The sequence below is a fragment of the Brassica napus genome, chromosome C9, assembly GCF_020379485.1.
Source record: "Brassica napus cultivar Da-Ae chromosome C9, Da-Ae, whole genome shotgun sequence".
Classification (NCBI taxonomy): Eukaryota; Viridiplantae; Streptophyta; class Magnoliopsida; order Brassicales; family Brassicaceae; genus Brassica; species Brassica napus.
Window position 1 is genome coordinate 6,928,195 of NC_063452.1, and position 69,292 is coordinate 6,997,486.

At 38.8% G+C, this 69,292-nt stretch overlaps 9 protein-coding genes, 1 long non-coding RNA gene and 1 pseudogene across 11 annotated transcripts in view; 4 read left to right on the forward strand and 7 right to left on the reverse strand.

Moving 5' to 3' along the window:
• LOC111211818 overlaps positions 1–1,092 on the forward strand; it is a 3,421-nt pseudogene extending 2,329 nt beyond the window's left edge.
• Positions 1,093–21,957: 20,865 nt separating this feature from the next.
• On the reverse strand, positions 21,958–24,483 carry LOC111211825 (succinate dehydrogenase [ubiquinone] flavoprotein subunit 1, mitochondrial-like). Its single transcript, XM_048767886.1, has 10 exons — positions 24,366–24,483; positions 24,179–24,271; positions 24,030–24,093; positions 23,792–23,935; positions 23,470–23,657; positions 23,189–23,363; positions 22,903–23,073; positions 22,741–22,810; positions 22,494–22,614; positions 21,958–22,368 (listed from the first exon to the last, which is right to left on the reverse strand). The coding sequence occupies exons 1-10, from the start codon at positions 24,420–24,422 to the stop codon at positions 22,228–22,230; spliced, it is 1,224 nt and encodes a 407-aa protein (XP_048623843.1). The 5' UTR covers positions 24,423–24,483; the 3' UTR covers positions 21,958–22,227.
• Positions 24,484–26,716: 2,233 nt separating this feature from the next.
• Positions 26,717–28,808, forward strand: LOC125592600. Its single transcript, XR_007328460.1, has 2 exons — positions 26,717–28,261; positions 28,401–28,808. It is a non-coding gene; the product is annotated as an uncharacterized LOC125592600 (long non-coding RNA).
• Positions 28,809–29,056: 248 nt separating this feature from the next.
• On the reverse strand, positions 29,057–32,817 carry LOC111211824 (succinate dehydrogenase [ubiquinone] flavoprotein subunit 1, mitochondrial-like). Of its 2 annotated transcripts, none has more exons than XM_048767887.1 (15): positions 32,571–32,817; positions 32,283–32,444; positions 32,119–32,206; positions 31,858–32,004; positions 31,630–31,770; positions 31,466–31,551; positions 31,279–31,371; positions 31,130–31,193; positions 30,892–31,035; positions 30,570–30,757; positions 30,289–30,463; positions 30,003–30,173; positions 29,841–29,910; positions 29,593–29,713; positions 29,057–29,467 (listed from the first exon to the last, which is right to left on the reverse strand). In XM_048767887.1, exons 1-15 carry the CDS (start codon positions 32,664–32,666, stop codon positions 29,327–29,329), a joined length of 1,887 nt encoding a protein of 628 aa, XP_048623844.1. In that variant the 5' UTR covers positions 32,667–32,817; the 3' UTR covers positions 29,057–29,326. The 2 variants fall into 2 exon arrangements, with proteins under 2 accessions (XP_048623844.1, XP_048623845.1); XM_048767888.1 differs by having other exon boundaries at positions 32,283–32,441; positions 32,571–32,815.
• A 269-nt stretch (positions 32,818–33,086) lies between these two features.
• On the reverse strand, positions 33,087–37,190 carry LOC111211816 (ATP-dependent DNA helicase DDM1). Its single transcript, XM_022713107.2, has 16 exons — positions 37,037–37,190; positions 36,804–36,882; positions 36,382–36,639; positions 36,208–36,297; positions 35,766–36,112; positions 35,506–35,695; positions 35,237–35,412; positions 35,033–35,102; positions 34,768–34,957; positions 34,596–34,691; positions 34,411–34,505; positions 34,217–34,336; positions 34,003–34,122; positions 33,816–33,914; positions 33,617–33,721; positions 33,087–33,531 (listed from the first exon to the last, which is right to left on the reverse strand). The coding sequence occupies exons 1-16, from the start codon at positions 37,066–37,068 to the stop codon at positions 33,298–33,300; spliced, it is 2,301 nt and encodes a 766-aa protein (XP_022568828.1). The 5' UTR covers positions 37,069–37,190; the 3' UTR covers positions 33,087–33,297.
• Positions 37,191–37,361: 171 nt separating this feature from the next.
• Positions 37,362–40,658, reverse strand: LOC111211820 (U1 small nuclear ribonucleoprotein 70 kDa). The gene is made up of 9 exons (XM_022713111.2): positions 40,450–40,658; positions 40,055–40,169; positions 39,901–39,980; positions 39,735–39,810; positions 39,588–39,652; positions 39,432–39,494; positions 38,420–38,501; positions 38,117–38,336; positions 37,362–38,023 (listed from the first exon to the last, which is right to left on the reverse strand). Exons 1-9 carry the CDS (start codon positions 40,540–40,542, stop codon positions 37,513–37,515), a joined length of 1,305 nt encoding a protein of 434 aa, XP_022568832.1. The 5' UTR covers positions 40,543–40,658; the 3' UTR covers positions 37,362–37,512.
• Positions 40,659–44,813: 4,155 nt separating this feature from the next.
• On the forward strand, positions 44,814–46,963 carry LOC111211821 (zinc finger protein ENHYDROUS-like). Its single transcript, XM_022713112.2, has 4 exons — positions 44,814–45,061; positions 45,158–45,554; positions 45,661–45,917; positions 46,100–46,963. Exons 1-4 carry the CDS (start codon positions 44,938–44,940, stop codon positions 46,789–46,791), a joined length of 1,470 nt encoding a protein of 489 aa, XP_022568833.1. The 5' UTR covers positions 44,814–44,937; the 3' UTR covers positions 46,792–46,963.
• Positions 46,939–49,235, reverse strand: LOC111211822 (serine/threonine/tyrosine-protein kinase HT1). Its single transcript, XM_022713113.2, has 6 exons — positions 48,933–49,235; positions 48,141–48,276; positions 47,865–48,060; positions 47,644–47,765; positions 47,411–47,566; positions 46,939–47,324 (listed from the first exon to the last, which is right to left on the reverse strand). The coding sequence occupies exons 1-6, from the start codon at positions 49,199–49,201 to the stop codon at positions 47,007–47,009; spliced, it is 1,197 nt and encodes a 398-aa protein (XP_022568834.1). The 5' UTR covers positions 49,202–49,235; the 3' UTR covers positions 46,939–47,006.
• A 10,452-nt stretch (positions 49,236–59,687) lies between these two features.
• LOC111211828 (homeobox-leucine zipper protein ATHB-53-like) lies at positions 59,688–61,124 on the reverse strand. The gene is made up of 2 exons (XM_022713116.2): positions 60,559–61,124; positions 59,688–60,105 (listed from the first exon to the last, which is right to left on the reverse strand). Exons 1-2 carry the CDS (start codon positions 60,997–60,999, stop codon positions 59,872–59,874), a joined length of 675 nt encoding a protein of 224 aa, XP_022568837.1. The 5' UTR covers positions 61,000–61,124; the 3' UTR covers positions 59,688–59,871.
• Positions 61,125–65,366: 4,242 nt separating this feature from the next.
• On the forward strand, positions 65,367–68,658 carry LOC111211819. Its single transcript, XM_048767617.1, has 5 exons — positions 65,367–65,573; positions 65,616–65,906; positions 66,069–66,758; positions 67,098–68,528; positions 68,587–68,658. Exons 1-5 carry the CDS (start codon positions 65,367–65,369, stop codon positions 68,656–68,658), a joined length of 2,691 nt encoding a protein of 896 aa, XP_048623574.1.
• A 536-nt stretch (positions 68,659–69,194) lies between these two features.
• Positions 69,195–69,292, reverse strand: part of LOC125592448 — a 1,152-nt gene continuing 1,054 nt past the window's right edge. Inside the window, exon 1 of the mRNA XM_048767618.1 lies at positions 69,195–69,292. This exon is cut by the window's right edge and continues 1,054 nt beyond it. Within this exon, the coding sequence (XP_048623575.1) occupies positions 69,195–69,292 (98 nt within the window).

A 69,292-nucleotide genomic window follows, 5' to 3' on the forward strand; every position in this document is an offset into this window, starting at 1 on the left:
TGAAGAATCTGAGAATCATTGAAGAGGAAACAGAGCATAACCTCAACTTGCTTCAATTGTTCTAATGTAAGTTTTGCATTGTGTGTCTGATGTCTTGCAAGTTTATAACATTGGGAATTGCTGTAAAACTATATGATTTAATATTCAATAAATTACTAAATATGATAATTAAGAAATTTCATCGTATTAAGTCTGGCCAGTGTAAAATATAATACTCCCTCCGTTTCGAATTAGATGTCGTTTTAGAGCAAAATTTTCGTTTCAAAATTAGTGTCGTTTTATGATTTTAATGCAAAATTTATTGACTTTTTATTCTAATTTATTTTTCTAATGGTTGAAAATCTGGTTAGGTGTATTGGTAATGATGTTTTTATCTAGTAAATAGATAAACTTAAATGTTTTATTAATCTGTGTGTCGAAATCTAGAATGACAAGTAAAATGAAACGGAGGGAGTACAATTTAAGAAAACAATAAGATAATAAAACTTTAGAAAATTTATGTAAATATAGTCACAATATATAATGTTTATATAAATATATAATATTAAATTGAAATGATTGAAGTCTAATAGAAATAATAGTATTTAGGTTTTTAATTAATATAAAGGTACTAAAATATAAATTTCAAAGCTAAAAAATATTACTAAGATTTGATATTTAAAAATAATTATGTATACTTATTATTATTTTTCTCTGTATATAGACTTCATGTTAGGTTATCAAGTATCATAACATTTTGTATCTCTTACATATTCTATAAATATACCTGCTATTATGGCTAACATTCTTGGTAGTCGGATTCAACTTTGTAATCGAAATATGTATCACCAATTAAAATTTGATTTGGTTGAACATATATGGAAACATTTGGCACATTATTAAGTGAAGATTAAGGCTTAGTTAATTATTATTTCGATTATAGTTTGATATTCTGTTTTATCATTTTTAAGATTGTTTTTATAAGTTTTTGTGTAATTTATGTTTGTTTGTGTTATTTAAAATATTATAACTCCTTTATTATATTTAAGTTTAATATAAGTTTTTTTATCATAAAGTAAAATACATTAAAATAAAACAAAATAATAATCAAATTGTAATGATTAGAAACTTAGTGGAGATAACAGATTTAGTACAATTTCCCAACTTTTAGTTAACTTAATAATATTATATTAATAAGATATTTAGTGAGTATATCTCATCATTAAAGTTGCTCTTAGCGAATAACTTTTCCGAAATCTCAATGAACATATGATGATTTCCTAGGTTGGTATGGTGGGAAGAATGGTTTCTTGCAACCGCAGCCTACCGGTTTCTTGCAACCGCAGCAAACGTATGGAACACAGACGGGTGTTGTGTCTCAGCCGCAGCAACTTCCCGGTTTCTTGCAACCACAGCAAGCGTATGAAACGCAGACTGGTGTTATGTCTCAGCCGCAGCAACTTTCCGGTTTCTTGCAACCGCAACAAGCGTTTGAAATGCAGACCGGTGGTATGACTCAGCAGCAGCAGCAAACTGTTGGAAATGTCTTAAAATCATTTGTATTTACTCTTGTTAAAGTCGTAGCGTCGAGATTGGGAATCCATTGCTAATATGATATGATCCTATAGGGTCACACACCTAAGCAAACTGGATTAATGACATATATTGGGTTTTAGGAATAATATATATATGATATATATTATAAGATATACGTAAAGATGTATATACATGATAATGATAAGTAATTATCATTTGACCATCACGTGCATGCATGGGCCTGACCCTTTAATGAATTAGGTTAATCACTTGTTCATTATATAAACATGTGCCGTGATGTTTTGAGGATTAACACATATCACGTGAAACCCTAATAGCAATAGAGACAAAAGGTTTGTCAAAGCTTGAGATTTGATCTCGACGGCGCTAGCATCCCGTATCGATCCAGTTTGTGTGTATGTGGATACCGGTAGAGGCACGACATTTGAAGTGCTAGAAATCTCGACCTGGTTTGTTCATCTTTCCGCTGCGATTAATCAGGTATATCGAAAACCCTAAGATCTAGATTTATTTCAGTATTTACATGAGATCTAGGCAAACTGAATTCATAAGTAGATTTATAAATCGTTATAAACCGGTATGAATTCCAACAGTGGTATCAGAACCTACTTGTTCAATATTGAAATTGAATCTTATTTAGTTTATATATTGATATAGATAAATAATTTTGTTATGATCGATCTTGTTAAATTGTTTAATCATCTGATCGTAATGGTTCGTTCTGAAATTGTTTCAAATCTATTGTATAGAATTGACCCCGTAGATATCTTTAGTCTGTACATGTGAAATTAACGAGTCATGTAAGAATATTGATTTCGTCAATATGTTTACTTGTAACCCAGAACTGTTCGTACGGTTAATTAGTATTTGAATTACACTAGCTAGATGCACGTGTTTTTTGTCGCTTATCGTGTACATATTATGATGTGTTCATGCATTGTCTAGTTGTTAAAAGTTAACTCGTATTATTGTAATGCTTGAATGCGTGTTTCTAACTTAACCTAATACACATATGAGATGTGTATATACCAATTGAACCAACGATTGGTTTAAGTTGTTTAATACAATTGGTTTGGTCCAATTGGTTTGGTCGTTTGATTAGATTTTAATTAGATTAAATTCTAAAATCAAACATATAAATAATTAATCATTTTAATTAGATTAAAATTAATATAATTATTTACAATGCAATTAAAATACATATAAGATATGTATTAGTTATATTTATATTGTATATTGGATATAAATTTTAAATATAAAATAAATTGGATTAAAATTCATTCCTCAATTAATTTCAAGTATTTTTGATGTCTACCCAATCTTATCAACCATCAAGGCTCGTTTTATTGTAAGATGGGCTTGCCAAAGCAAGATGTCTACAATTACATGAGTGAGGTGGATGGTAACGGTTACCATGTGAAACAAGATTGGTTTACTTGACTAGGCTATCAAAACGGTTTTCACCACAAGAAAACACTCCGAATTCCGACGGAGCTTCCGACGGACACCAAGGTCGTCGGACATTTGCGACGGAATACTGACAAATTTCCGACCAAATCCAAAAAAATGAAGTCGTCGGAATTCCGTCGGCCATTTCCGACGGAATTCCGACGACATACGGTTCGTCGGAATTTTCCGACGACTTTTCGACGACATTCCGATAAAAAATGTAACCGTTGTAGTCGTCGGAAGTTCGTCGGTATATTCCGACGGAATTCCGACGACATTCCGATTAACAGCAAAGTCGTCGGAATTCCATCGGTATTTTCCGACGGAATTCCGACGAACCATGTGACCGTTGCCGACAAATACATATGACCGTTGTATAGCCGTTTGGGATTGGACAATTCCGACGGAATTCCGACGGACTTCTTTATATCCGTCGGAATTTCGTCGGAAAGTCGTCGGAGGTCCGTAAGCAATTTCCTATAAATACAACCCCTCCTCATTCAACTCATTCACACTTCATTCTCTCTTCATTCTCTTTAGTCATAACAATTCCGTGAAAATCATGTCTTCAGAAGTTTATTATCGTTCGTGGATGGATAAACCTCATTTGGATCCGAACACCAATTTGCTTACGGAAGAATACGTTCAAGGGATTGGAGAATTCATGAGGCTTGTTCAACAGCAACCGGATGCAAAAAGTGGTATGTTAAGATGTCCCTGCTCTTCTTGCAATAATAATAAGGTTATAAAAGAATTTGATGTTTGGACTCATTTGTATATGAAAGGGTTTTCACGTAATTATAAAGTTTGGTACCTTCATGGGGAAACTGGTTATGAATATGGTAGTACTAGCGAACCTCAGCCTGTTAGTGAACCTCAGCCTGATATTAGGTTAGAAGAATCTAGAACGGATATAGATTATGGTGTAGGTACTGAGCAGATGGTACATGATCATTATAGAGGGGAAGAACCAAACCCCGAGTCTAGGAGATTTTTTGACATGTTGGATGCAGGAAAACAACCTTTGTATCAAAATTGTAGAGATGGTCATTCAGTCTTATCATCTGCAACTAGATTAATGGGTATTAAGACAGACTATAATTTGGCTGAAGAATGTATGGATGCGATTACTGATTTTGTCAAAGGTATTCTACCTGAGGATAACCTTGCACCGGGTTCATACTACGAGGTTCAGAAACTTGTTGCAGGTCTTCAACTACCGTATGAAGTGATAGATGTATGTATTGACAACTGCATGATCTACTGGAGAGCGGATGAGACACGGAATGTATGCAAATTTTGTGGGAAACCTCGTTATCAGGAGACGAGGGGAAGAGTTCCGATCCCATTCAAAAGAATGTGGTATTTGCCTTTGACGGAAAGATTGAAGAGGTTGTATCAGTGTGAGCGCACAGCAAAAGCAATGAGATGGCATGCAGAGCATTCCACAAATGGTGAGATTAGACATCCTTCAGATGCAAAGGCTTGGAAACATTTCCAGTCAACATATCCAGAATTTGCGGAAGAGAGAAGAAATGTTTATCTTGGATTATCTACTGATGGTTTCAGCCCATTTGGAAAGCATGGAAGGCAGTATTCTCTATGGCCAGTTATTGTGACACCGTACAACTTACGGCCGAGCTTGTGCATGCGACGAGAGTTTTTGTTTCTCTCAATTCTAGTCCCCGGGCCAGATCATCCTAAAAGATCACTAGATGTGTTTCTTCAACCACTAATATATGAGTTGCAACAACTATGGGCGCATGGTTTTGAGACATACGATGTTTCGCGCAAAGAAAACTTTCAGATGCGGGCAGTACTTATGTGGACAATAAGTGACTTTCCAGCATATGGTATGTTATCTGGATGGACAACACATGGGAAGCTATCATGTCCATATTGTCAAGATGACACAGATGCTTTCCAACTAAAGAACGGAAGGAAAACGTGTTGGTTTGACTGTCACAGACGATTTCTACCACCTGATCATCCATACCGCAGGAGTAAGACTTCGTTTACGAAGAACAAGCAGGTGTTTGATGGTCCACCTGAGGAAGTTAGTGGGAAAGATTTGTTGAAGCAGTTTAGGTATTTTGATGCAGAAAGGACGCCAGATGTAGGTGGACATGAAAACATTCGAGTCAATGCGGTTGGAGAGCTACATAACTGGCACAAAAAGAGTATTTTCTGGGATCTACCATATTGGGAGAGTCATCTATTGCGGCATAATTTAGATGTCATGCATATTGAGAAGAACTTCTTCGATAATCTGATGAACACAGTCCTTAACATCCAAGGTAAAACGAAGGATAATTTGAAGTCAAGGTTGGATTTAGTCGATATTTGTGATCGTTCTGAACTTCACGTTGATGAGAACGGTACGGCCCCTTTTCCCATTTATCGGCTAGATGGTGCTAGAAAAGAAGAGTTCTTTGATTGGATTACAGAGAAAGTGAAATTTCCTGACGGATATGCATCAAATTTGGGGAACTGCGTTGATAGAAGCGAAGGAAAGTTTACTGGCTTGAAGAGTCATGATTGTCATGTAATTATGCAGCGCCTCCTTCCGTTTGCCTTTTCAGCATTATTGCCACGTAATGTTCATGAAGCAATTGCAGGGATTAGTGTTTTTTTCCGTGACTTATGCAGCAGAGTATTGACTGAAGAGGGTATTAATAATTTGAAGACAAACGCACCAGTCAGCATGTGCAACCTTGAGAAGATATTTCCTCCATCATTCTTTGATGTAATGGAACATCTTGCTATTCATCTCGCAAGAGAATTGGAACTTGGTGGTCCTGTGCAGTACAGATGGATGTATATTTTTGAGCGTTATATGCATCATCTGAAGAAGATGGTCAAAAATCAAAGCAGGGTGGAAGGATCTATAGTGGCACAGGTGATCAATGAAGAAACTGCAATCTTTGCTGAAAATTATTTTCCACCAGAAGTGCAAACAAAACACCGAAGACCTGCTCGGCATGATGATAGAGGGGAGAGAGCAACATATCATGTTACTGTCCCAAGCATGTTCAAGGAAATAGGACGACTTAGTGGAAAATTCACGAAGCGGAGACTTACGGACACTGAGAACGCTCATTTGCAAACATATTTGCTCACCAACTGTGAAGATGTTCTACAATATGAGAGGTAAAAATATTTATTCATTTATTGTTAGATTAATATTCAATAAATTTATTTCATATTGATAATATTTTTGTATATAGTGTATATATGGCGGAGTTGCGTATGACTCACAGGCATGCAACAGAAGATGAGCTTCGACAACTTAGAGATAACGGATTTGCTGCGTGGCTTCGTAGTTATGTGAGTCATATATCCTATTACCCTATGCAAATGATTAGTTTAAATTTAATATATATAAACTAATTAATTTTGCAATCATATATGTTTTTTTTTATAGGTGAATGATGGTTTGGCCAGAGGTCTTGTGTTCGATGATTGGATACGCGAATTTGTGCAGGGACCAAACTATGTGGTCAAATCATATCCTAAATTTTGTACGCGAGGATATGCATTCACAAGGAAAGGTCATTCTAAGACAACATATGATGCTGGTGTTTCATCTTCTTCTGGTGACGATGTCTACTACGGCAACATAAAAGAAATATTGGAAATCCAATTTCCTGGAATGGTTGGATTGCGTTGTGTAGTATTCTATTGTGATTGGTATGACACCACCCCAGATAGAGGAGTGAAGATTGATGCGTTTGGTGTTACATCAGTTCATTCGCGGCGGAAACTTCAATATTATGATCCCTTCATTCTTGGTTCGCAAGCTGATCAGGTATGTCAATATATTCATAATTTTTTACCAATATAATTAATTAATGTTATATATTGAACTAATACTTTGTATAATTGATATGTATAGGTGTGCTACATCAGTTACCCTCGGGTGACGTACAGAGACGATCCATGGGTTACTGTAACGCAAATCAACCCAAGAGGACGAGTGGATGGAACTTCTGATGATGATGAACCATTGCAACCAGAGTCTACCAGCAACGCCCAGGCAGTTGAAGATTTGGAAAATGTTCAACTCGTTGAGAATTTGACTGTGTTTGGACATGATGCTGTCGTACATTCAGAGCCGGAAGCCGAGGTTGGGGAGTTTGATGAAGATTCAGAAGATTCTGATTAGTTTTTTTTTTTTTTTTTTTTTTTAATGGTCCGTCGGAAATCCCTCGCAATATACCGACGACATAGCGACGACAACGGGTTTCATTGAAAATTGGAAAGGTCGTCGGTATTTCGTCGGAAAATACCGACGACATTCCGACGAACTTGTCGAGTTCGTCGGAATGTCGTCGGTATTTTCCGACGAAATACCGACGACATGTTTTTCTATAAAGTTTCAATCATAAAAATCTATAAATTTAGATGCCAAAACTATGAAAATAACACATAATAAGTGTTTAGTATAGTATTAGATCGCAACCGTTCAAATATAACAACTCATTAAAATATTTATGTATGCATATCATTGTTTTCATAACATCTCATCTTAACATTATGTACTTATACAATCATATTTATATAAGCTTACACTACAAAAAATATTGTTGTGTAAAATCGTGTTATAAAACATTTTTATTGTTAAATCTTTATGCAAATACTATATATATTATCAAAGGTTTGGATTTTGCATTTAGAAACTTGAAAAGAACACCCTAAACACTAAGTCGTCGGAATTCCGTCGGAATATACCGACGGAATGTGTCCGTCGGAAAATACTGACGGACACGTTCCGTCGGAATTTCAATTAGCCCGGGAGAACCAAACCGCTTGAAAATTTTCGCGAATCGGCATTTGGTATATTTTAAATATACCGACGGAATACCGACGAACCCGTGTCCGTCGGAATCCACGGAAATAAAAATCCTTCTCCTTTCTTCTTCGTTATCTCCGCGGCCTCTCTCTCTCTCAAAACTCTCCGGCGATTTCGGCGATTTCGGCGACTCTCCGGCGATTCCGGCCTCTCTTCACCGGCGAATCCTCTCCTCACCCTCCTATCTCTTCCCCAAACCCCAAATCATGTAAGAATCATCCCAAACCTTTTTTTTTTTCAATTGTTTAGGGTTTTGGAAGTTGATCTCGGATTTTAGGTTGTTTGATTGAACATTTTAGGATTGAATGGATAGTTTAGGATATATAAGTTAGGATTGTTGTTTTAGTTTTTTTTGGAACATTTTTTGATTTTTAAAAACGTTTTTTGATTTTTTAAAACGTTTTTTTTTATTTTTAAAAACGTTTTTTGATTTTTAAAAACGTTTTTTGATTTTTAAAAACGTTTTTTGATTTTTAAAAACGTTTTTTTGAAAAAAATATAAATATTTAACACCATTTTTCTTCATTTATAAATTTTAACAACATTTTTCTATATTTATAAATTTTTTATAATTTTGTATACATATATATATATATGTAAATCATGTATAGTAAAAATTTTAAAATTTTAAAATTTTTTATATTTTTTTTTAAGTTTCCACTAATAAATATTTAACAACATTTTTTTAAAAAATATAAATATTTAACAACATTTTTCTTCATTTATAAATTTTTAACAACATTTTTCTATATTTATAAATTTTTTATAATTTTGTATACATATATATATATATATATAAAAGGTTTAATAGTTTTTTTTAAAACGTTTATAAAACCTTTTGTAAATATATAAATGAAAATATGTTTGATGGGTTAATTTTTTTTTTTTAGGGCCGAGGATGAAGCCCGCCCCGCAGCCCGTCTTCGACGTAGTTCGGTGAGCGGTTCCCGTGCATCGGTATCGTCTCATGACTCGGTTCCCGCATATATTCCCGCTCCAGCTCCCTCTGCCCCTCACGCTGCCCCTCACGCTGCTGCTCAACAGGATCCGGGGGTCATGCCGGTTCATCTATTGGTTCAACAACCAGGTCGAGAGCATCTCCCGTTTCTCCAACTCAACCCACGACGAGGCCATAGCACTTGGTTAGTATTTTTTTTTATTTGTACCGTTATATTTTTTGCTTTAATTAACTTGCTAACTTGTATTTTTTTTTAAAGGTTCACCAAGTCGAAAAATGGCATTAGCCGGAGCATCAACCAGATGATGTACTCCATGCTCCGTTTTGGATATCCAAAGTGGAGTGTGATCCCTTCCGACGAACGAGAGTTGTGGTTTCGTCAGTTTGCGGTATAGTAACCCTTCATTTTTTTTAAGTTTTTACATTTTTTTACATATATTTACTTATTAAATTGTGTTTGTTTTGTAGCAAGAGTTCAACTGGCACTCCGATCTTACGGAAACAGTCCGTAAGAAATTCAACGAAAAGGCCATGGACTCTTACACAAAGCAGATAAACGCGTGGAAGACAGTTTGGCAGAAGAACAAGAAGCCACGGTTCATCAACGGGGGGGGGGTGTGGGAGCAGTTGATAGCTCATTGGGAGAGGGAAGACACTGCAGAGACGTCTTCTAGGAACTCCAGGAACCGGAAGAGCGATCGTGGCGGGAAAGGTATGTATGTGCACAACCTCGGCGCTTGCTCCATGTCTACTAAGGAGGATGAACTTGTAAGTTTTTTATTATTATTTATCTTTATATTTTTTAAATAAATATTTTATATATTTTTTGGCTAATAATGGCGGTTTTTTTAGATCGAAGCAAATGACGGTAATCCCGTTGATCGTCTCCAACTCATTAAGGTGGCTCACACTAACAAGACGACGGGTCAAATTCAGGACCCCGTGATCAGAGGTGTAGTTGATTTGGTGGAAGCTGAGATAGTTTCTCAATCTCAGCCTCTCTCTGATGACGGCGACTCCACGGGAGCTTCAACCAACCTGTCTCTATTGCAAATAAATGAGATGGTTGAAAAGGTAATTTTTTTTATTAATATATTTTTTTTATAATGTCGATTACTTACTTGTCCATATTTACTTACTTTAAATATTTTTGTAGGCGGTTCCTAAAAGGAAAGGAGGCCGTTTAGTTGGGTTGGCCCGTCGTGCTTCTTCGTATCCGGCATCTTCTTCGCAAGCTCCGTATGCCGATCCCATGATTCTCGAGGAGCTACATGACAAAGATGAACGGATTGGGGCATTGGAGGAGCAGAACACCACTATCCTTTCGGAGAATGCCACTATCCGTTCGGAGAATGCCACTATCCTTGCTGAGTTGGCATCCCAGAAGAAGTTCAACACCGAGATTATGCAGAAGCTAGATCGTTTGATGTCTTCGAGTTCATCTTAGTTTATTTCGGCTTTATAAAACTTTCGGAATGTTTTTTTTTTCTATTTCGGTTTGTATGAATTTTAAACTTTATGAATGTTTTTTTCCTATTTCGGTTTTTATGAATTTAAATTTTATAATATTATTAGTTTTAAATTTCCAATTTTTTAAATTTATTAATATCAAAAAATATATAAAAATGCAAAATTAATTTGTAAAAAAAAAAGGGTATATACCGACGGACAACGGTCGTCGGAATATACCGACGGACAACGGTCGTCGGAATATACCGACGGACATATATCCGTCGGAATTTACCGACAAACTCATTTCCGTCGGAATATACCGACGAACGTTATCTAAATAGACTTCTACTCCTATTTCCAAACCCTTTCTTTACAGCAACCCATGCTTCAAAACTCCTAAAACCTAGCCATTAGCCAGAATCCTATTTACGTCCTTGTGCCAAACCAGTACTGCAGCATACCTTCCAACCCCCTTACTCCTATGGACTGCACCAAACTGAGCTTGTTCCTGATAGCTTTATCTATCAGCTTTGCCAAGACCAGTAATGGGAGAGTGTTGCAGCAGCGTATAGGACAATGCGTAGAATTCGATCAACACGAGATGAATTCAACGACAACTCTGTTTTCAAGCTTTAGAAAAGGTTGTAAACGTGAGGCGATTTATAGAGAAGAAAGTCTCAAACTTTATTAATCAAAAAACCAAGTATAGGAGAACACATACGTTCTCTATTTATACTACTTGTAAAAGATAACAACAAATCCCGAAAGACTTATCTAAAGTCGAACAACTAAAAGGAATAGGAATAATAATAAAACCAAGAAGATAAATAAAACCCAAACACGTAACTTGAAGCCCAAGTAAAGATGTGCTACATCAGGTCGCCCCAGGTGAAGAAAAATTCGACCCCGAATTTGGTAAGTCGTCAGGCTCATGAAATGGACTCAAGTGCTTGACATTGAAGACATCAGCAGTCTTCATATCCAAAGGTAGACGCAAACGATATGCATTTGCATTAATCTTCTCCACAATCTCCAATGGTCCTATCTTTCGTGGCTTCAACTTGTTATACATCCCTGGTGGAAACCTTTCCTTAGTCAACACAGCCCATACCTTGTCTCCGACCTTGAACTGCAATTCGCGACGATGAGAGTCAACCGCAGCTTTGTATTTTGTCGTAGATGTTTCCAAGTTTGTACGAACAGTCTCATGAAGTTCTACAAAAGCTTCCACCATGTCACAGGCACGACCATGAAGCCGAGTCTTGTCAGGTGCTATCGACAAATCTAATGGGCCACGAGGCACGTTGCCAAAAACAACACGAAACGGACTGAACCCTGTGCTACGGTTAGTTGCATGATTGTGTGCAAACTCGGCCTGGCAGAGGACAGAATCCCATGTCTTGATGTTGTCACCGACCAAACAACGCAACAAGTCCCCCAAGGCCCGATTAGTGACCTCCGTCTGGCCATCCGTCTGAGGATGATATGCGGAACTCATATCCAAGCTTGTGCGCAAGAGCTTCCATAAAGATCTCCAAAAATGACTCAAGAAACGGGAATCACGGTCAGATACTATGGACGTCGGTAAGCCGTGTAACTTGTAGATCTCTTGGAAGAAAAGGGTAGCCACTTGTGTTGCATCAGTCGTCTTCTTACAAGCCACAAAACGAGCCATTTTAGAAAAACGATCAACAACTACCATAATTGAATCATGGCCACGCTGCGTCCTCGGCAGTCCCATGACAAAATCAACACTGACATCAGACCAAGGTTGGGTGGGAATTGGCAAGGGTAAATACAAACCAGCATTGGAAGCATGTCCTTTGGCGGCTTGGCAGATACCGCAGCGCAGGACGTAACGTTCAACATCACGCCTCAAAGACGGCCAAAAATAAGACGAAGTGACCAGGTGCAGTGTTCTATCTCGTCCCACATGACCTTCTCCATGTAACTCCTTGATGATCTGCAAACGCAGACTGCATTCAGGAATACATAATCGGATGCCCCGAAAGAGAAAACCGTCTAACACAAAGTAATCAGGACAACGACCGTCCACCGCATCAGACCATAATTTGCCAAAGAAAACGTCAGTAGGGTATAGTTCAGGAAGAACAGAGAACCCTGTTATCGTAGTATGCAAGGTTACTAAGAGGTTCTGTCGCCGGCTAAGCGCATCTGCAACCTTGTTGAGCACACCAGCTTTATGCTTAATAACGAAGGTGAACTGTTGAAGATATGCGAACCAAGAAGCATGTCGCGCTGAAACTTTATCTTGCGAACCCATATGTTTCAAAGCGTCATGGTCTGTAAACAATACAAACTCTCGATGAAAGAGGTAATGTCGCCAGTGTTTAACTGCCTGAATCACAGCATAGAGCTCGACGTCGTACGTACTATATCTACCCCGTGCACCAGATATTTTCTCACTGAAGAAGGCGATCGGCTTACCCTGTTGACTCAATACAGCCCCAATGCCATGTTTGGACGCATCCGAATGTAATTCAAATGGCACAGCAAAATTGGGTAAAGCAAGAACCGGAGCCGTGGTAAGCTTATGTTTGATGAGTTGAAACGCCTTCTCTGCTTCAGGTGACCAGACGAACTGGGAGAGCTTAATACAGTCTGTTACCGGAGCCATAATGCTGCTAAAGTGAGAAACAAATCTTCGGTAAAAAGAGGCGAGGCCATGGAAGCTGCGAACGTCAGAGACCGTCTTTGGCGTAGGCCAGTTCCGAATGGCTTCTACTTTAGAATTGTCAACCTCCAGCCCTCGCTCAGAGATCACATATCCCAAAAATAATACCTCAGCGACCCCAAAGGAACATTTTTTTGTTGCCCCGAACAACTTCTCTTGGCGGAGAACAAGTAACACAGCACGAAGATGGTCCAGGTGATCTGCAAGTGACGTACTGAAAATTAAAATATCATCAAAATAGACCACCACGAACTTGCCAATAAAGGGACGCAATGCCTGATTCATCACTCGCATGAATGTGCTGGGAGCATTAGATAATCCAAAAGGCATTACTAGCCACTCAAAAAGCCCTTCACGAGTCTTAAAAGCTGTCTTCCATTCGTCGCCAGGACGAATTCGTATCTGGTGATAACCACTCTTGAGATCCAGCTTTGTAAAGATGGAAGAAGTCCCAATCTGGTCAAGTAAATCATCTAGTCGTGGTATTGGAAATCGATAGCGAATGGTGATCTTATTGATCGCTCGACTATCCTCACACATACGCCAAGAACCGTCCTTTTTAGGAATCAACAAAGCAGGTACGGCGCAAGGGCTAAGACTCTCGCGTATATATCCCTTCGAAAGTAGTTCTTCGACCTGTCTCCGAAGCTCATCATGTTCTTGTGGGCTCATTCTATAGTGCGGACGATTTGGAAGTGGTGAGTGCGGTGCTAAGTCGATACAGTGTTGAATGTCACGCAATGGTGGCAATCCGACTGGAAGATCCGTTGGAAACACATCCATAAACTCCTGAATCAAGGGTATGAAGTCAGGTGGAACATGGAACGAGGGTGGAGAAGCCTCTTGTGTAGCGACGAGGACATAGACGACGTCTGCAGTGCGTAGTTCCTGTTCAAATGGAGCTTGAGATAGCATAAGCACCGGGTTGGTTGTGAAGTCATGAGCTATCACCGGCCATGTTGTTTTGTAGAATTCCGCAGGAAATCCATCCGGTCCTGGGGATTTATTTGACGGCATAGAGAATAACACCTTCCTTATATCCTCTGCCGAGACCTCAGCTTCCAACAAACTACAGTCAACAGAGGTACACTGAAACTCAATTAGCTCCCTCAGCTCCTCCACCGAAGCAGCTTGGAACCGGCTTGGAACTTTATTTAGAACATCTGAGAAGAAGCTCTCTGCCTCAACCTTAATCTCCTGGTGAGTGTTTACTATCCTTCCATCCTGACATTTAACCTCCCTCAAGGTGTTTTGAGCTTGTCTTGTCTTGATCGAATTGTGGAAAGTCTTGTTGTTTTGGTCTCCCACATCTAACCAATGGAGCTTCGATTTCTGCTTTAGAAAGTCCTCTTCTAACTCTGCCACATGGAGCCACTTCTCATAAGCAGTAGCTTCCTCATTCATCGCCACCGTATTTGGGTTGGCAAGTGTGTTTTGCTGCTTCTCACAAAGAGTGCTATACGCTTCAGAAGCGCGTTTAGATAGATTCCCCAGCTTTTCTCTACCAAGTTCCCTGATCATTGGCTTTAGATTTTTAAGCTTCTTAGAAAACCGGTACATAGCTGAAGTGGAATGGAAGAGCACGTCCGTCGACTCCCAGTACTCCTTCACCATAGGTAGAAAGCTTGGCAACCTTCGTAAAGCATTTACATATTTAAACGGTCGTCTGATCTTCTCCACACCCTGAAGGATGTGAATCTGACACCGCATGTGGTCAGAGCAGCCGCCAGGTGCAAACACTGAATATGCATTCGCAAACTTAACCATTGCCACATTGTTTATAAGGACCCTATCAAGCTTCTTACAGATCAATCCTTCTTCTCTTTTATTACACCAGGTGAATAAAGGCCCCTGATACCCCATATCTGAGAGAAGACAGTGGAGAGCCATCCTCAGAAAATCCCTCATACCATTCGGAGCTCGAAGCAGACTATCACCCCCCGAGTGCTCTCCCATTTCAAGTATCTCGTTGAAATCCCCCATAATCAACCACGCTTTGTTTTGAAATAGAGGAGAGTCATGATGGTGACATAGATCTTCCCACAGCTGCTTCCTGCCTTCCACCTCATTACTAGCGTAGACAAATGTAGAGAAAAACTCTTCCTCATTTTCCAAAGAGACGGAGACAGTGATCAGCTGATCAGTCTTCTCACTGGAGTCAACCGAACAGTGTCTCTCCACAGCAACCAAATTCTACCTCCCTGACTGTGCTCGTAGTTGGTCATCGAAGACCAATCCTTAAACACCGAACCCAAAATCCTTCCTGCCTTACCCTCCTTTACTCTTGTTTCCAAAATACAACCAAACTTCATATCCTTATTGCTGAGCCACTCTTTCATCACGGAATGTTTCAATGGTTTGTTGAAACCGCGCACATTCCAAAAGAAGCTCGACATATTAATGACGGAGGGAAGACCTGGTGCTCATAGTCACCGAAGTTGCCTTTTGTGACTTAGCTTTCTTCCTTCTGGACCCCCTTGTTGTACTTGGTTCACTTTGTTCATCTACCTCTTGAACCATACTTGACTGCTCCTCAACTACCTTAGCAATAGTGATACCCTCATCGACTGCCTCGCTTCCGTACTCTCCTTGGGTAAATGAGCCTCTTCATTAGCACACTGGTGGCTTTCATGTGGTATTTCTCCGTCCTCCCGTTCTTCTTCAACACTCAAGACTGTGAATTTTGAAGCTGAAATGTGAAGAACCTCTGTCTGATCCTTAGCCGGAGACCTTCCCATTTTCGCAGGTGAGACTAACGCCCAGCTACTTGTCTCATCTGAAGTAACAACTACCTTCTCCCCCGCTGGGTTCTCTTCTTTTTGTGTATCAGCTTCCAAACTCTTCTCAACTATCCCCCCTTTACTTATCTGAGCAAATTCCTCTTTCGAACTCTCCAGCTGCTTAGTTGAAACTAGATCACCTTCAACCACCTTTTCTAAGTCAGTGCTCAACCCTTTCCCACTGACTTTCTCCTTCTCTTTCATCTTATAGACCTCCTCCATGTGTCCCCACTTGTCGCATAACTTGCATCTGGCAGGGAGCCAGGGAAACTGAAAGTCCACCTCAAACTCTTTCCCGTTCTTTGTAAAGTTGATGACTTTGGGGAGGGCCTTAGAGACATCAACCTTAGCAAAGACTTTTGATTCTTCAAAGTTAGAGCAAGCTAACGTCTCTGGATGTAACTTTACCGGGAAGCCCACTGCACTCGTAATGAACCCGAGACCTTCCCAGGAGAACATATGAAGCGGAACCCTACGGAGATGAACCCACATTGGAATGGACTCCTCTTCCTGCCTTTCTTCCTCCGCCCTCGGAGTCCACTTTGTCACCACCATTGGTACACCTCCGATACTCCACATACCTTTCCTCAGGATCTTCTCCCTAGCTTTTGGATTTGGAACCCTGAACCTCATAGTTGTCGCATTTACTTCGTACACTTCCACCTTCGCAGCAACCTCCCCATACTTCCAAATCTTGTTTAAAACCATATGGACCTTAGGAATGTGGGGGAGATGTCCAGAAACTTTCCGATGACAAAGTCCTCCCACAAAGGAGTTTGATTCGCTATAGCCTCCTCCGGAATCACCATCGAATGAAGACCATCCCTGTTAGTGATCTCAACATTGAACTTCTTCAACACCTTTTTGTCTTAGGCAGCAGACACCCAACTTAGCCCAAGCTTCGGAATGGTAGGTAGATCTGACTTCCCCACCGTAGAACCCTCGTCGCGAACCTCCGTAACCATCTTATCCCTCGTCGGAGAGACAGGAGAACCCGGCGGTGCAGCCGAATCCATCCTCAAAACCCTAGCTCCAAATCGCCTCAGAATCGCTCACTAGAGAGAAAACTCAAAACGGTGCATTTTGTGTTATCCTCACAACCCATTTTCATTCCAATATGCCCTTAAGAAGGACAAATTGAATGGATCAAATTTCCTCCAATGTATCGAAACCCGAGAATTGTTCTCAAACAAGAGTTTAAACCCTACTTGGAAGATCTGAAAAAGAAAAAAACTTTTGAAACATCGTCTAAGGGTATTTATGTTATAGAAGTAAATGTTACTACTTCTGGTTCTACTTCTTGGGTATTAGATACCGGCTGTGGTGCTCATATTTGTATGAATATGAATGGCCTAAGCAACAGTAGAATTTTGGAGAAAGGTCAAGTGGACCTATGAGTGGGAAATGGAGCAAGAGTTGTTGCATTAGCCGTGGGAACATTTCACTTGTCTTTACCTTCAGGCTTGATTTTAGAACTTAAGAATTGCTACTATGTACCTGCTATAAGTAGGAATAATATTTCCATTCCTTGTTTGGATTTGGAAGGATTTCAGTTTTCGATCAAAAACAAGTGTTGTTCCTTTGATCGTAATGATATCTTTTATGGTAGCGGTCCATTAGAGAATAGACTTTATATTCTAGACCAAAGCGTGCATGTCTATAATATCAGTACCAAAAGATTCAAGTCTAACAACACGAATCAGACTTTCCTTTGGCATTGTCGTTTGGGCCACATAAATGAGAAACGCATTCAAAAGCTTCATAGTGATGGACTTTTGAGCTCATTTGATTATGAATCATATGAAAAATGTGAATCATGTTTATTGGGTAAAATGACTAAGGCTCCTTTTACTGGACACGGTGAAAGAGCCAAAGACTTGTTGGAACTTATACATACTGATGTATGTGGACCAATGAGTATACATGTTAGAGGAAACTATCAGTACTTCGTTACATTTACTGACGACTCCAGTAGATATGGTTATGTTTATCTAATGAAACATAAGTCTGAATCTTTTGAAAAGTTCAAAGAATTTCAGAATGAAGTACAAAATCAGCTTGACAAGAAAATAAAATCTCTTCGATCTGATCGAGGTGGAGAATATTTGAGTCAAGCGTTTAATGATCATCTGAGAGAATGTGGAATTGTTTCACAACTCACTCCTCCAGGAACACCACAATGGAATGGTGTGTCCGAAAGGAGAAATCAAACTTTATTGGATATGGTTCGATCTATGATGAGTCATGCAGATCTTCAACCATCCTTTTGGGGATACGCTCTAGAAACGTCTGCGTTTACGCTGAATAGATGTCCATCAAAATCAGTTGAAAAGACTCCATACGAGATGTGGACTGGAAAGGTTCCAAATTTGTCTTTTCTGAAAATTTGGGGTTCTGATGCTTATGTCAAACGTATGTTTACAGATAAGCTTGGACCAAAATCTGATAAATGCTTCTTCATTGGTTATCCCAAAGAAACCAAAGGTTATTACTTTTACAACTCCACTGAGAACAAAGTGTTTGTTGCTCGTAGTGACGTTTTTCTTGAGAGAGAGTTTCTTTCTAAGAAGAACAGTGGGAGTAAAGTACAACTCGAACAAGTTCGAGAAGCACAGGAAAATATTTCATCCTCTCAGGAAGATGATCAATTAGATTTACGAAGAGTCGTAGAATCTACACTTGTGGAACCTGAGGTACGTAGGTCCGAAAGGACACGTCACGAACCTGTTAGATATGGGGGGTGACAGATCATCATGATCTATTGATAATAGAGAGTGATGAACCTACGTCCTTTGAGGAAACTATGATGGGCCCAGACTCCGATAAATGGCGAGAAGCCGCAGAATCTGAAATGAACTCCATGTCAGTAAACAAAGTGTGGACTTTGGTTGATTTACTTGATGGTGTTAAAACCATTGAGTGTAAATGGATTTTCAAGAAGAAAACTGACATGGATGGTAATATTCTGATATACAAAGCTACATTGGTGGCTAAAGGTTACAAACAAATTCATGGTATTGACTATGATGAAACCTATTCACCAGTTGCAATGCTTAAGTCCATTCGGATTCTCCTAGCAATTGCTGCTCATTATGACTATGAGATTTGGCAAATGGATGTAAAAACGGCTTTCCTTAATGGAAATCTCGAAGAGGTTGTGTACATGACACAACCTGGAGGTTTCACAGTCCCTGGAAGTGCTGGGAAAGTATGCAAGCTTCAACGTTCCATTTATGGTTTGAAGCAAGCATCTCGGAGCTGGAATCTTCATTTTAATGAGGTTATCAAAGAGTTTGATTTCATTAGAAATGAAGAAGAACCTTGCGTTTACAAGAAGACTAGTGGGAGCGCAGTTGTTTTCTTAGTGTTGTATGTAGATGACATACTTCTCATTGGAAATGATATTTATATACTTAATTCTTTAAAGACTTGGCTTGGAGGTTGTTTCTCAATGAAAGACATGGGAGAAGCTGCATATATTCTTGGAATAAGAATCTATAGAGATGGATTAAATAAGACTATTGGATTATGTCAAGACACTTATATCGATAAGGTTTTGCATAGATTCAAGATGCATGATTCCAAGAAAGGCTTCTTGCCGATGTCCCATGGCATAACTCTCAGCAAGACTCAGTGTCCGTCGACACATGATGAGCGAGAGCGCATGAGTAGAATCCCATATGCTTCTGCTCTAGGATCTATCATGTATGCCATGCTATGTACTCGTCCAGATATTGCATGTGCTTTGAGCATGACGAGTCGGTACCAATCTGATCCAGGTGAAAGTCACTGGACAGCAGTCAAGACTATCCTCAAGTATTTGAGAAATACTAAGGATAAATTTTTGGTCTATAGAGGAAGTGATGAGCTTGTTGTGAGTGGTCACACTGATGCCAACTTTTAAATGGACAAAGACGATTTCTAATCACAATCTGGTTTCATCTTTTGTCTTAATGGAAGAGCGGTGAGTTGGAAGAGTTCCAAACAAAGCACCATAGTATAGTCTCAATGAATGCAAATGTTGTTGATCCATTAACCAAGCCTCTTCCATGGCCTAAGTATGAGAGTCATACTGCAGCCACGGGTATTAAATATCTTAAGATGTGATCTTGATTTAAGTGGGAGGCTTTATGTTTATGATATGATGTTCATATTGACATACATTTGATTATGTATTCAAACTAATGAAATTGTTTCAGATTTATTTGATTATTGGATAATTAAATAACAGTCCCAAACTAATTTATATCATTCTTATAGGTCATCAAGTACGTGACTTGATCATGAAACCCTATATGTGAGAGATGTTATAAATTATTGAGGTCCATAGTCAATGTTGTTAACTTGGGACATTAATAACCGAGAATGACTATTATGTGAGGTGATTGATGACTAAGTTTCATGGAGTCATTCAATATGTAGTATTGAAGTCAATCACATGGATATGTGTTAGAGAACACATGATCGGACTGACCCGATTTGAGAACTCTGCAAGATTGTTATATGAGTGTCATAAGAGTTTCTCATTACGACTATAGAGTATAGTCCTTAGACCTGAGTTCGTCATGATTCTTTACTGGTGGATTCGGTCACTTTGACCTTGTCAAACGTCAGCCGTAACTGGTGATTATAAAGGCATTGATTAGGTGTTCTATGAAGTTTGTAAGGAACATGGATGGAACAAGATGGAATTTTTCCCTCCCATATAACGGGAGATAAATATCTCTGGACCTATCGAAGATGTGATACTGAGAAATGCATGGCCATGCTCAAACGAGGTGAATGTCAGTCGTTTGTTTTTATCAGTATAAATCAGAGTTCGATAAATGTGATCTAGCTGAATAAGGATGACACTAGTTTTTGCCTTATGCTTCTAGTACAAGTGGGAGATTGTTGGGAATGTCCTAAAATCATTTGTACTTACTCTTGTTAAAGTCGTAGCGTCGAGATTTGACAATCGTCTGATTATAATGTTTTGCTAGAAACTGCTTATAATCTATGGATTGAGAATCCATTGCTAATATTATATGATCCTATAGGGTCACACACCTAAGCAAACTGGATCAATGACATATATTGGGTTTTAGGAATAATATATATATGATATATATTATAAGATATACATAAAGATGTATATACATGATAATGATAAGTAATTATCATTTGACCATCACGTGCATGCATGGGCCTGGCCCTTTAATGAATTAGGTTAATCACTTGTTCATTATATAAACATGTGCCGTGATGTTTTGAGGATTAACATATCTCACGTGAAACCCTAATAGCAATAGAGACAAAAAGTTTGTCATAATTGATCTCGACGGCACTAGCATCCCGTATCGATCCAGTTTATGTGTGTGTGGATACCGGTAGAGGCACGACGTTTGGAGTGCTAGAAATCTCGACTTGGTTTGTTCATCTTTCCGCTGCGATTAATCAGGTATATCGAAAACCCTAAGATTTAGATTTATTTCAGTATTTACATGAGATCTAGGCAAACTGAATTCATAAGTAGATTTATAAATCGTTATAAACCGGTATGAATTCCAACACAAACGAGATACTCCTTTGAAACGCAGACGGGTGTTATGTCTCAACCGCAACAGCACTGGGGTTACATGCAACCGCAGCAGCCGCATCATCACAGTTTGACGACAACGAGGACTGGAGTTTTCAACAGGCAGCACGAGCAAAATTATCAAATGGATGCTGAGTTTGAGTCGAGGATGAGTAACAGTTCTGCGTATGGTGATGAGTTGATGTACATGACGACACATGCTTCTCAGCCGCTGCCACAACCGCCTCAAATGCAGGAGAAGCAAACGAGCGACGAGGAGTTTGCGTAGGAGTACATGTTCATCTTGTAGTTAGTAAAAGAAGAGAGCAAAAATTATCAAAAATGAGTTCAAGGACCACTTGTAATAGTTTAGGTTTATTCTTTCCGTTATAATTCACATTGGCACAGAGCCTTCATATATACAACAACATTTAATATTTTTGTCTTCCGCCATGTATTTGCCTATAGCGTCTCACCTGCCTTTGGCACTGCTCAAATCAATCTCGGTTCATAGACAAGTTAAGAACTTGATGGTTAGTGTCGAGGTTATTCCCAGTTAGTCGATGTGTTGCCTTGTTTAGGACCAGAGTGTTTGGAATCAGCTCTTTACATGTTGGACTCGTTGTGTTCGGACGACGGTGGAGTAACGGCTTGGAGGGATTCTGAGACGTGCACGGCTTTCGCGGTAAAATAACAGTGATATCAAAGAGAATAGTCGGAGACAGTGAAAATGCTAACAAGAAAGTGATATCAAAGAGAATTATACCAATCAAATTAACGGGTTTTCTCATTTTATTACTCACAACCATTCAGGTGTAAAAATGTAAAACTCAGAGGACGAGGAACGCTCCTTTGTGTATTCTCCTAGTTCCCTCTTTTTCTTCTGATATTATTATTCCGATGACACCTAAAGAAGAGCTGCAGCTTGCTTGTTTGAGGGAAGAGAAATCAATAGACGCGAGCTTTGGGAGGGAAAGTCTCAATCTCATCGTCGAGAGTGTCCATGTGAACAGGCCTATACTCCAACCTCACTTTCTCATCTTCCCAGTACCCCAATGTATGCTTCATCCATTCTCCATCCTCCCTTTTCTGCACACACAAGTCATTATATATATATTTGAGAGCTGGTTCTCTATCATCATCATCTTCATCGCTATATGATATAGTCGAATATATATATATATATGAACGTTTTAAGAGGAAGAGAATGAAACCGTGAAATCCTCCCGAGCATGTGCTCCTCTGCTTTCCTTTCGTGCTTCCGCTGAATGCATTGTTACGGATGCGTTTATCAGAAGGTTCTCCAACTCTATTGTCTCTATCAGATCAGAGTTCCTGCACTCACCACATATAGCCTCAAGAGTTTTACCACACCGTTAATTTACATTAATAATTAATAATATCGATTCACAATGATAAAAGTATATTTTCTTCTTTTTTTTTTTTTTTTTTTTTTTTTACCATATCAAACTCCGATCTTTAACCTGGACATCCTCGAAACTTTCCCATGCCTTGTCGATCAACTGACAACCTGCAATTATTTAAGAATTGGTGGCCTTTGCTGGTGAGATAGAGCTCTGAATTCACTATAATAAGTTAAGACAAGTTTTTCATCTACTTTACCTTCTTCCAGTGTTTCTTGGGTGCGGAACACAGCTGCATTGTTCTGCATAATCCTCTGCATGTTCAACCTGATACTTGATGTAGGAAGCGACCCGCTTGAGTGTCTTAACTTGTTCAGCCATTCGATTGTCTTCTTACCTGCATTCTCCTCTAGAGGTCTCTGTTTCTCACCTGCACCATTCGAAATAAGGCAATTAAAAACATCACAAGAGACTATTCCTTTTATATATATATATTTATATATTAATGATACTACACTCTCGAGAGTTCCTCAAATGTGACTAACCTGGTTTGCTTATCTCTGCAACCCTATTTGCACAAGCACGGCCGAACACAACAATATCGAGGAGAGAATTTGCACCAAGCCTGTTGGCACCATGAACAGATGCACAAGCTGCCTCCCCAGCAGCCATAAGCCCAGGAACCACTGCATCTGGATCATGTCCTTTTATGGTCACTACCTGCACGACAAAACAAAAATAATTACTCTCGACTTCTAGTGCATCTCATTGATTAACTCTACACAAATTTCAGCAAAACTTCTTCAAAGGCTTCTCCTATTCTTACCTCGCCGTGGTAATTTGTTGGAATACCACCCATGTTGTAGTGGACAGTGGGCAAAACTGGAATTGGCTCTTTGGTAACGTCAACACCAGCAAAGATTGCAGCTGTCTCAGAGATTCCAGGAAGCCTTTCTTTCAGAACTTCTGGTGGAAGATGATTCAAATGGAGAAAGATATGATCCTTATGCGGCCCTGGCAATATTAGCAACAGATCCAAAACGAGAATTAAAAACTAGACGTATCACAAAATTAATCATGGATACAGCTCAAAGACAATCAATGGGAGTTTCTCCAAAAAACTAAAACTAGTTCTAAGGAAAGCATACCTACACCACGACCTTCCCTGATTTCCATAGTCATAGATCTGGAGACAACATCTCTTGATGCAAGATCCTTGGCAGTTGGAGCATATCGTTCCATAAAACGTTCACCTTCACTATTTCTAAGGATCCCACCTTCACCTCGAGATCCTGCAATTGTATAATAGACAATGTAAATGTCGGGAACACACATTAGATATTTATCTTGCAAGCAGATTCGTGCATGTGAGGAGAAGACGACAACCTTCAGTGATGAGACATCCGGCTCCATATATACCAGTTGGGTGGAACTGAACAAACTCCAAGTCCTGCATAAAGTCGTTAGACAATAACATTATCAGCGCACAAAAGACATCATTCACCATTTATCTCAAAACGAAACAGGTGGCAAACCTGGAGTGGAAGACCGGCACGTGCAACCATGGCATTGCCATCTCCTGTGCAAGTATGTGCTGAGGTTGCTGAGAAGTATGCTCTGCCATAACCCTGGAGAAACATGAGCCATCATGTTAAAGTATATTTGCACTAGTCAGAAAAATTCGCATCATATAAAGCTACTCAAAAGTCAAAACTATCTCACCCCAGTGGCCAAAATTGTTTGTGCGGAGCGGAAACGATGCAGTGTTCCGTCTTCCATGTTTAGTGCAATTACACCCTGGCAAGTACCTGCAGGTCGGATAACAATGTCGGCATGTCTATAATATCAGTACCAAAAGATTCAAGTCTAACAACACGAATCAGACTTTCCTTTGGCATTGTCGTTTGGGCCACATAAATGAGAAACGCATTCAAAAGCTTCATAGTGATGGACTTTTGAGCTCATTTGATTATGAATCATATGAAAAATGTGAATCATGTTTATTGGGTAAAATGACTAAGGCTCCTTTTACTGGACACGGTGAAAGAGCCAAAGACTTGTTGGAACTTATACATACTGATGTATGTGGACCAATGAGTATACATGTTAGAGGAAACTATCAGTACTTCGTTACATTTACTGACGACTCCAGTAGATATGGTTATGTTTATCTAATGAAACATAAGTCTGAATCTTTTGAAAAGTTCAAAGAATTTCAGAATGAAGTACAAAATCAGCTTGACAAGAAAATAAAATCTCTTCGATCTGATCGAGGTGGAGAATATTTGAGTCAAGCGTTTAATGATCATCTGAGAGAATGTGGAATTGTTTCACAACTCACTCCTCCAGGAACACCACAATGGAATGGTGTGTCCGAAAGGAGAAATCAAACTTTATTGGATATGGTTCGATCTATGATGAGTCATGCAGATCTTCAACCATCCTTTTGGGGATACGCTCTAGAAACGTCTGCGTTTACGCTGAATAGATGTCCATCAAAATCAGTTGAAAAGACTCCATACGAGATGTGGACTGGAAAGGTTCCAAATTTGTCTTTTCTGAAAATTTGGGGTTCTGATGCTTATGTCAAACGTATGTTTACAGATAAGCTTGGACCAAAATCTGATAAATGCTTCTTCATTGGTTATCCCAAAGAAACCAAAGGTTATTACTTTTACAACTCCACTGAGAACAAAGTGTTTGTTGCTCGTAGTGACGTTTTTCTTGAGAGAGAGTTTCTTTCTAAGAAGAACAGTGGGAGTAAAGTACAACTCGAACAAGTTCGAGAAGCACAGGAAAATATTTCATCCTCTCAGGAAGATGATCAATTAGATTTACGAAGAGTCGTAGAATCTACACTTGTGGAACCTGAGGTACGTAGGTCCGAAAGGACACGTCACGAACCTGTTAGATATGGGGGTGACAGATCATCATGATCTATTGATAATAGAGAGTGATGAACCTACGTCCTTTGAGGAAACTATGATGGGCCCAGACTCCGATAAATGGCGAGAAGCCGCAGAATCTGAAATGAACTCCATGTCAGTAAACAAAGTGTGGACTTTGGTTGATTTACTTGATGGTGTTAAAACCATTGAGTGTAAATGGATTTTCAAGAAGAAAACTGACATGGATGGTAATATTCTGATATACAAAGCTACATTGGTGGCTAAAGGTTACAAACAAATTCATGGTATTGACTATGATGAAACCTATTCACCAGTTGCAATGCTTAAGTCCATTCGGATTCTCCTAGCAATTGCTGCTCATTATGACTATGAGATTTGGCAAATGGATGTAAAAACGGCTTTCCTTAATGGAAATCTCGAAGAGGTTGTGTACATGACACAACCTGGAGGTTTCACAGTCCCTGGAAGTGCTGGGAAAGTATGCAAGCTTCAACGTTCCATTTATGGTTTGAAGCAAGCATCTCGGAGCTGGAATCTTCATTTTAATGAGGTTATCAAAGAGTTTGATTTCATTAGAAATGAAGAAGAACCTTGCGTTTACAAGAAGACTAGTGGGAGCGCAGTTGTTTTCTTAGTGTTGTATGTAGATGACATACTTCTCATTGGAAATGATATTTATATACTTAATTCTTTAAAGACTTGGCTTGGAGGTTGTTTCTCAATGAAAGACATGGGAGAAGCTGCATATATTCTTGGAATAAGAATCTATAGAGATGGATTAAATAAGACTATTGGATTATGTCAAGACACTTATATCGATAAGGTTTTGCATAGATTCAAGATGCATGATTCCAAGAAAGGCTTCTTGCCGATGTCCCATGGCATAACTCTCAGCAAGACTCAGTGTCCGTCGACACATGATGAGCGAGAGCGCATGAGTAGAATCCCATATGCTTCTGCTCTAGGATCTATCATGTATGCCATGCTATGTACTCGTCCAGATATTGCATGTGCTTTGAGCATGACGAGTCGGTACCAATCTGATCCAGGTGAAAGTCACTGGACAGCAGTCAAGACTATCCTCAAGTATTTGAGAAATACTAAGGATAAATTTTGGTCTATAGAGGAAGTGATGAGCTTGTTGTGAGTGGTCACACTGATGCCAACTTTTAAATGGACAAAGACGATTTCTAATCACAATCTGGTTTCATCTTTTGTCTTAATGGAAGAGCGGTGAGTTGGAAGAGTTCCAAACAAAGCACCATAGTATAGTCTCAATGAATGCAAATGTTGTTGATCCATTAACCAAGCCTCTTCCATGGCCTAAGTATGAGAGTCATACTGCAGCCACGGGTATTAAATATCTTAAGATGTGATCTTGATTTAAGTGGGAGGCTTTATGTTTATGATATGATGTTCATATTGACATACATTTGATTATGTATTCAAACTAATGAAATTGTTTCAGATTTATTTGATTATTGGATAATTAAATAACAGTCCCAAACTAATTTATATCATTCTTATAGGTCATCAAGTACGTGACTTGATCATGAAACCCTATATGTGAGAGATGTTATAAATTATTGAGGTCCATAGTCAATGTTGTTAACTTGGGACATTAATAACCGAGAATGACTATTATGTGAGGTGATTGATGACTAAGTTTCATGGAGTCATTCAATATGTAGTATTGAAGTCAATCACATGGATATGTGTTAGAGAACACATGATCGGACTGACCCGATTTGAGAACTCTGCAAGATTGTTATATGAGTGTCATAAGAGTTTCTCATTACGACTATAGAGTATAGTCCTTAGACCTGAGTTCGTCATGATTCTTTACTGGTGGATTCGGTCACTTTGACCTTGTCAAACGTCAGCCGTAACTGGTGATTATAAAGGCATTGATTAGGTGTTCTATGAAGTTTGTAAGGAACATGGATGGAACAAGATGGAATTTTTCCCTCCCATATAACGGGAGATAAATATCTCTGGACCTATCGAAGATGTGATACTGAGAAATGCATGGCCATGCTCAAACGAGGTGAATGTCAGTCGTTTGTTTTTATCAGTATAAATCAGAGTTCGATAAATGTGATCTAGCTGAATAAGGATGACACTAGTTTTTGCCTTATGCTTCTAGTACAAGTGGGAGATTGTTGGGAATGTCCTAAAATCATTTGTACTTACTCTTGTTAAAGTCGTAGCGTCGAGATTTGACAATCGTCTGATTATAATGTTTTGCTAGAAACTGCTTATAATCTATGGATTGAGAATCCATTGCTAATATTATATGATCCTATAGGGTCACACACCTAAGCAAACTGGATCAATGACATATATTGGGTTTTAGGAATAATATATATATGATATATATTATAAGATATACATAAAGATGTATATACATGATAATGATAAGTAATTATCATTTGACCATCACGTGCATGCATGGGCCTGGCCCTTTAATGAATTAGGTTAATCACTTGTTCATTATATAAACATGTGCCGTGATGTTTTGAGGATTAACATATCTCACGTGAAACCCTAATAGCAATAGAGACAAAAAGTTTGTCATAATTGATCTCGACGGCACTAGCATCCCGTATCGATCCAGTTTATGTGTGTGTGGATACCGGTAGAGGCACGACGTTTGGAGTGCTAGAAATCTCGACTTGGTTTGTTCATCTTTCCGCTGCGATTAATCAGGTATATCGAAAACCCTAAGATTTAGATTTATTTCAGTATTTACATGAGATCTAGGCAAACTGAATTCATAAGTAGATTTATAAATCGTTATAAACCGGTATGAATTCCAACACAAACGAGATACTCCTTTGAAACGCAGACGGGTGTTATGTCTCAACCGCAACAGCACTGGGGTTACATGCAACCGCAGCAGCCGCATCATCACAGTTTGACGACAACGAGGACTGGAGTTTTCAACAGGCAGCACGAGCAAAATTATCAAATGGATGCTGAGTTTGAGTCGAGGATGAGTAACAGTTCTGCGTATGGTGATGAGTTGATGTACATGACGACACATGCTTCTCAGCCGCTGCCACAACCGCCTCAAATGCAGGAGAAGCAAACGAGCGACGAGGAGTTTGCGTAGGAGTACATGTTCATCTTGTAGTTAGTAAAAGAAGAGAGCAAAAATTATCAAAAATGAGTTCAAGGACCACTTGTAATAGTTTAGGTTTATTCTTTCCGTTATAATTCACATTGGCACAGAGCCTTCATATATACAACAACATTTAATATTTTTGTCTTCCGCCATGTATTTGCCTATAGCGTCTCACCTGCCTTTGGCACTGCTCAAATCAATCTCGGTTCATAGACAAGTTAAGAACTTGATGGTTAGTGTCGAGGTTATTCCCAGTTAGTCGATGTGTTGCCTTGTTTAGGACCAGAGTGTTTGGAATCAGCTCTTTACATGTTGGACTCGTTGTGTTCGGACGACGGTGGAGTAACGGCTTGGAGGGATTCTGAGACGTGCACGGCTTTCGCGGTAAAATAACAGTGATATCAAAGAGAATAGTCGGAGACAGTGAAAATGCTAACAAGAAAGTGATATCAAAGAGAATTATACCAATCAAATTAACGGGTTTTCTCATTTTATTACTCACAACCATTCAGGTGTAAAAATGTAAAACTCAGAGGACGAGGAACGCTCCTTTGTGTATTCTCCTAGTTCCCTCTTTTTCTTCTGATATTATTATTCCGATGACACCTAAAGAAGAGCTGCAGCTTGCTTGTTTGAGGGAAGAGAAATCAATAGACGCGAGCTTTGGGAGGGAAAGTCTCAATCTCATCGTCGAGAGTGTCCATGTGAACAGGCCTATACTCCAACCTCACTTTCTCATCTTCCCAGTACCCCAATGTATGCTTCATCCATTCTCCATCCTCCCTTTTCTGCACACACAAGTCATTATATATATATTTGAGAGCTGGTTCTCTATCATCATCATCTTCATCGCTATATGATATAGTCGAATATATATATATATATGAACGTTTTAAGAGGAAGATAATGAAACCGTGAAATCCTCCCGAGCATGTGCTCCTCTGCTTTCCTTTCGTGCTTCCGCTGAATGCATTGTTACGGATGCGTTTATCAGAAGGTTCTCCAACTCTATTGTCTCTATCAGATCAGAGTTCCTGCACTCACCACATATAGCCTCAAGAGTTTTACCACACCGTTAATTTACATTAATAATTAATAATATCGATTCACAATGATAAAAGTATATTTTCTTCTTTTTTTTTTTTTTTTTTTTTTTTTTACCATATCAAACTCCGATCTTTAACCTGGACATCCTCGAAACTTTCCCATGCCTTGTCGATCAACTGACAACCTGCAATTATTTAAGAATTGGTGGCCTTTGCTGGTGAGATAGAGCTCTGAATTCACTATAATAAGTTAAGACAAGTTTTTCATCTACTTTACCTTCTTCCAGTGTTTCTTGGGTGCGGAACACAGCTGCATTGTTCTGCATAATCCTCTGCATGTTCAACCTGATACTTGATGTAGGAAGCGACCCGCTTGAGTGTCTTAACTTGTTCAGCCATTCGATTGTCTTCTTACCTGCATTCTCCTCTAGAGGTCTCTGTTTCTCACCTGCACCATTCGAAATAAGGCAATTAAAAACATCACAAGAGACTATTCCTTTTATATATATATATTTATATATTAATGATACTACACTCTCGAGAGTTCCTCAAATGTGACTAACCTGGTTTGCTTATCTCTGCAACCCTATTTGCACAAGCACGGCCGAACACAACAATATCGAGGAGAGAATTTGCACCAAGCCTGTTGGCACCATGAACAGATGCACAAGCTGCCTCCCCAGCAGCCATAAGCCCAGGAACCACTGCATCTGGATCATGTCCTTTTATGGTCACTACCTGCACGACAAAACAAAAATAATTACTCTCGACTTCTAGTGCATCTCATTGATTAACTCTACACAAATTTCAGCAAAACTTCTTCAAAGGCTTCTCCTATTCTTACCTCGCCGTGGTAATTTGTTGGAATACCACCCATGTTGTAGTGGACAGTGGGCAAAACTGGAATTGGCTCTTTGGTAACGTCAACACCAGCAAAGATTGCAGCTGTCTCAGAGATTCCAGGAAGCCTTTCTTTCAGAACTTCTGGTGGAAGATGATTCAAATGGAGAAAGATATGATCCTTATGCGGCCCTGGCAATATTAGCAACAGATCCAAAACGAGAATTAAAAACTAGACGTATCACAAAATTAATCATGGATACAGCTCAAAGACAATCAATGGGAGTTTCTCCAAAAAACTAAAACTAGTTCTAAGGAAAGCATACCTACACCACGACCTTCCCTGATTTCCATAGTCATAGATCTGGAGACAACATCTCTTGATGCAAGATCCTTGGCAGTTGGAGCATATCGTTCCATAAAACGTTCACCTTCACTATTTCTAAGGATCCCACCTTCACCTCGAGATCCTGCAATTGTATAATAGACAATGTAAATGTCGGGAACACACATTAGATATTTATCTTGCAAGCAGATTCGTGCATGTGAGGAGAAGACGACAACCTTCAGTGATGAGACATCCGGCTCCATATATACCAGTTGGGTGGAACTGAACAAACTCCAAGTCCTGCATAAAGTCGTTAGACAATAACATTATCAGCGCACAAAAGACATCATTCACCATTTATCTCAAAACGAAACAGGTGGCAAACCTGGAGTGGAAGACCGGCACGTGCAACCATGGCATTGCCATCTCCTGTGCAAGTATGTGCTGAGGTTGCTGAGAAGTATGCTCTGCCATAACCCTGGAGAAACATGAGCCATCATGTTAAAGTATATTTGCACTAGTCAGAAAAATTCGCATCATATAAAGCTACTCAAAAGTCAAAACTATCTCACCCCAGTGGCCAAAATTGTTTGTGCGGAGCGGAAACGATGCAGTGTTCCGTCTTCCATGTTTAGTGCAATTACACCCTGGCAAGTACCTGCAGGTCGGATAACAATGTTGCATAAATACTAACAGAAGCTACAAAAGAAAAGGAAAAGATATCCCATATACATACCATCACTAGCCATGAGCAAATCCAGAGCGAAGTATTCAACAAAGAACTGTGTGTTATGCTTCATAGCTTGTCCATATAAGGTATGCAAGAGAGCATGTCCAGTTCGATCCGCAGCGCAAGCACAACGATAGGCCTGACCACCTGATGATAGAATAAAAAAAGAAAGCCAATATGAGAAATAAGTCGAAGCTCCCAAAAGAAGGTCAATAAGAGTGTAGACAAAGTCACCTTTGCCAAAGTCGAGACTCTGACCACCAAAGGCACGCTGGTAGATTTTACCCTCTTCAGTACGAGAAAAGGGAAGGCCGTAGTTCTCAAGTTCAATCACAGCTTTTGGTGCCTCTCTACACATATACTGGATAGCATCTTGATCACCTACACAAGGAAAGAAAGAAAAGAAATGAAACTCAAGATCAATTAAAGTAAGATAATAGCCAAAACTAGCAAGATCAATTAACTAATACAAAAGGCAAGGAGGAGAAGAATTACCAAGCCAGTCACTGCCTTTAACAGTATCATACATGTGCCATCTCCAGTCATCTTCAGACATGTTTCCCAGTGCAGCGTTTATACCACCCTTCACATCACATAAAGATCAAATCTAAAAGAAACCAAAACATCCATTTTATAATCGAATTGTAACCAAAATATACCTGAGCAGCGACGGTGTGGGAGCGTGTGGGGAAAAGCTTGGTAATGCAAGCGGTGTTAAAGCCATGCTCAGATAATCCAATGGCCGCTCTGAGACCAGCACCACCAGCTCCAACAACCACCGCGTCATAGGTGTGATCCACTATCGTGTAATCACCCGTCTGCTGCATACGGACATGGATATAAAATAAGCACACAAGCAATTACGAAACGGGACTCGATCAACATCCAAACGCGTGTTTACTACGATCGGAACGGAAAACTAAGGAGAAGGAAGTGAGAGATCTTACAGAAGAGGAGGAGAAGAATCTAGAAAAGCGAGATCCAGAGAGTGAGGTCCTTGATGAAGAAGGAGCTCGAAGGCTACGAGAGACGCAGCGCCACATCTTCTTCTTCTTCGTATTGAAGAATACACAAGCGGATCAGTTGTATCAATGCAAATCCGTAGAAATGAACTCGCGAGCGAACGGAGTGAGAGCAGACACCGAGGTGCTTCCAAAAAGAAATATGGAACACGATGATGACTCCTTAAATTCCGTTACTACCCTTACTCTCATACCATAATTACGTTACACCGGTTTGACATACAAAAGGATAATCATGGAAGTTTTCGTCATCATAGTTTATCACGCTGTCAGGACATCAAATCCGTTGCCGTCCAGCGGTTAGGATACCTGGCTTTCACCCAGGCGACCCGGGTTCGATTGGCGGCAACGGAGATAATTTAATTTTTTGAACTGTTGATTTTTCTTACACACATCAGTGCACCATCAGATTACATGCTATAAAGTATAAACTTCTCTAAAAGCTTGCAACTGCCAAATAATATAAAATATCCACAAATGCAAAAGCAGAGGGCCAATTGTTTTTAATCACATGAGAGCCTCATGTTTCCAAAGGTTTCCTGAACTTACAAAAACTTCCGATGTCTCTAATGACCAAAGCCCTTTCAGGCAAAAGTAACCGGTCATGTTCCGGAAAAATAAAACACACCCAAGTGGTTTTCAATGCGAGGTCCTAACTGTTGAGGGAAGACAGCATCCCTCCAGCTGAACTAGGCAGCACCACTTCCCAACCTGGACCCTTCACTGGAAAAGCTTCACCAGCTTCTGGTTCTGTCTCTCCTGGTGAAGTAATCATCAGGTCACTCCTGTCAAGCAACCGGTCAAGATCCTCCTCGCTTATATCAGTTTGTATCAGCTTATCTTCAGCAGTTTCATCGTCCTTAAGCAACGCCAGTATGTCCTCTTCCTGTGTGTTTGTTTGGTTCAAGCCTTTTACTAAAATATGGGGGTAATAATGATAAAAAAGGATTAGGTTGTGAGGGAAACTAAACCTCTAGGGGTATTGAAGACTTAGCACGTTCTTGATGAAACTGCCCTTTGCCAATAACCACATGTTCCAGCTTAAGCTTACTGTACGCTCGTTTCAGAACTCGGCCCTGAGAAAATGTCATATAAACTAGTCTCAGTAGACAACAATCTCACCGACCTAGAGAGAGTATAAGTTGATTGACGAAACATAAATTTTTTTACCTCTACTGACTGAGCCGTCGCAAGCCTGTAAACATGAACAGGTTTTGTCTGACCAATTCTGTGGCATCTGTCCATGGCTTGCAAGTCCATTTGAGGGTTCTGGAGAATGATGAGGTAACCACAGTTAGACACCACTCGACAGAAACAAGACCAGGGAAGAACTTAGAAAATTGACAATTTTGATTACCCAATCGCTGTCGTAGAGGATGCATGTATCAGCAGCAGTAAGATTAATCCCGAGTCCTCCAGCTCTGGTACTGAGAAGAAATATTCTACAGCTGCTCTTCTCATCATTGAATTCGTCAATCTATTTCATAAGAGAGAAAGAGACTGAGACCTTGTGGTTATGATATGGTAAGAATACTTTTTATATGGAAAATCAGCTTGACCAAAGGAAAAACCTGTCTTCTCCTTTCATCCAGTTTCACATTGCCATCGATTCTGCAAACCTCAAACCCTTTCTCACTGAAGTAGTAATCCATAATGTCCAGAATTTTTGTCCATTGGGTGAAGACTAGGACCTGCTCATCAGGAAAAATAATTAGAGAAGGTCTCATGGGAAATAAGCTTCGAGACAGGGGATTCTGAAACATACTTTGTGATTTTTGGCAAATAACCGAACAAGCAATCTCTCCAATAAGCGGAATTTACCGCACTGTCCAACAATATCTTCAATTGGAGGGTAGAAATCTGTCAAGAAAAGAAAACAATTAGACAGATCAGTAATACAGGAAAAAAAAATCATTTGTTTGCAAGAACTAAGAAGGCACAGTGACATACATGAACCATCTATTTGCCCCGCAAGAAGGTCAGGATGGTTGCAGTTCTTCCGAAGTTGAATAACCAGATTGTTAAGCTTTCCCTTCCAGCCTTGACCTAAAAGTATAAAGGATGAACAAAGCAATACAGAAGAGGCAAACTGTAAAGCATAAAAACACAGAAAAACAAGTACCTGGGATAGCATTCTCTCCCAGGTGTGCTTCCAACGTGCGATTCACAAGATGATCCTGGAAATTTTTCTGATGATCCGTCATTGTAGCATAAATAATAATCTCCTTTTTCCTCGGAAGTAAGAGCTCAACATCACATTTCATTCTTCGGAGGATGAAAGGTCGTAGTATATTATGAAGTTTCGCAACAACCTAGACAAAAATTTACTCTTCTCATGATATGTACAATCAAAGAAATCTACTAAAATTAATCATAATTGTTCATACTTGAGCTCTTCTTTTCTCTTCTCCTTCTTCCTTACTTGCTTCACTTTTGTTCTTTTCAGAAAAATCAAACCTATAAAGTACTCAAATTATTAACTGAATACTTAAGGATTAAATGTCAAAAATATGGCAACTGTTTTGCTATAAAAAAACAAAAGACAACATGCTAATTACAGAAAAACAGTAGAAAAAAGGCCAAGTTCGTACCAGGATTCAAATTCGTCATGTGATGCAAAGATGTCAGGCAGAATAAAATTCAACAGTGACCAAAGCTCAGACAAATTATTTTGCAGAGGTGTTCCTGTCAGCAGAAGTTTGTTCTCCATCTTCATGTGTCTAAGTTCCCTCAGCAATTTACATTGGTGGTTCTTCAACCTGTGGCCCTATAGGATGCAAGAACAAACTTATAAGTTAGAGGGACTATCTTGATGATATAAACTAATGTGCCTAAGACACCAATCAATCTGGAAAAATACCTCATCAATCACAACATATTTCCATGGATAGTGCCGCAGACTTTTTCTAGCATCATTCATAGCAACCTCATAAGAAGTGATGACTATGGGGAACTTCGGACCAACAGTTTTGGGCATGTGCTTCCTCCTGAGCTCATCCCTTTTTTTCTTATCTCCATGGTAGATGATTGCGTTGATAGAAGGCGTGAACCTATTCAACAAGGGATGAAAACGACCCCAAAGCTTGACATGTATATAAGCACGAATGGTCAAGGGAGTACCTGGCGATCTCATTCATCCAATTTGAGAGAGTAGAGAGTGGAGCAATTACTAGATAAGGACCATCCAACCCATTTCCTTTCAGGTGTGACAAGAAACCAATGGTTTGAATAGTCTTTCCAAGTCCCATTTGATCAGCTAAAATTCCATTCAAACCATTTTGCCACAATGATATCAGCCATTTGACACCTTTGAGCTGATAAGACTTCAACTTTCCACCGGTCAGAAGAGGAACAAGTTCACTCTGCTCTTTAATGACTCTTTCTTCCTCTGTCAGATCTGAGTTGGCAGATTCATGACCTTCTTTAGATCTTGAAATCATAGCAGCAACAGCTTTCTTAGCCTTCATCTGAACAAAAGAATAAAGCATCCAACATCCAAGTAAGAAAACCATAAAAAATATATCCAACATGAGAGTAGATGAAGTTTATAAATGAAACTAACAGTGGCGGCCTGAGAAGCAGCCTTTCTTTTGCGTCCACGACCTCCTTTCTTCTCGGGCTCGGCTTTTTGGGTCTCGCTTTCTATCCCATTCTAGCAAACCACAAGTACTCAATTAAGATAAAATCACATTCGTTAACCAACACGAAAAATGCAACAAAGAAAAAAGAGAATTACTTTGGTGATATCCTCCATTTTCTCAAGGAGAAACTCAGAATAGAGTTGGGTTTGAGTCAAGAGCTCGTCGAGTTTAGTAAACTGGGTATCATTCAGATCAGGAGCTTCACCGGACTCAGCACATTTGGCTCTCTCTTCATCTTCCCGAAGTTTGAGCAGCTGCTCTTCTTCCTGAGCCATAGCCTGAGATATAAGAGAGGAGTCTCCATTTTTTGCTAGAAGTATCTCTTTCTCTACAAGAGTCTCCTCAGAGTTTTCCTTCAAGAGTCAGAAAAGGGCCAAATCAGGTAGTGAAAAGTAATACACATTCACATAAATCAAAATCGAATATCGAAAAGGCAAACACAAAAAGTTTCACATTCCTAAAAGAAAAAAGTCCCTGAATCCCTAATAATCCACAACCAGTAAAACCAGGAACAGACCTCTTCACTGAGGACCGAAGACGATGAATCGGCAGAGGCATTTTTCTCTGTTTTCCCGTCGCTGGATATCACCGGAACCCTAAAACAAGCGGAAATAAAGTCAAAAGAGGTACCCGATGCCTTCAAAATAGTAACTAAACACGCAATCATACGAAGTGAGGGGAAACCTCCGCCAAACAGCGAGCATTAACAGTGAAATGACAGAAACAATAGCAAATGAGAGAGAGTCTTACGGAGTTGTTTTACTGGAGCGCAGACTAACCATCGCCGGAGAAGAAGGAAATTCCGGTAAGAAATCACCGAACTGTCTCCGTCGCTTTTGGAGAGCAATTCGAAACGAGACGAGGGTTTAATGGAATATACTATACACACTTTCGCTTATTTTCGATTTATTTTGTTTTAATTAATTAGAAGCAGCGCATGCGGAGGCGGGAAAATCGAAATGACACTATTAACCCCTAGGACTCCCGCCTAATCCGTGAATTTACTTTTGACTTGACTGAACACTAACGGTGATATTTTTCTCTATGCACTCGTAAATTTATATCAAAACACTGATAAGCTGAAATGGTTCTGTTTAAAGATTTAAAATGCAAAACAAATTGTCAGAAGAAATCAAAAGCAGAGCAATAACGAAGATTCCATCACAACACACAAACAAGTTTATTGTTTATCGCTACGGAAGAAAATAACGTCAGCAGCCATCAGATTAATAATCACGCGACTTGGAACGCTCTGACCGCTTGTACTCACGATCATCATAACGGTATTCTTCTTCCTCCACTCGCCCATAACGATCCTCATAGCGGTCTTGGTCACCTCCTTGTTCCTCCTCGCGCTCATAATGGCTCGAACGTCTACTACGCCCTTCGTAGTATCCATGCCCTTCCTCTGACTCTCCTCTCCTCTGCTTCGACCCACCTCTCTCATACTCGCCTTCTTCTTCATACTCTCCGCTCTCGTAGTCCCGATCCCTTTTCCTACTCCTCTCCCTATCGTGATCCCGTGAACGACGGTCTCTATCTCCTCTGTCACGCCTGCTCTCTCTGTCTCTATCCCTGTCTCTACCGCGGTCCCGGTCTCGATGGTGCTTATCCTCTCTATGACTCTCTCTCGGTCTATCACGAGACCGTTCACGGGACCTCTCGTGAGACCTTTCACGAGACCGCTCGTGCGACACCTCGCGTTCCCTTTCTTTGCCCCTATCACGAGATTTCTCACTGCATCCACGCAACATAATCAGCCACAACAAAGTGACAGTAAAAGAGGAGAGAAAAAACAACTAAGTTATTGTGAAGAAAGAACTGTCTTACCGGTCTTCACGGGCTTTCGGCTCCTCGGAGCGGGATGTTCTTGCTTGGGAGGGCTGTTGTTGTTCCTCCTCGCCAGCAATCTTCTCACCGGTCACTCTGGTTGTACCAAGTCCACCACCAAGCCTACGGGGACGCCAGTTAGGGACCGTCCTACCTCTCTCAACATCAACCAACACCCTTCTGCCATCAATCTTCTTTCCATCACCCTGCTTATATGCCGCTATAAGAGAACACCAAAATATATGTCAGCAAAGAAAGATAATATTAGAACAGAGAACAACACTACAAGTATGTTTCTCGCACCTTTCATGTCACGGGTGTTCAAGTACTCGATGAAGGCATATCCTTTGGGTTTATTGGTTTGCTGATCAGTCACCAAATGAACCTGGCGAGTTGACAAAACAAAGACATCAAGAAATCACAAACTCTGTGATAACTTGAAACAGCTTTCAGATACATGTGTTACATGTCAAACAAGCACATGCAACCTTTTTTCTTAACAGGCTTCCAACATCATCACCACATCAAGAATTGGCAGAAAAATGGATTCCATGGCAGGTTTAACGACCCCTTACCAGGGTTTTAAAACTTTTACGAACTTTAGATATAAACATATCACATACGTAAATGTGTATAGTGTACTAGTTTACCAGATCACCTTCATAGAGCGGATAATACTTTTGCTAGCCTTTCAAGCCAGAACACAAAAGTTTTAGTAGATTTGTTTAAAATACGAAAAAATAGAGAAGGGTGGTGGTATACTCACGCCTACTGTTTTAAGATCTTACATTCACTGTCTGAACTTCCAGTGTAGGATGAATCATTTTCTTAGGAACCAAATAGATAGGGAAAGATGGGGACAGAATATTTCTTAGTGGCTTACCAGAAAGGGTTACGAGAAAATATACCTCAGAGACTATGAAACCTGTGAGCGTAAACTCTCGATATCATAGAAAAAGGATGTCAAAATGTAAAGGTTACCTGATCTATACCTGTTCCTATTGTTGACTTGCCAGAAACATCTAACCCAATCGCCAGAGCAGAAAAGTTTGTTTAATTAAAACTATTGACCGTGATATCTCTTACTACTTACTTTATTTTGGCAAGTTATGAGAAAAGGCTCAGTGGCTTTAATCAAAGTAAAAGAAGGCAAAACATGGCAATTTAGAAACAGTTCACTTCCGGGCTCAGGGGAAAAGTTGAATGTAAAAAAAATCAGAACCTTATAGACTTGTGGACGTAAAACCAACCATATTGCAAAGAGAACATGATGACTTCTTACCGAACCTGTTAGGGAACGCTCAGAGATACATACCTGCTTAATTGGACCATAAGCCTCAAACTCCCTTTTAATCTTACTCTCAGATGTCTCGTAGTTCTGAAATAAGACAAGAGAAATATAAAGTCAAGCACCACACAAAAAACACCTGACCAGTCCATGAAAGTCATTTCAAGAAGCAGTGTAACTTACAAGTCTGGCAACAAACAGTGTCTTGTAGGGATCTCCAGAAGCATTGGGATCATTATTCGGATCATCTACCATTCAAAAATATCAAATTGTAACTTCAAGTCACCAAAACAAAATCCGGTTATATAATTACAAAGATGCGAAGCTTACATTTCTGTAGATCCTCAGCAGCCTTTTCAACCCCTTTCTCCAGTCGTGATTTATGAATTCTCTCCCTTTTCTGAGCCTGGTTGTCCAAATAAAACAAAACATAAAAGACTATATTAATGTCACTGACCCTAGCATAACAGAGAGACAGGTTGAGACGAAAACATACAGGTGTTTCAACTTCCGGTTTGGGTGGAGCATACTTTGGATCTCCAGGTTCAGCAAAGTGACTTACAAATTGAGCCATGCCTGAAACGAAAACACAGGAGAATTAAATCTAAGGCCCATAAAAAAGTAAAGTAAAAGAGACTCAGTTGTAAAACCTGTGTAGGGAGGGCATTTTCTCTTCTCTGGAGGTGGCAGGAACTCCAATGGAGGTCGGGGCTCAAAGAGCTTCAAGAGATTGGGCGTTAAGCCAGTCGGGTGGCTTTGACCCATCTGCAAATTAACAACAGATCATCATATCAAAGATGAAATCCTCCTCAAACATGCTTCAGAGCTTTTAAAGACTAATTAACCCAAGATTTGAAACCTAATCGATATTCAGAAACGATCTACGGTTACCCAATAGTAAAAAAATCAGTAAATCTCGCAACAAATTAAGCATTGGAAGAGTTTGATTATTCAATCGACAAAGGCTAACCTAAACAGAGCAACCAAATTCGCATCAAGCAGCTAAGCAAAAGAAGAGGTAAAATCGGAGAAAAGAGGGACGAACCAGCTTAAGCTGAAGAACATTGGATCGGTTCTGGACCTTAGGGCGAGCCTGGACGGCTTGATTTCGCATGAAAGGATCGTTCATGTCCCCCATGGCGAAGGGCGATCGGAGCTCAACTAGGGTTTTCCGAGGGGAAGAAGTATAGATTTGGGTTCCGCTTGCAATATTAAACCGGGTTTAGGTGATTTTGTTAGTTCTATTTAAAATATTTTGGACAATTGGGCCGAGCTTTGAGCGTAAGATAAATGTATAGTCCAAACAAAAGTGGGACATTATCATTCAAGGCCCAATAATAGCACAAAAAAAGGGTTTCAAAATTTTAGTTGCAGAATGATCCATATACCACTAGTGCAAGAAAAAATAACACTAATCAATCATGGACATGATTGTTTTTTTTTTTTGTAAGGAGATGTTGATGAGATTGATCTTGGGAATTCAAATTTCAAGAAGCTTTGAAGCTTATTATAATCGAAGGTAGTTTCCAGGGCAGTTTAGGAAGCCTACTACAGATTTCAGCTAAATTCTTTTTTTATATATAAATTTGGAGACTTATATTTTTTTGGATTTATGTATATTTAATTGTCTTCAAAAATTCTAAGAACACATACCTATATAGTTTTCTTTAAATGTTTTGGGACTACTTAGTCTGAAGACTCGAGTCGTTCTTCCTTTGTCCGCAAGTTTCAGAGTCTTTGTCAATTCTCGTACTTCCTGCAACCCACAAAGTAAATCAAACAAAACATAGATCACACGATAAAGGCTGCGATTGTTTACAACTGTTGTGAACTTAGGCTTTAAAAAACTTGCTTTTTAAAATTGACTGTGAACTTTAAAAAATCTAAAGTCACTGAATGCTGGCTTTTGTAAAACTTGAACGTAACAAAGAAAAAAATTAATGAAAAGGATTTTGAAGGTTTTAGAACAGATATAAATCGCAAAAACCCGATTAGCTAAATACTGACCGTCAAAATTTTACAAGTAGTGAAATTCTCAGCAGCCTGACCCATAATCGGACTCTAAACGCTATTTGATACACAAAGATAAACAAAAAAAAGCGCCCAAAGTTTTTAAATGGGCAGATTCTCTCTATATCAATGAGACTCCGTGGATCAAATACTTGTTTACAACACTCCTAATCATCAGTACACTAAGGATCTTGCAACAAGTATCTGATTGGGAAAAGAAAGCTTGCTATGTATCCACTATTGTTTATCTTTAAGATTGTCAAGATCAACGCATGGATGTTGATAGTAAATACCAATTTTCTTCAAAAAAGTACAAATTATTTTGTAACAATGTCGGTTTAAAATCGTTGATTCTGTTTTCTAAGTGAACAACGAATTCAAACAAAATTAACTAAGTAAATATTTTTATTTCATTTATTGAATTAAATGTTTAAAACCAAATAAATTACCCGTTTAGTTTGATTTTCATTTTTTTATATTGGTGATTTGATATTTATCTTAGAAATTAGATCTACGAACTATTTAAGATATCAATCAAGGTGCAGAGAAAAATAACTTTTAAATTGTCAATTTAAATCAAACTATTTTGGAAGTTAGTCGACATACTAAAGCATTTTCAACCCACTTAAGTGTGTGGTAAATGAACATTGCTTCCGTGGGGGCTACTCGTTAAAAACCAGTGACAGTCTTGTCTTTTTTCAATAATTGGCCCGACCCAAATATCACACAAGTCTTTTTTTTTTTTTTTCATTTATCCCCTATATATTAATTGTGAAACATTACAACTTCTTTCTGTAGTCACGTATCATCATTAGGATGATTCTTAAAATTATTAGAGAAATAAGTTGGTGCATCTAATTATATAATAAGCCTTTTATTAAACTAACCATAAATTCATTATTAATGTCATTAATTATTTCCTTAAATAAAGATTACAGAATTGCCTAATGTGGGTAAAGTATATATGACAATTAATGATTTTGAATAATAAAGATCTGATAAAAAAAATAATGTATCTTCTATCAATTTTTTTTAATTTTAAACTATTAAAATAATTTTTTTTTAAAAACACAATAACCATATTATAAAAATTTAGATTTTTCTGTATATGTTATATTTTGAATTTTAAAAAACGACTATAAATTACTAAAACTGTTATAAGTCTCACATTTAAATTTTGCGATCCATAGTTTATAATTTTTGTTATGACAAAATACAAATGATTACAAAATCATATAAGTAAAAATCTAATTTAATTAATCCTTAAGATTTAAAATATATATGTATATATATCATTCTAAATTAAACTATAAACCATATTGAATAAATAAATATTTTAGTTTCAAAATTTACTTTGAATATTTTTTTTTATATAAATGTTTTGAACTAACATTGATAATTTTTTTAAATTATCAATTACTAAAATTATTAATCCCACAATAAAAATTTTGTTATCAGTAATTTAAAGTTTTTGCTATTAAAGATACACATGATCAAAAAAACATATGAGTAGAAAGCATCATTTAATAGACATTAATATTAAAAATATACTATGTATGTTAATATCATTTAAATTTAATTACATATCCTATCAAATTTTTAAAAAAATTGTTTGGATTAATAAAATTGATTTATACGTTCGCACCAATTTAAATATATATGTAATAGTTACCGACTTTTAATTATTCAATATATATTTATTATTTCATAATATGTAAAAACATATAATACATAAAATAATTTATATATATAATATTTATTCCGCGCAAGGCGCGAATCTTAATCTAGTTAATATTATAAAGGGACTAAAGCACATAAACAAAAAAAACTTAAAGCCCATAACCAAAAAAACTTAAAGCCCAAAAAAAGGATAAAACAAATGGACTAACATTGGGACTCAAACCCAACCCTCCATCCAAAACGGGCTACATCCAGAAGCCCAAAAGACTAAAAACCCCAGTCCACGAACATCTCGCGATCCACGTGTCGGAGAAAGAGCGAGGCAAGATCACGTGTTGCAACCTCAACAGCGAGGAAACACGCGTTACTCTACCCTTCACACGTCATCGCCGCGTCATCGCCGTTCCGAGAAGCCACCACCGGTTTCACTCGCCGACGTTTCGCCGCAAACACCGGAATCGGAAACACAACGCTCCTCTCTTAACACCCAATCACCCTTCCACGGAGAACTTCCATCGACCAATCGAGATCTCATCCGGAAAACACCACCATAGTCACCACGCTTTTGCTTACAGATCTCCGTTCATCGGAGATCAACCTGACGGATCTACGAATCGACGAAAAGCATCAACCGCCTACAATCGATCCTACAACTCCGAGTATCATGCATGATTGATACGCATCAGAGCTTGAGAAGGAGAGGCAGTGAGACAGAGGAGAACATAGTCGTAGATCACACAAGTCATATAAATAACTTGCAAACATTTCGAATTTTACATGCATAAGCAGAAGCCCCCTCTAAACCACTCATGGACTAGATAGAGCTCAGCAATATCCGGCCCAATCAGATGAATGGATTGATCTTGGATAAGTACTTTATACTAGCAAGAACAATCTTGTATTTTAACAACTAGCTTATGAAGAGGCGGTTTGGCGGTAGCACGCAGAAAACCAAGCTGGTTTGTGTTTTTTCTCTTCCACATGTCACCGTCATGTGTTATCCAACGGATGTAATTCAGATAAACAAAACCACACGGCAGCATCAGAGCATCTCAGACGCCTACAAGGCATGAAAACGTTAAAACAAAAGCTGAACGAATAATACCAAAAACGTCAAAAGTCAATACAGTCAGACAAACGTTGCATTTGTTAAACAGAAAAGGACAAGAAAGAACAAAACCAAACGCGATTTCACATTTTAGCTACACGACAAAATCCACGGTCAGATTAGTTGGAGTGATTAATTTAAACTCTGCGAAGTTGGTTATTCGTTCAACAACAAAAATTGGAAATTATTTTTACTGAGGCTGCGGACGGTAATCCCTCCTTTGTCTTCGGCCGAGGACAACGACAGTCTTTTGTATTTTTTCTTCTATTACAAAGGATAAATTTCATCAGTTGAAGTTTAATTCTTTATAATCCATATAATTAAGACTAACAATTAGCAAATTGATCAATTTTCCACACAATTACTGAAAAGAAAATGTATAAGGTCATATCCATGAAACTAAATACATGGCCAGTTGATTACGTAACATGTACAAAAGAAAAATAATAAAAGACCTGATAATGCATTCATTGGGCTCTGCATAAATTTCACATGCCATTTTTTTCAGTACACACTCGTTTATTTGACTTTTCTCCATTTTAACAAAAAGGTGAAAAAGGTAATTTACTAATGTTTTTACTTTTCATTTTTTACACCGTTCCCAAAAATAAAATCGAAGAAGAACAGAAAAGCTGATTGACTGGTAGCTCAAGAAGAAAGAGACAAAGAGAGAGAGAGAGACTAAACAGAGTAGGAGGAAAGAGAGAGAAGGACCGAAGCTCGTGTCTTTTCCACATGCCGGTTGATTTAGATGATTCCTCCACGGTTTCCGGCGACGCAAGCGTCTCCTCCACCGGAAACCAAAACCCACCTCCACAATCCGCCGTGAAGAAGAAACGTAACCTCCCCGGAATGCCTGGTAACTTTTCCAGAAAATCAAAACTTTACTTTTTTTTTTCCTTATAATTTGAACTGATTCACTAATTTTAATTTTTGTGGGTTTAAACTCAATCAGATCCAGATTCAGAGGTGATAGCTCTGTCACCCAAAACTCTCATGGCAACAAACCGATTCGTATGCGAAATCTGCAGCAAAGGCTTTCAGCGAGACCAGAACCTCCAGCTTCACCGTCGCGGTCACAACCTACCCTGGAAGCTTCGACAGAGATCGAGCAAAGAAGTGAGGAAGAAAGTCTACGTTTGTCCTGTCTCTGGCTGCGTTCATCACGACCCTTCGCGTGCCCTTGGTGATCTCACTGGGATCAAGAAACACTTTTGTCGGAAACACGGCGAGAAGAAATATAAGTGCGAGAAGTGCTCCAAGAGTTACGCTGTTCAATCGGATTGGAAAGCTCATTCCAAGATTTGCGGTAGTAAGGAGTATAGATGCGATTGTGGAACTCTCTTTTCTAGGTTTGCATTTTTTCTTACAAAACGACAAAGAAAAGTTTGTCTGAATATTATTTACTAACAACTTGTGGATTGGGTTTTTGTTGTTTGTTTGTTTGTTTGTTTGCAGAAGAGATAGCTTTATAACGCACAGAGCTTTCTGTGATGTGTTGGCTGAGGAGAGTGCCAAGAATCATACTCAAAGCAAGAAGCTTTACCCTGAAACAGTCTCTGAATCTCAACAGAAATCTCCAGCCGCCGTTGATTCTCCTCCTCCTTCTCCTTCTCCGCCGCCTGTTTCTGTTTCTGTTTCTGTTGAGAGTGAGACTGAGCCTGAGCCTGCCAATATCGCATCCTCCTTGGTTTTGCCGATTCAAGATTCTTCAGGTACATAATACAAAACTCTCTGCTCGATGGGAGAATGGGGAACAGCTTTTGTCGCCTTGAATAACTTCAAGATGATCTTGGAGTTTAGTTGGTTTTTGTCTGTAGCGACCTTATATTTTTATTAGCTAACAAAAGTCTCAGACTTTATTAATGACTCGTCACATCCTTTCACTGTTTGGCAGATGAACCAGAAAACAACACTCTTGAAGTCATTATGGAGGAAGCTCCAAGAACGATCGGTTTGAATGGGAGCGATGATCACAGTAACAACAACAAGAGCGTGTACGCAGCCTTGTTTGCATCATCATCATCATCGCCTAGTTTATATGCTGCTTCCTCAACACCTTCCCCAAGTCTATTCCCACCATCTTCCTCCATGGAGCCCATATCTCTCTGTCTCTCCACGACGGGTCCTTCTTTGTTCGGAGCAACAATACAAGATCCACCTCCACCACATTTTCTAACCCCTCTCCTTCCTCCTCCTCCTCAACCAGCGATCTCAGCGACAGCACTGCTCCAAAAAGCTGCACAAATGGGTTCCACTGGTTCAGGTGGTTCGTTGCTCCGCGGGTTAGGCATAGTGTCAACTACTTCTTCACCAATGGAACTCAGCAGCCACGAAGCGGGTTTTGGTCTTGGCCTGGGACTACCTTGTAGTAGCGGATCGGGTCTGAAAGAGCTAATGATGGGGAACTCTTCAGTGTTTGATCCGAAGCAAACAACACTTGACTTTCTCGGATTGGGAAGAGCTGTTGGTAATAACAATCCGGGTGGTGGTGGGTTGTCTTCTGCTCTGTGGGGAGGTGGCGGTGGAATGGATGTGTTTGGAAGTGGAGAGTTATCAGACAAAGACACTGGTAGAAGAAGTTCGTAAGAGACATTAAAGTAGAACTAGTGTTATTAGGTTTTTTAAAGTATTGTATCAAATTTTAGTAATCTTATAATAGTGAAAGCTTGTAGTGTTGTTATTCCCAGCTTAGTACATAAAGCTTCTTCTAGCTAAAGCATAAACAACAACAAAAATGAATTTTTTTTTTTTTACCGTATTATCAAGTTCGTATTGTGTATAAGAGAGTGTTCCTACTTTCATCACTTTGACAAACACTTTCTGAACATCTCAAGAAACGGAAGAACCATCATGTTCACCACTTTATTTCTCTTCTTTTTCTTCATCTTCAGCCCGGGACAGTCGCAGACAACGCGTTCCTGAACCAGCTTGCTTGTCGAATCCTCGGTAGCTACATTTGGTGAAGCATCATCATCATCTGAACAAAAGCTTGTAAGCAACTTCGTCAGTGAAACTGTAATCTCTTTGAACTCAGGACGAGCTTTAGGATCCGCTGCCCAGCATGCTTCAAGGATAGAACCAACTTCTTTCGGAAGATTATCCAGACTTGGTCTCTGGTTCTGAAGAGATTCATAGATAGAGATCAGTGTCATTTGATTCCAAGTGACTTTTTTGAGGTTAAAAAAAGAATGTTGGCTTTGCTTACTTTACTGGCAGCATAAGCTACAAAGATGTTGTTCTTTCCTTTGAATGGGGTTTTGTTGGTAAGCAACTCCCAAAAGACAATAGCGAAACTGTAAACATCCACTTTATGATCATACTCTTTCTTTTCCCCATTTTGAAACGCCTCGTAGCTGAATAACTGAGAGAAAATAAAAAAAAGAAATCAAACATCTTTTGTGATTTACCAAATGGAAAAGATTGAAAAAATCTATTCACCTCAGGAGCCATCCATCTATAAGTACCAGCTTCAGAGGTCATGAAGCCTTTAGTTTCCTCTCTAGCAAGTCCAAAATCAGCCAACTTTACATGTTTCTGATCCCTTGTTAATAGCATATTCCCTGCAACATTAAGTACCAAACTTGTTCAGTTCCACAAATCTTCATTCCTCTCTTCTGGTGATAATATATTTAAACTAAAAAAATGAATCATTTTATTACTAGGTTTCAGATCACGGTGAATGATGCCATTTGCATTCAAGAACTCCATTCCACGAGAGATATCCAAGGCGAAGCTAAAGGAGAGCTTGAGATCAAGAGGGTTTGGACGAGTAGTCAACATAAACTTGTGAAGAGTATTGCCTTCCATGAGCTCAGTAATTATCATCAGCTTTGGTTCTATGCATGCCCCAATAAACTGTTCATCAAAAGAAAAAGCGATCTCAGCTGACAATACTTTGATATAGGGGCTAAGATACGAAAACAAAATCAATTTACCTGGACAATATTTTCATGTTGAATCCTGGAGAGCAACATAACCTCCCTTTGGAACTTCTTCTTCTGCTCAATGGTAACAGAAGATGCTCTTTCAGGCTGGAATATCTTCACCGAGACGGGGTTAACTTTCCTCAACCTATGATCAATCATCCATACAGAAATGTTCTTCAACCCAATATGTTAATTCAGTTGAAAGATAATAATACCATACAACAGTATTCCTACTCAATAAAACCATCCATAAACTAAACACTTCAAAGATGAAGCACTTACTTATTAAGATTGTAATTCATAGTTTCTCGGTAACATAAACTAAACACCATACAACAGTCTTCCTACTCAATAAAACCATACATACATACATAAACTAAAAACCTCATGGAACACTAAAGATTAGACTACATAAGACTTCCTCCTACCTTTCTTCATCACATACCATTAATCTATTTTAATCCAGTACTCTAAACGAAGTTTGGAGTAACAAAACCCTTGTCCCTTCAACAATGCCGCAGGTTTTACATAAAATAACAGAAGAGACCATCTTTGACAGTAACACTAAGCAGTATCTAAAGATCCCACCTTTCACGGTCAAAACTAACAAAAAAAAATTCAAACCGCATCTAGTTACAATTGGACAATAAACCCTGAAACTTCCTATACTCATAGAAAGGATTGAAATTTTGAAGAATTCAGCAATATCAAAACCCATAACGATGACAAAATCGAATTTTGGTGAAAACCCAGAACCAAAAAAAATACAAACTTTTAAAGTTATAAAAGAAAGAAACGCACAAGCCTTTGTAGACTTTTGAAGAAGAACCTACGCCGATCAGTTCCCCTATATAAACGTCTTTGGCATCGACAAGCAACTCCGTGTTGATGCTGAGAGGGAATTGATCGTCGGAATCGAGGTCTGAGAGTGAGCCGTCGTGCGAATCAAAGGACTTGAGACCATGCGAGGACATGAGAAAAGGGTAATTCGGATGAAGCGTTTCCTCCAACGGCATCATCTCTGTTGACGGAGCTATTTGGTACCCGCAAGCTCTCATTCTCATTCTCATTCTCAGGTGAGCGACCAAGACTAGGTTGAGTAGTAACGCTGCTTTTTTGTTTATATATCCGAAATAGTTTGGGTTGTTTCTATAAAACCTATCGAATTGGGGGACCTCTTCTGAAAAATGGCAACGGGAGGGAAAAGAGGAAACTTTAAATAACAGATTTCAACACACAATTAATCACAATTAATTTTATTTATAATTGTTATGAAATAACTTATAATTTAAATAAGAGTAGAATTTAATACCCGTAGGAATCAAATAACACTAATATAAGGGAGAGAGTTTATTATAAGGGAGAAGAAGAAGATGTAATAGTATCTTACAAATGATCGAAAAACTTCGTATTTATAGAAGAAAAATCACTGTGCAAATAGTGCAGTGGGATCCACATCTTTTATTATTTCAACATATGTGTGCGCCTCTTTGTTTGAAATTAAGTTTCTTAACACTCCCTCTTGGACCGGTGTCACTCTCCGCTCTCGCTTAACGTCTTTGTTGCCTCGTTAAAAACCATTCTAGGAGAACCCAATGGGAAAACCTATAGTAAGGTAAAAAGAGTACAACTACGTAAGCTCCTCCTCGAATGAGCAGTCACAGATCCTTTTGATGACGCATTCCAATGTTATGGATGTGTTTTCTGAATACCGAGGTAGGGAGTGATTTTGTGAAGAGGCCAGCTGCATTGTCGCATGATTGGACATATCTTACTTCAATCTCTTTCTTCTTCACGAGCTCTTGAGTGTATGAGAAGAACTTCGGATGAATATGCTTCGTTCTATCACTTTTGATATATCCGTCTTTTGTTTGAGCAACACATGCTGCATTATCTTCATATAGAATAGTGGCTCTATATTTTCGTCAATTCCATTGCTTGAACAGATGTGTCGGCTTATTGATCTTAGCCATACACATTCTCTACTTGCTTTATGGAGTGCAATGATCTCAGCATGATTTGAAGAAGTAGCCACGAGCGTTTGTTTCTGAGAACGCCAAGATATAGCAGTGCCTCCGATCGTGAAAACGTATCCTGTTTGTGATCGGGCTTTGTTTGGATCTGAAAGATATCCTGCATCTGCAAAACTAACCATTTGACCTTTTGAACTTTTAGGATAAAACAAGCCTAAATCAATGGTCCCTTGGAGGTAACGAAAAACATGTTTGATCCCATTCCAATGTCTTCGGGTTGGAGATGAGCTGAATCCTGCCAAAAGATTCACAGCAAATGATATATCAGGCCGTGTACAATTTGCAAGGTACATCAGCGCTCCAATTGCACTTAGATATGGTACTTCTGGACCAAGTATCTCTTCTTTCTCCTCAGGTGGTCGAAATGGATCACTTTCAATATTAAGTGACCTAACGACCATCGGGGTGCTAAGAGGAGTTGATTTATCCATGTTAAATCGTTTCAACACTCTTTTAGTGTATGTGGATTGATGCACAAATATACCATTTTGTGAATGTTCTATTTGTAGGCCAAGACAATACTGTGTCTGTCCAAGATCTTTCATCTCAAATTCTCCTTTGAGATAGTCTGATGCCTTTTGTATTTCCTTTTGAGTTCCGATAATGTTAAGATCATCAACATATACCGCGATTATTACAAATCCGGAAATTGTTTTCTTGATGAAAACACATGGGCATATAGGATCATTCACGTATCCTTCTTTTATTAAATGATCACTGAGACGATTATACCACATACGTCCAGATTGTTTTAACCCATATAATGATCTTTGCAATTTTATTGCACATAACTCTTTAGGTTTGGAACTTAATGCTTCTGGCATTTTAAATTCATCAGGGATTTTCATGTAGAAATCAGTATTTAATGATCCGTATAGATAAGCTGTAACAACATCCATGAGACGCTTCTCAAGATTTTTATCAGCGGCTAGACTCATCAGGAATCTAAATGTGATCGCATCCATTACAGGAGAATATGTTTCCTCATAATCAATACCAGGTCTTTGAGAAAATCCTTGGGCTACAAGGCGAGCTTTATACCTTGTAATCTCATTTTTCTCTTTTCGTTTTCGAACGAAAATCCATCTGTACCCAACTGGTCTCACATCTTCAGGTGTGAGTACAATAGATCCAAACACTTTTCGTTTGTTAAGCGAATCAAGTTCGATTTGTATTGCTTCTTTCCATTTATTCCAATCATGTCTCTTTTGACATTGATATTTGGATTTTGGTTTTGGATCATCGGTATCTTCATTTACCTCATTTGACATAAGATATGAGAAAACATCACCAATGTCATCATTTTCATTCCTTTTCCATATCTTTTTATTATGGATGTAATTAATAGAAATCTCATGATTATCTTTCGATTCATGATGCTCTGATTCATCAGAGTCCTTATCATTTATTTCTTCCAAAATATTTTCTGTTATTTTGGGTGCATCATATATTTCAGCTTTCTTTTGTTTCCTAGGATTCTTATCCTTAGAACCAACAGGTCTACCACGCTTCAGGCGTGTTTTTGGCTCTCGTGTGTCATCCTCCTTTTCTTGTTCATTTGGCATTTTGATACGAGCAGGAGCATTTGCAGCTGGTATATGAGATTTAGTTACCGTCTTGGTATCTGCAAATGCATCAGGTAGCTGGTTAGCTATACTCTGTAAATGCATAATTCGTCGAACTTCTAGTTCTGACTCTTTAGTAGGAGGATCAAGATATAACAATGATGGTACACTCCATTTTATATCACTTCCAACATTTTTGTTTTCTCCTCCTAGAACTGGGAATACATTTTTCGTCAAAATGACAATCAGCAAAACGTGCTGTAAAGACGTCACCAGTCTGTGGTTCTAGGTATCTTATAATTGATGGAGAGTCACAACCAACATATATTCCCAACCTTCTTTGTGGTCCCATCTTTGTTCGTTGTGGTGGTGCTACAGGCACATATACTGCACAACCAAAGATTCTTAAATGGGAAATATTTGGTTCTCGACCAAACGCTAATTGTAGTGGGGAATACTTGTGGTATGCACTCGGTCTGATTCGAATGAGTGTTTCTGCGTGCAGAATAGCATGTCCCCATACAGAGGTTGGAAGTTTTGATCTCATGATCAATGGTCTTGCAATCAGTTGCAGGCGCTTAATTAAAGATTCGGCCAAACCATTTTGCGTATGAACATGAGCCACATAATGTTCAACTTCAATTCCCGTTACCATACAATAATCATTGAATTTTTGGGATGTGAATTCACCAGCGTTGTCTAATCTAACTTTTTAATATTATAATCTGGGAACTGTGTCCGCAGTTTGATTATCTGAGTTAGAAATCTCGCAAATTCCATGTTTCGAGATGATAATAGACAAACGTGTGACCATCTACTGGATGCGTCAATTAATACCATAAAATAGTGGAATGGTCCACATGGTGGATGTATCGGTCCACATATATCACCTTGAATTCTTTTAAGGAATTTTGGTGATTCTTTTTCAATTTTGGTTGGTGATGGCCTTAGGATCAATTTTCCTAGAGAACATGCAACACATGTCATTTTATTCCCTTGGGAAATCTCTTGGATTTTCAGTGAATGACCATGTGAGCTCTCTATGATTCTACGCATCATTGTGGTGCCCGGGTGACCGAGGCGATCATACCATAAATTAAAATCTTCTGGATTTTGCTTTACCATAAAATTTGATTCGATTGCATTGATATAAGTATGGTGTAATCCCGAAGGGAATTCTGGAAACTTTTCCAATATGTGTCTTTTGCCAAATTTATCAGAAGTTATATATATACACTTCTTTCCATTTTCAGTTACAGACTGAGTATCATATCCTTGACGATATATGTCTTTAAAACTCAACAAATTTCTTCTGGAATTTGGAGCATATAGTGCATTATTTATGGAAATTTTTGTTCCATTTGGCAATGTAAAGTTTGCTTTACCATTTCCTTCAATCACGTCTGCAGGACCTGATATTGTATTGACAATAATTCTTTTTAGTTTTATATCTGAGAAATATATATTTTTTCTCAAGATAGTGTGCGTTGTTCCACTATCTAGTATACATATCTCTTGAATCTCTTTCTTAGATTTTGTTCCATTTGCGTTTTGATCCATTTCTGAAATTATCATAAACATTAAACAAAAGTGAAACGTGAAATTTATTCATTGATTATATAAAGAAAACACACAATAATTATACATATATTGTTGTTAAAACAACATTATTGTTTAAAAACATAATTATTATACATTACAAATGAAGACTATTCAGTAGTCTTATTAGAAACATTTATGTACTCTTCAAGAGTATTCTAGTCCAGCTCATTTGCGAAATCAGAGGATTCAAGGTATGAGGTCCCTTCAACGTTTTCCGTGAGGTTCACCTCTTTAGCCTTTCCTTTTATGGACTCTTGATATAACTTGCACAAATGTGGGGGGAGTACGACAGGTACGGGACCAATGTCCTTTACATCCACATCTGTAACATACAGTCTCACTTTTCTTTGTGGTATCCTCTTCGGTTTCTTTGCCTTTAGGAGGTTGTTCAGATCTAACCCATTTGTTAGATCTAATACTTTTAGGATAGTAAGGCTTTCCACATTTGTTGTTGAAACGCCGACCACGACCTTGGTTGGTCTGGTTTCTCCTTCCCGAATATTCTACCGCCGTAGCATTCACTTCGGGAAATGCCTTGGCTCCCGTAGGTCGGGAATTATGGTTTTGATTAGTAACTCATCGTTCTTTTCAGCCAACATGAGTGTTACCATCAATTCAGAAAATTTGGTGTACCCACATTTTCTGTAAATTCGGGATAAGATGTTGTGTTCTTTGTGGAAAGTATTGTATGTCTTGTCAAGCATTTCTGCTTCGGTGACAGGGTTACCACAATATTTCAATTGTGCAACTATCCTCAAGATAGTGGAATTGTAATCTCTAACCCTTTGGAAATCCTGAAACCTCAGGGTTTTCCACTCTTCAAGAGCGTGAGGGAGATTGATTTCCTTTTGATTATCGAATCTGTCTTTCAAGGCTTACCATAGTACGGCTGGGTCCTCAACGTCTCCATAGTCGTGAGTTAGATTCTCATCTAAATGCTTCTTCAGAAAGATTATTGCTTCGGCTATATGCTCGGGTGCGATTTGTGACCGACTTTTATCGTTTCAGTTATCTTTTTTATTACAAGATAAGGTTTCACATTTGTGACCCATCTGACATAATTTTCGCCGGTTATTTTCAGAGTCGGGAACTGGAGTTTCTCGATCTTTGCCAATTGTATTTCTAAAACACAAAATAATAATTTTATTAGAACTTCATAATTTAAAAACCTTTTACATTAATCATACAACCAATAACAAGTAAATATAATGTAAACAAACATAAGGCGATGTTAATGCCAAAATATTCATCAGTGGTTCCTCCAACAAAAATAAAATACATAGCCGAAAAATATAAATCGCACATAAAATTAAAGCTAAGCGACTCATCTTCATTGCGATTGAAAAACCGAAATATGACGATTTGAAAATTTTGAGAGGAGATGAAATGTTTTGGATGAGTGAATGAAGTGAAGAATGAGTTGTATTTATAGATGAAAATCACTGTTCATGACCGTTTGAGAAAAGGAAAATTTTTGAAAATTTTTCTTTGTGACCGTTGGTGATAAATCGAGTGCACCAAAAATCAGTCTGAAAATATTGTATTAAACAGTCAATCAAATCTATAAAATTTCATAAAAATTAATAAAAGTAAAAATTATGGCAACAAATCATGTGACGGCTCAGCCGGTCAATGCAGAGTAATAAATTATACGGCGGCTCGGCCGACCAAGTAACAATAAACAGAATATAAGGCGGCTCGGCCGTCCAATTAACAATAAACAGAATATAAGGCGGCTCGGCCGACCAATTAACAATAAACAGAATATAAGGCGGTTCGGCCGACCAATAACTTAAATAAATTATTAATAAATAATATATGCGGTATTCCGGCCATTTTAACATGATATAAATAATAGTAGATGCGGTATACCAACCATTATAGTAGGGTATAAATGATACAAATAAATTTTACCGAATTGCAGAACGATCGTGCTGATAACGTGTTATGAAATAACTTATAATTTATAGTATCGAGAAATTTAAATAAGAGTAGAATTTAATACCCGTAGGAAGCAAATAACACTAATATAAGGGAGAGAGTTTATTATAAGGGAGAAGAAGAAGATGTAATGGTATTTTACAAATGATCGAAAAACTTCGTATTTATAGAAGAAAAATCACTGTGTAAATAGTGACATTGGGACCCATATCTTTTATTATGTTAGCGCTTCTTTGTTTGAAATTAAGTTTCGTAACAATAATATCCGTGTTATAATCAATTTATAAACGAAGATTGTTGATTAAATTAAAATATTCTATATGAAGATTAGTTGACAACTGAACATGGTGGATTTTCTTTTGTTCATTGTTTCCTTTTATATTTTATATATAAAGTTGAGTTTGCTCGAGGGTTCCACGTCAGATTCCAGGTCAGAAATTCTAAGATTTATGTGTTGACACGTGTTCACTTTCCTAAAACGCATCTTATCATTCATTTTTTTTCAAATCGGTTGAGCTTATTTATATCTGGTGTGTGTGTTTTGCTTTAATAAGCCCAGTCCAATAAATCATAATATGAAATGTTTGTAACGCTGTCGTTTTGGATTCCATGGTTTCGTTACTCTCTTCTCCGCCGTAAGGGTTTCCATCGAATTTTCCATCTTCTTCCTACCAATCTAGAAATCCATCGGTTACCGAAGCTTTGTCTTGAACGCAATCATTAACAAAAGCTCTCCACCACTCTCACGATCTGTCATTAAATGGATCTCCGTTGCTTTATCTTTGTGAATTTCGAGTATAAAAAGGTATGTGTTGTCTGCAAATCTCTTTGATCACAAATCGCCATGCTATTCATCTGAAGATGGAAAGGTGTAGTCTTTTATGAATTAATAGAAACCTTAGACCAATTGTGTTTATAAGGAATATATTTGAATCGCTTACATAACTGTATAGACCAAACAAAATCACAATAATTCTTAAGTATATCTTTTCATATTTTCTTCGGTGTTCAGTTCGTGAATCAGGATGGTGATGAAGTTGTGGCTCAAGAGGATGAGATGGTTGAAGAACAAGAAGCCTGAGATAGAGAAGAAACGAGATTCGGGGCCGGAGTTTGAAAAACAGAAGGAGGAGAAGGAAAGGAAGCATTAAGCTTTGAAGGAGAAAGAGATGGAGAGACCGAAACAAGAAGAGGTGAAGCGTTTAAAGAGGGAGGTTGTCGAGGCAGAGAAGAATAAGAAAAAGAGAGCACAAAGCGTCAAGTTGCAGAGCAGGAAGCTGCTAGACTGAGTATGAGACAAGAGAAGGCACTTCCTCTTGACGGGTTCTGAGAAATGACATGATGCTACACATATAAGTACTCCTTTCTTAGCAACTCATAACTTATACTTCGCTCATTAAAGGTCAAACTATTAGTTAGTCTATGTGCTGGTATAAAACTTTAATTGTATCACAAATCTATCTCTATAGATTTAGGAGTCAACAGAAGTTGTTTGACTCTTTGTTGATGGTAGATGAATTCTCTGGTAAGTTCTTTGAAGAAACATAAACATATAGACATTACATTTTATACATTGATGAATTAGAAGACCTGTTTTATGTAATGTGTCAAACATTTGTTGAAAATATAATGTTTAGTTTTAGAAACTGTTAAATTCCCAGCTCCTTTTCTGCCAGTGTGCTCTTTAGTCTCATAAATCATATTTCCTTGAACATTCTCGTGTGATCCGATACCAAGTTCGTTTTGTGATTATGGTGTTCATTTTTTGCTCTCACTTGGCTTTTGTTTGTTTGTCTCATCCAAGTCTTTGATACTGATTAAAGATCATGATGTTGCTGTTGCAGATGGCATCATGCTATATATGATTAAGTTGAGATTCTGGTGGACTACGTTTGAGTGGCGAAGCTGTTATAGTTCCTAATGGGATAAGGTACTTTCATGTCTCGGTTGCATCAACAGCTCTGACCTTTTTTGGGCCTCAAGTATGGCCAGAGCTGTCTCTGGATGGGCTTAGAGCAGATGGGCTGATTGCCAAAAACATTTCTTTAAGAGACTCTGAGGATGAGCTTGAGATGCTTCTGGGTTATTACTTTATATTTGTAAATTATAAGCCTTCCTGAACATTACAGATTTACAAATATAAAGTAATAACACACGTTTTATACCAACATACTAGAGATGGAAGCTTGCCTCAAGGTAAAACGTTCAGGAAGGCTTATAACACCATCTGCAAACAAGACAAGCTACGCCTCCTCACAAGGAGCCCTCTCCTTACTCTTAGATGCTATACACTAGAGATGGAAGCTTGCCTCAAGGCTGGCAATGCTGAGACACACTTATAGAGGGAGTGAAGCAATACTTTGCATTGGATCAGCCTAAAAAAGGCCTCAAACATCTCAAGTTCTCCGCCAAGAACAACCATGTTTTAGGTACATATCTCTATGTTATTCTGCTAATGATCACATTGAAAACATGAAGAAGACATGGCATTTATGGAACTCCTCAATTGGCGTACAAACATGTTATCAGTCGACCGATGTACCGATCGTGAATAGGGCCAAGAGGCCATCTTATGGTACAAACATGATCCTTATAATGCCCCCAAGAATCTGCATGCTCAAAGGAAAAGAAGATAGGTGTAATGTTTGTTATTACTACAAGCAGATGCAGATGGTCTTGCATATGATAACCTGACCATTGCATTCGCACTACCCGAAGATCAGTTTACTTGACAAGTTTTAAATTCTTGCATCTTTTTTATAATTATCCCATTTTGTTGAACTTTTGATATTCCAGTACCTATGTTTAATGTTAAAGGATCTTTAATTAGTTATCAAAAATCATTTGGTCATACATACCCAAACTTTGGTCATACTAAAATTTCTTGCAATGCAAGTTTACATCGTAATAACACACGTTCGCACCAACAAGTATAAGCTCATGCATCACAATCATAACCAATAAACATTAAGCCCACTAACCGAACATCTAATTGAAAACATAGTATACAACAACTCACCACTCAAATTCGAGATAACCATCAAATAAACAAGTATTAACAACATGCAACACAAAACACATAATGATTCAATAAATGTATGTATCTTGATCCAAAATTATAGCACACAATACACTTTTAACTAATACATATATTAAATTATGTTTTTTTATGTCCCATAATAAATTTATAGTAAATTTAAAATTAAAATAATGTATTACTCGATAGCAAATGAAAACAATATAAGAGGTAATAGAATAAGTAAAACAACCACTAATTATACACTGAAACTGAATAGTAAAATTTTATTAAAAATACAAGTACATTCAATATATACAAAATGTAAAATAATCGATGTCTTGAGTACTAAACCTAACTACAACAATAAAAACTCAAATATACGTACTATATATAAAAAGATTGAGCAAACATTTAACAAATGTATACCATTTCAATCATGAAAATCGTATCATGCTAATGCAACCTTATAATCTCTAAAAATAATAATAAAAAATAAATAATTTTAGTTAGACATATGCAAAGATGATACAAAATGTGTTCTCATTATAAAACATAAACAAAAAAAGAAAAATAATAACTAAAATAACATAATGTCAAAAAATATATTTGGCAACAAATAAAAAAACAAAAACAAGTGACAAAAATAAGCAAACATCAAACATTAAGTAAAATAAATATAATGTCCTTCGTCACTTATTGTCTACTAGACAATAAACACTATTATACACATTTCTTGCAAATACAGACCTAAAACACAAACCACCAAATCATACAAAAAAAAATAAAATTCAAGATCACAAGTAAAGTATACCTACGGGTAGACCGGCTCTAGTTTGATAAATTAACATGTTGTAGATCATTAAAAAAGTATAGTAGTCCATGAAATATATATCTAGCTCTCCATTTTGTAATATATATATGGAAAACGTATAGGTGATGAAATTAAGAATTTCTGTTTTTAGTTAGATATCAAACCAATTTGGTAACTATATATTCAGTTGTATACCTGATATTTATAACAAAAGATGATTGTTTTTTTTAACGTCTAATTAATTATGCTATTACAACGATGAAAAATATTACATAGACGATTCTACAGCCGATAATTCTACCATCATATGAGAATGCACGTCTGACTGCATCGCTCCGAGCCGTCCTATGAGATCCATGTTTGATGATACACCATTGCACCTTGCTGAAGACCTCTTGTAACTCTTTTTTCTCCATGGTCTGTATAATTTGCGTTTTCTGAAGTTTGAACCTCAGACTTCCTGGTGTGGAAGCAGTAATGAACCCTTAGTCAAACCACTGGAATAAAAGGACTTATGATAGTTTTTGTATCTACTTCCTGTGGAATCATCTCTTAATTATGTGTATTATCATAGATAATTAGATATTACTTTATATCAGATTTTTATTTATGAAACTAGAGGAAAAGGGGTGAAAAGTGAAAACGAAACTTATACAGTAAAATACTTATATAACACTACATTTACAACAGCTTGGCCGACGTCTATTTCTACATCAAATTATAAGAACATGCTTTTTTATACATAGACTCCTAACATTTGGTTTTGAAATTACACATACAAGCCATCCCAATACTCCATGTTTTGTAGATAATTACTGTCCATCATGTAAAATGGGATGTTGTAGTTTGTATCCGGGGCAAACTCGAATTCAATGGGTGCGTAGTTGGCTTCAACAGAAAGAGATGAACTTGAACTGTTTGCTGACGTCTCTTGGACAAGTCGTTCTGAAAGCTTCCGAATTTCGTTTTGAGCTTCACTCAGCTGTTCTGTTAGTTTTAGTAGCTGCAAATAAAGTTATAGACATAATTAATGCCAGTTGCAACCATTAAGTGAAGAAGTAAAGACTAAGACATGTACAGTTTTAATTTTTGTAACAAACAACGTACGGTGTCAAACATAATTTAATTGATAAAGACTATTGTATTTTGACGATCAACATTTTTTTGCCTATATGTTGGCTAGACCCCTCCTAAGTCCTAAAGCCTACCGGATTCAAATACTCTTAATGGTTATAAAATTTGATTTCATTAAATTTCACATATGCCTAAATTTTGAACAAATTAATTAACCAATAACAACTTATGATATATAGTTTTTTAGCAAAAAAAAACTTATGATATATAGTTATGAACACGCACAATATCATACTAATTCAAGAATATCCAGAATGGGTAAAATTAGTCATTTTAGTAAAAAGTTTCTCTGTTTTCTAATGATGAAGATAAAAATGTATACCTGAGACTCTAGGTGACATTGGCCGAGGAGGACGGTGTCGTGTTGGCTCTTGAGTTTGGCATACTCTTCCTCGAGTTTCTTGTTCTTCCACCGTGCACGGCGGTTCTGGAACCAAACAGCCACCTGTCTCGGATCAAGACCTAACTCTCTGGCGATCTTCTCTTTCCTCCCTGACTCAAGCTTGTGCTCGTTCTCGAAGCTATATTCCAGCATATTCATCTGCTCATCGGTCAACTTCCTCTTCCTCAACATCGCTCCAATCGTCGCCACGTCATCTTCGTTGGTGGGTGACGACCCTTTGCTTCTCCTCTTCCTCCTCCGCCTCACCGGCTTTGATCCGTCGCCTGACGGTGCTCCATCAATCTGGTTAACGATGATGCACTGGCTATGGGTTGGTGTTGTGTAGGGGTACACATGAGAGCCCAGCACCATTTGATCCATTATCCTCCCACTCTCTCTATTATTTTTTCTCTCTCTGTTTCTTTACAGACAATAGTTGCTGTTTTTCTCTGACTATGTTTGAAGGAGAGTGTTATGACTTTGATGAGGTTGAGTCCTATGAGATGCTTTTTATAAGCTGGAAGATTGTGACCTTATTCTTGGGTTCTCTTTTTACACTTATGCCATCTGATATTTTATTTTGCTAGGATACATCTGATATATATATATATATTTGCAGGGGCTAGGGGTCTTAGAGGACAGTACATTATACATGTTCAGCTATATGGATATTCCTAGTTCAATATACTAAATTGGAAAGCTGGTTATTGTAGTTTATTCAATTGGTAAAATAACTTATCAAATCATATACATATGTCTGTCGAAATATTTCCAAAAGTGTCTTTATATACATATTATCACTTTGCTTTTAGTAGAAAAATGTATATTGGTTACAAAAAAGAAAATAAGAGCTTCAAGCAAGATGGGGAAAAGGATTGACGCATTCCTTCATAATATGTGTTTCAATGAAAGTAGTAAACATATGAATGAGGTGTCTGACTATTGTGGACAAGAGACGTGGTGTGGATCCCGAAGCAGACTAAATTCAGGAGTAGGTAAACAAGTGATCCCTATCATATGTGGATAACTATTGGACATTAATGTTTTGTTTAATTTAATTTGTTTTGTCTACAAATTGCATATGCAAACTGTCTATGTCCTTGGTTATATTAGGCCATGTTTATCCCTGAGAAATCCATTTAGGTTTCTTAGATTTTTTTTTTTCAAAAAAAAAAAAAAATTAAAAAGCAAACTAATCGCGGACCGCCACGAATCAGTGGGGCCTGTGAACAGTGTAAGAAACTCACTAGAATCGGTTCTTAATTAATAGTTTTTGTAGCTGATCTTTAAGAGTTTTATGGGGATCCACGCACTAAAAATTTTACTAAAGACCCCGGATAAACATGCTCTTAGTTTATACGGTTAATTAGTCAATTTTATAGGGTTCTTTTCTTTGTTTTCGGAGCTCGAGACTACTCATTTCCATTTGAAAAGCAACGTGCTCCTCCTTTTTTCGTTTTCCCTATAGATTTATTATTGTACACTAGTATGGTGACTATAACCACGAATCTTCCTGAATTATCTTTGATTTGTTTTTAATTTTTTGAAGCATCGTTCTCTATTTTTCTTCACCAATAGTGTTATTTATTCCACTCTGCGATCAACTGAACATAACCTGCTTTGCGTTGAACATATGCGAATCAATAAGAACTCTTTATTTTATCAGAATAACGGAATTTCTTTCTTCGGTTGTGATTTTACTCGCTTTGCTAATCTAGAAAATAATAGTCATAAACTATCATGTATGCAAAAAAAAATAGAGAAAAACACAGGTAATATGTATACATGAGAATGAAATGAATCAAAGAATCATGTTACCTTAGAAGATAGAAATCCATGAATATGTTTCACGAAAAAACAAATCTGAGGAACCATGTAACATGTAACGAGAGGTAAACTAGACATGGAGAAATATTTGACCAAAAAAAAAAAAGATATGTTGGAGAAATATAATATATATTTGACATGATTGAAGGCTTTAAATAGTATACGTTGTAATGAAGAGATGAATAAACTGTGAAAAAACAACGGCCACCACCGCCCTATCTAGGGTTTTCGACGATCGTAATGGCGATTCCTAGATATGCCTGATCTCGCTGCCGTGGCCTTTTCGCTCTGTCTCTGCCTGCTTTCTCCTGGCCACAAGGGAGACTACCGTACACTCCTTGTAGGCGCCTCCATTTCGTAGTGCTGGTGACGTAATTCCGGTGGAGTACCTCCCAAGCATTAGCCTTTGTCTTGATCTTTGGAATAGCGATCCCTCTGATTATACGCTCGTTGACGTATACGCATCAGAAGGTCTTGACCGGTTGATGACCCTGATCAAGGGTTCTCGATCGTTTTGTCCGTCTCGTACAAGGCAATCTCGCTTGTTTGTCTGTCTCGATCAAGCCCTCGTATACATCCGTTGGTGATACACGCTGATATGAGTCTGGTTTGTAGTGAAATACTGGTCTGATCTGAAACGGTTCAAATCTCCGTTTCTACTTTTGTTTACGCTTCTGTGTGATCTCATATCTTTGTATGGGGTCGTTGAATCGTCTGAGATCCGCTCATCAGGCGGATATCAAGGGTAAAGGGATCCTCTATGAGGATGATGATGCACCCATTAAGCTGGTGGATCGCGATGATTCTTTTGTAATCAAGGAGTTTGGTTTGGCTCTCATTGGCAAGATTCTTAATCCAAAGAAGCAGAATGTTGAGAAGCTGTTGCAAACAATGCCTTCTCAATGGGGTTTGTCTGAGAGAATTACCGCAAGTGATCTAGGGAATGGGAAGTTTTTATTAAACTTCATGACTGAGGAGGACCTGAACTCGGTGCTGAGACGAGGCCCATTCCACTATAACTTCTGTATGTTCGTTCTGGTGCGTTGGGAACCCATTGTACACGATGATTATCCATGGATTATTCCTTTTTGGGTACAGCTCATTGGCTTCCCCCTTCACCTTTGGACTGATGCGAATCTAAGAAACATAGGAGGGAGAATTGGCCATGTCGATACTCTGGAGCTAACTGAAGGCCGCATGCTTATCGATGTTGATTCACGCCGTCCGCTGAAATTCTCTAGAAAAGTGGAATACGAGGGTGACGAGGTCACGATTGAAATAAAGTATGATAAGTTATTCAAACACTGCACCACATGTGGCCTGTTATCTCATGAGAAGGGATATTGTCCCAATGTTGACGTTCGATCAAGGCTACAACATGTGGAAAGACCTGTGTTCTCGCGACTGCAGCAGAATCAAGATGTGTCTCGTCAAAACTGGGGGAGGGACGCTCTGGCAAATACTAGAGCTACTCAGCAATCTTCGTTGCAGAGTAGAGGTATTCAATCCTCGCGGTACTATACGTCCAAACTCTTAAGGTCTGATGACAGGAGTACTTGGGGACAGGCAGCTCGATATTGGGAGGATGATAGCAGCCGTGGACGTCATTCTGATAGGATTATCCGTAGCAGAGATGATCACTCAAGGAGAAGTAGATATGGTGGGGCACGAGGTGCAGGTCCTTATGCGCGCCCAAGTGAGAAGATATGGAGAGCGAGACCGAAGTTGCATGACAGGCTGGGAAGGAATCAGATTGAAGGTGACTCTGCAACCAATGCGGGCTCAACATCCCGTGAGATTGTTCCTTATGAACGATCTCCAACGACAACATCGCCTACCAATGCGGGCTTAGCTGAAACGAGGAGCGGTGAGAGATTAACCTACAGGAAGCTAGCAAGCACCATTGTGACTCCAGTGCGTGCAGAGCAACCCATGGAGAATAATGTTACGTTGCGTGGTAAGGGTGAAGCACGAACGATCGTGTTCTCCCCTTCGGGCAGCGCGGAGACAAGTCACCCTGATGATCTTATCATTGGGGCGCTGAGCGATATGGAGCTAATGGATCAGTCGGAGGGAGCACTAGCGGCTGATGGAGCTGATGGTGACGATGGTGATGACCTGCTAGAGCTTGATCTTATGGTTTTGGAGGAGAGTAAATCCCAGCCGAGGCCTATCGAAGACTCGAGACGTAGCTCCTTGAGGGCTACAAGAAGTAAGAAGCCAGGCGTAAGGCGCAATACCCCTTTGGGTATCAAAAATAGGAAGTTTGAGGTCCTTCGTAGGGGATCTCCAAGTAAGCATTCGACGGCTACAGGTTCACATGTTGCAGGGGGCGGTGGAAAATTAAGACGGCATCATGGCTCAAACAAGGCGAAAGACAAAGCATTAAAACTTGATGGTTTGATGAGTTCCAAATACTCATCGAGACGTGATCAATGAAGACAATCAGTTGGAACTGTCGAGGGATTGGGAACGACCTCACAGTTCGACGCCTCACGGAGATGTGTCAGAAGCATCGCCCAGGACTTGTGTTCCTTTCTGAAACAAAGAACAGGAGGCCGCTGTTGCAGAACATTCAGGCCGACTTAGGTTTTGATCATTTGTTTACTTTTGAGCCACTTGGTCTCAGCGGAGGTTTAGCTTTATTTTTTATGGATGATTTTCAAATTAATGTTTTATTTTCGAATAACCGTATGATTGACATTGAGGCAGTCATAGATGGAATTAAAGTCTATATGACGTTTGTTTATGGGGATCCTGTATTAGACAGACGAGATCAGGTTTGGGAACGACTTACGCGTTTCTCAACGACAAGAACTGGACCTTGGTTTATGATAGGTGACTTTAATGAAATTACGTGTCATGAGGAAAAAGTAGGGGGAAGGCAGCGACCTGCTAGTTCTTTCCTGGCTTTTAAACAGATGCTTAATGATTGTGGAATGTTAGAGTTCCCTTTCACGGGTGACATGCTCTCATGGGTAGGCAAGCGAGCAGGAGGGTCTACAGTTAGATGTCGCTTGGACAGGGCGGTAGGAAATGCGGATTGGCATGAGAAGTTTCCCCATTCGAGTATAAAGTATATGAGGCTGTGGGGATCGGACCATCGTCCGATTCTTGCAGATATACTGGTAAACCCAATGATGAGATAAAAAAAGTTCAAGTTTGATAAGAGATGGCTAGATAACGAGGAGCTCAGGCAAGTCATCCTGGAGGGATGGAAATCGCCTGATCTCCCTCCAGATGCGTCTATTATGGAACATATTTCAAGCTGTCGAAAGGCTCTGGGAGAATGGAGGAGACAACATAATATTAATTCTGCGAAATTAGTGGAGGAGCTTAAAGAAAAAGTGGAGGCCATGTATGCGGATAACAATGCTACAACTGAGGAAATTGCAGCGGCTTTGAAGGAACTCTCTGAGGCTCTTAAGGCCGAGGAGATGTTCTGGAAGCAGAAGAGTCGGGTGTTCTGGCTGAGAGAGGGGGATAGAAATACAAAATTTTTTCATGCCTTAACGAAGCAGAGGAGAGCAAGGAATAAAATTACGCAGCTCCAAGATGGAAATGGGAATATAGTTGAGGATGAAGAAGGATTAGTAGCCATTGCTACTAGCTATTTTAGACAGATCTTTGAATCGTCTAATCCTGAGGACATTGGAGAGGCACTAACTCAAGTTCCTACGACAACCACTGGGCCAATGAATGAAAGCCTTACAGCTCCGGTAACGGAATGGGAGGTCAAATTAGCACTTTTTGCTATGCACCCAGAAAAGGCCCCAGGCCCAGATGGGATGACTGCGCTATTCTATCAGAAATTTTGGGATATTGTAAAGGAGGATTTGACTCTTATGGTCAATGAATTCCTAGTCGAGGGAACAGTGGTGAATGGATTAAATGATACGAATATATGTCTCATCCCGAAAACGACTAAGCCTAATGATATGGCTCAGTTCCGACCCATAAGTCTGTGTAATGTCAGCTATAAGATAATCTCGAAGGTCTTATGCCAGAGATTAAAGAAAGTGCTACCAGGATTGATTTCGGAAACCCAGTCAGCCTTTGTTGCTGGGAGGCAGATCTCAGACAACATTATGATTGCTCAAGAAATGTTTCACGCATTGAGCAAAGCGTATGATAGAATGGCCATTAAGACGGACATGAGAACCAAGCCAAGTGGACGCAGTAAAAGGATGGCCATTAAGACGGACATGAGCAAAGCGTATGATAGAATGGAGTGGTCGTTTATTGAAGCTGTCATGCGTAAAATGGGCTTCTCAGAGATTTGGATAACCTGGATAATGAGATGCATTACGTCGGTAAAATACAAGGTGCTTATAAATGGCCAGCCAAGAGGAAATATTGTGCCTGGTAGGGGCCTAAGACAAGGAGATCCTTTGTCTCCTTTCATTTTTATTCTATGCACGGAAGCGCTCGCTAGCCTTCTCAATCATGCAGAGAATCAAGGGAAGATAACGGGGATGCGTGTCACACGTGCGTGCCCCTCAGTATCCCACCTTCTCTTTGCTAATGATAGCCTTTTCTTTTGTAAGGCGGAGCCCCGTGAATGTGAAGAAGTAATGAAAGTAGTTAGGATATATGGTAAAGCATCTGGCCAGTGTATCAACTTTGATAAATCGTCCTTACTCTTTGGTAAGCGAGTTAATGCAACTACCAGACAAGAGATCAAAGATGCACTGGGAATACAAAATGAAGGAGGGATGGGAACCTACTTGGGTATTCCAGAAGACATAAGCGGCTCCAAGTGCAAATTGTTTGCTTTCCTTAAGGATAAGTTAATGCACAGGGTAAATGGATGGACGGGTAGGTGGCTTTCAAAAGGAGGAAAGGAAGTATTGATAAAATCGATTTTGTTAGCTCTCCCGACTTATGTAATGTCTACTTTCCTGCTCCCTTTGGAGATATGTGAAAACTTAGCTAGTGCCATTGCACACTTCTGGTGGAGCTCGAATCCCCCAAAGAGAGGAATACACTGGGCGAAATGGGAAAAGGTGTGTGCACCAAGAGAGGAAGGTGGGATTGGGTTTCGTATGATCCATGAGTTTAATCTGGCATTGTTGGCAAAACAATTATGGAGGTTGGTTCAGTTCCCAGATTCATTGGTTGCCCGGGTCTTGAGGGGAAGATACTACAGATTAAGTTCTCCGCTGAGAGTAAACTCTACCAATAACCCATCGTATGTGTGGAATAGCATCTCTGCTGTAAGGAAGTTGCTACTACTGGGAATCAGACTGAAGATTCACTCAGGATATGATGTTAAGGTGTGGGAGGATCCGTGGATTCCAACGATCCCATCAAGACCGGCGGCTCCTGTTGCGCCTGTTATGCACCCCAACATGAGAGTTAGCGATCTCATTAATCAGACATCGAAGGAATGGGATGTTCGGCTTTTGGAGAGCTATGTCAACATTTACGATATACAGCTTATAAGGAGTTTAGCCATAAGCTCATCTCATCGCCGCGACTCCTTCTATTGGAGCTACACAAGAAACGGACAATACACAGTTAAATCTGGATATTGGGTGGCGCAGAACTTATTAAAGGTGGAGGAGGAACAGGAGGTTTTGGAGCCAAGTATCACCAATCTTCAAGCTTTTGCTTGGAAGCTGAAGGCGCCTACGAAGATACGTCATCTTATATGGCAGTTGTTGACTGGGCACGTGGCAGTAACAAGGAATTTAGCAAGACGCAATATGAGATGTGATAATTACTGCCCGAGGTGTGGAGAATTAGAAGAATCTGTAACTCATGCCATCTTTGAATGCCCGCCAGCGCTACAAGTTTGGAGCCTATCAGCAACCCCAACAGGCCCAGAGGTATTTCCAGTATCAAGCATCTACACGAACATGGATTATCTATTTTGGAGGAAAAACTCTATTATTGAGCCGGAACAAGACAGGGATCCTTATCCCTGGATAATTTGGTATATATGGAAGGCTAGGAATGAAAAACTATTCAGGGGGATAGATAGAGATCCTTTGGAGTTAGTTCGATATGCAGAGAGTGAATGTCGAGCCTGGTTTGAGGCGAATGAAGTGATACAACCAGTGCCACAAGGAAACAATATGGTGATCCCCCAAGTCATAAGCTTGGGCAACATATGCCTGTTAGATGGATCTTGGATAGCATCGGCCAACTTTAGTGGATGTGGATGGGTGTGGATGGACAGTAGGGGGAAGGCTCAGCTTATGGGGTTAAAAAATATTACTCGACGTGAATCAACCTTGCACTCGGAAGTTGAAGCACTACAGTGGGCAATGGAGAATATGCTTCAGCACTCAACATGTCAGAGCTTTGGGACGGATTGTAAGGACCTGATTGCTATGCTAGAGGAACCTCATGCTTGGCCAAGCTTTGCGACAGAATTGGAGAAGATCGAGACGCTACGGATATGCTTCCCGGAGTTCAGCATTACTCATGTCCCACGAACGCAGAATCAATTTTCAGATTTTTTAGCTAAGACTGCTAGATCCTTCCATAGGGAGTTACTTTTCATTGGTTGTTCTATTCCGGTCTGGTTACCCAGACCACCTCAAGCCTGAGTAATAGAATGGCCGTTTGACGTTAAAAAAAAAAAAAAAAAAAATAGTATACGTTGTTAAAAAAGAAAAAGAAATAGTAGTCTCGCTTTCATTATAGAAAAATGGACACTTGGTAAAATTAGAATAAAATGTTATATATATATATATATATATATATTTTTTTTTTGTCACAAACTAAACTTCATTGAAAGATTAAACTGGGTTCATTACAAGGTTTCTTAACACCTGTTTGGCTATGCCATCCACGTTAGAAACCAAGGATCTACTGACCCAATAAAAGGAAACTGAAA

Excerpts from the sequence above, each read along its gene's own strand:
- LOC111211820 (XM_022713111.2), bottom strand. The coding sequence starts at position 40,542 with ATGGGGGACATGAACGATCCTTTCATGCGAAATCAAGCCGTCCAGGCT. Across the intron at positions 40,170-40,449 it reads ATGTTCTTCAGCTTAAGCTG|ATGGGTCAAAGCCACCCGAC; the intron begins GTTCGTCCCTCT and ends GTTAATTTGCAG. Across the intron at positions 39,653-39,734 it reads TGCTGAGGATCTACAGAAAT|ATGATCCGAATAATGATCCC; the intron begins GTAAGCTTCGCA and ends TTTGAATGGTAG.
- LOC111211825 (XM_048767886.1), bottom strand. The coding sequence starts at position 24,422 with ATGGAAGACGGAACACTGCATCGTTTCCGCTCCGCACAAACAATTTTG. Across the intron at positions 23,936-24,029 it reads CGGATGTCTCATCACTGAAG|GATCTCGAGGTGAAGGTGGG; the intron begins GTTGTCGTCTTC and ends ATACAATTGCAG. Across the intron at positions 22,811-22,902 it reads CCAAGAAACACTGGAAGAAG|GTTGTCAGTTGATCGACAAG; the intron begins GTAAAGTAGATG and ends AAATAATTGCAG.
- LOC111211819 (XM_048767617.1), top strand. The coding sequence starts at position 65,367 with ATGCTTAATGATTGTGGAATGTTAGAGTTCCCTTTCACGGGTGACATG. Across the intron at positions 65,907-66,068 it reads TCTGGAAGCAGAAGAGTCGG|ATCTTTGAATCGTCTAATCC; the intron begins GTGTTCTGGCTG and ends TATTTTAGACAG. Across the intron at positions 68,529-68,586 it reads TGCCACAAGGAAACAATATG|CATCGGCCAACTTTAGTGGA; the intron begins GTGATCCCCCAA and ends GATCTTGGATAG.
- LOC111211824 (XM_048767887.1), bottom strand. The coding sequence starts at position 32,666 with ATGTGGCGCTGCGTCTCTCGTAGCCTTCGAGCTCCTTCTTCATCAAGG. Across the intron at positions 31,372-31,465 it reads AAACAATTTTGGCCACTGGG|GGTTATGGCAGAGCATACTT; the intron begins GTGAGATAGTTT and ends ATGTTTCTCCAG. Across the intron at positions 29,911-30,002 it reads CCAAGAAACACTGGAAGAAG|GTTGTCAGTTGATCGACAAG; the intron begins GTAAAGTAGATG and ends AAATAATTGCAG.
- LOC111211821 (XM_022713112.2), top strand. The coding sequence starts at position 44,938 with ATGCCGGTTGATTTAGATGATTCCTCCACGGTTTCCGGCGACGCAAGC. Across the intron at positions 45,555-45,660 it reads TGTGGAACTCTCTTTTCTAG|AAGAGATAGCTTTATAACGC; the intron begins GTTTGCATTTTT and ends GTTTGTTTGCAG. Across the intron at positions 45,918-46,099 it reads GCCGATTCAAGATTCTTCAG|ATGAACCAGAAAACAACACT; the intron begins GTACATAATACA and ends ACTGTTTGGCAG.
- LOC111211828 (XM_022713116.2), bottom strand. The coding sequence starts at position 60,999 with ATGGATCAAATGGTGCTGGGCTCTCATGTGTACCCCTACACAACACCA. Across the intron at positions 60,106-60,558 it reads AATGTCACCTAGAGTCTCAG|CTACTAAAACTAACAGAACA; the intron begins GTATACATTTTT and ends CTTTATTTGCAG.
- LOC111211822 (XM_022713113.2), bottom strand. The coding sequence starts at position 49,201 with ATGAGAATGAGAATGAGAGCTTGCGGGTACCAAATAGCTCCGTCAACA. Across the intron at positions 48,277-48,932 it reads TCAAAAGTCTACAAAGGCTT|GTTGAGGAAAGTTAACCCCG; the intron begins GTGCGTTTCTTT and ends GATTGATCATAG. Across the intron at positions 47,325-47,410 it reads TAGCTTATGCTGCCAGTAAA|AACCAGAGACCAAGTCTGGA; the intron begins GTAAGCAAAGCC and ends GAATCTCTTCAG.
- LOC111211816 (XM_022713107.2), bottom strand. The coding sequence starts at position 37,068 with ATGGTTAGTCTGCGCTCCAGTAAAACAACTCC. Across the intron at positions 35,413-35,505 it reads AATATGTTGTGATTGATGAG|GGCCACAGGTTGAAGAACCA; the intron begins GTATTTTTCCAG and ends TGCATCCTATAG. Across the intron at positions 35,103-35,236 it reads CATGACGAATTTGAATCCTG|GTTTGATTTTTCTGAAAAGA; the intron begins GTACGAACTTGG and ends AGTACTTTATAG.